This window comes from Leucopleurus acutus (assembly GCF_964270905.1).
Source record: "Leucopleurus acutus genome assembly, chromosome: 11".
Classification (NCBI taxonomy): domain Eukaryota; kingdom Metazoa; phylum Chordata; class Mammalia; order Artiodactyla; family Delphinidae; genus Leucopleurus; species Leucopleurus acutus.
The window spans coordinates 55,919,250-55,980,197 of record NC_139152.1 but is presented as its reverse complement, the minus strand read 5'-3'; the positions used below and the strand labels follow the sequence as shown (position 1 = coordinate 55,980,197).

At 37.7% G+C, this 60,948-nt stretch overlaps 1 protein-coding gene and 1 pseudogene across 4 annotated transcripts; one reads left to right on the top strand and one right to left on the bottom strand.

Annotated features, from left to right (window-relative positions):
* Positions 1–338: 338 nt before the first annotated feature.
* On the bottom strand, positions 339–47,134 carry RAP1B (RAP1B, member of RAS oncogene family). Of its 3 annotated transcripts, none has more exons than XM_082849875.1 (8): positions 46,978–47,134; positions 10,522–10,603; positions 9,376–9,444; positions 8,065–8,121; positions 7,002–7,142; positions 4,854–4,997; positions 4,063–4,179; positions 339–1,819 (listed from the first exon to the last, which is right to left on the bottom strand). In XM_082849875.1, the coding sequence occupies exons 2-7, from the start codon at positions 10,576–10,578 to the stop codon at positions 4,093–4,095; spliced, it is 555 nt and encodes a 184-aa protein (XP_082706001.1). In that variant the 5' UTR covers positions 10,579–10,603; positions 46,978–47,134; the 3' UTR covers positions 339–1,819; positions 4,063–4,092. The 3 variants fall into 3 exon arrangements, with proteins under 3 accessions (XP_082706001.1, XP_082706003.1, XP_082706002.1); XM_082849877.1 differs by lacking the exon at positions 46,978–47,134 and adding an exon at positions 39,884–46,733; XM_082849876.1 differs by lacking the exon at positions 46,978–47,134 and having other exon boundaries at positions 10,522–11,213.
* LOC309968580 (small ribosomal subunit protein uS8-like) lies at positions 11,263–15,035 on the top strand (annotated as a pseudogene). Its single transcript has one exon. The product of its transcript is annotated as a small ribosomal subunit protein uS8-like (transcript).
* Positions 47,135–60,948: the final 13,814 nt, after the last annotated feature.

Genomic DNA, 60,948 nt, shown 5'->3' with positions numbered 1-60,948 from the left:
CATCCCTAAATTAGATGGTATCACTAGTTAATTGCTAATATGCTCAGTGGCTGGAAAATATTCTGATAAAGTTTGAGTTAAGATTCATTTACAGATTTCAAAAAAGAACTGAATTACAGCACATCTAAGACAAACACTCATTATATAAAAAGAAAGTAGTACTTGAGTCCACTTCATTGAAAGATTTTTATGACCACAAGTACAACTGCGCCCTATTGTTTTAAAAATAATCTAAGTGTAACACCTGCCAAAGTATTTTCAATTCTTCCTCCTATACCTCAAAGAGCTACTGAACACTGCCCAGAAAGCATACGTTCATAAGTAATATTGCTTGATTTACAAAATTCTTTCCAAAGGAAAAATTCAAAAGATGGTTATGTGGATATTCAAACAATACTAAGAACAATATCTGACTTCTTTCTCTCATCATTTCTGTAATTAATGAGTCTGCCCAAATGTTAAATTATGAAACCACGCTATGCAAAATGCACCCATTCCATTTAAAAAGAAGTTAAGCCCATATTTATTTACTAGCACTGTTAAACATTACACAAAACACATTCAAGTGGCAAGTAATTATAATGCAAGCCCTTGCATGGCAATCCAAATTTATTGAACTACTGATGCTAAGTTATACAAAATTGCACCACTTTAATTAAGGCTTTTAGTTTACATTTGGCCACCTCAAAAGTAGTTGTAACATTAGGTTGGTCAATTTAAATACTGTGGCTCCCTGTTGGATAGACACACAATCTTTACACCCAAACGTTAATGCATACAAAGCAACAAGGCATTGTTAAATAAAACAGCAATAGTTACTGCAACTTAGGCCTTGTGACCAATTACACATGATTAAAATTACTTCCCACATTCACATCCACAGTACTCGTCCACCATTTAACATCTCAACCAAAACGTTACACATGTGAAACAATCACTAACAGGCAAAAATACTAAACCTGTATATTTGGTATTGCAAATACACTTATGCATGAGCAAGCAGGGGATTCACAGTGAGAATCTACAGCTGCAGAAGCCTGAAAATGATTTACAAAAATTGTTAAATCATTAAAAAATTGTTTGAAAATATACACTTCTTGTTGTAGACCCCCACTGTACACACAACTATAAACATTGTTCCCTATGTAAACAAAAAAGGAAACATATAATAAAAGATTTGAAAAGTCTGGACATTTCCTTCCCAACAGATATTAAAGGCAACGTCTTTAATCTAAGACATACTGAAAGGACTATCATATTTTAAAGACAAGATCACTGTCTCCACAGGTTTTTAAAAATTAAAAAAACTATATAGCTGTGTTAATCAAAGCGCTTATTTGTACAATACAATGATAATGACCTTGAATTTCTTAAAAAAAATTACAATAAGCTACAAGTATCAAAGAAGCGAAGTTATCTGGAGTAGTCTATATAGGAGCTCTTTGGACTTTCTTTTATTATGCTAAAATAGTGGTGCTTTTAGGATTTACATTATTGTACTCTCCAATACAAAGTATAGGGCGTGTTAAAGTATACAGTACACCATTTTCATACATGTACAACATTGGTGGATGAAAAATGTCTCTTAGCAGTAATACTGGATTGTAGCCTCTGGTTTTACCAGCTGCATACTCTAGGACTATTATATAAGTAAAAATCTCTCTTGTGATACTGGAAAGTGATTAGAATGTGCAAACTGATGTAGTAGCTTTCATCCGCCTCTTAAAGGGTACCACCACAGAAAGTCCATTTAAGATGTTGGTAGGTTTAACAAAGTTGGAATGCTGGCACTGTTGAATTGGGCAACAGTTCTTCAGACCTGTCAAAATGAGAAAATTAAATTAATTGAAAACATGGGGTGTAAACAGCACACTAAAGATCCAAAGGACATATTAAGACAACAGTGCTAAAGTGTCAGAAATAAATATAATACAGGTTCTTATCCTCGTCATTACATTATGACCAGGTACCACGATTCATGGCAAAGCATAGGTAGACATTTTCATCTTTTTTGGAATGACTTCCTCTATTCTGCTGCCTTCTTGAAAGTCAGTCAAATGTAAGTTGAGTGTACCTTAATGCAAATTTCTTTGTATTACCTTCCAAAGATTAAAAGCAAGGAAAAAAAAAAAAACCACCACATTAAAATTGTACATTAGGTCACCTTTACTAGAATTAGGATTATAAAACAGACATCAATATTAACAAAATGGCTGATCTATAAGTGTTTACAACCCTAGAATTACATGAGGAATACAGAATGCACATCTAACCAGGCTTTCTAGTATTAGAAAATCAAGACTTTTCTTCCCTACTCTTCCAATAAGAGTGGCTAAAAGGCTGGTGCAGAGAAGTGAACAAGATAGAATTTATTTCACGAAGGCTCTCTACAGTTGACAGCTATATACTTTTTAATTCTACATAAACAGATTCTACCAACTCTAAGATAGATGTCAGAAAAGGCTGTTATTACACTAAAATCATACCAAATTAAACTTAAAAAAATTTGAGTGATGTTAAGAAGGTAAAATCAGAACTCACGGGTCTGTCATTTATTTATTTAACTTTGGATGATTTTCTGCACACATGCCTGGGCTAAAAAAATGTTTCTTTCTTTTTTTTTTTTAACTGGTTTTCTGGGAATCAGATTTGTTGCAAGCTTCAGAAACGTTGTTAATATAGATGTAGCTGATGAAATAATTTCCACAAATGCTTTGAACTTTAAGCCCTCGTTTGGAGTCTGAATGAGTTTTCTAAGTTTCCTAAATCTTAGCAGGTTGAATGTAGCAAATTGGAAAGGACAGATGGGAGTGTGTGAGCTCAGGCACATGTGTGCTGCTAAGAATGGGCATGTGGTTGGAAATGAGAGGATATAGAACATGAGAGGTTGTATCTCTAAACAGAAAGCCTTAAATGGAGAGTAGGGACAAAAACTCTAGAGAGATACAGAATCAGAGTTCTATGGTAGTATAGGGCCATTTAACACAGGAAGCAGCAGAGCTACAAACATTCAAAGTTCCCAAGGATAAGAGTACAGTAAGATATGGTTTAACAATACCTGGCAAACAGCAGCTAATAGGTAAGGGTTTACCATGTGCCAGACACTGAACTAACTGCTTTACAAGTATTAACTCATTTAATATGACTGTTTTCAAAAACTATGTTACAGTGTTGTATGCTCAGTTTTCCTTTGCTGTCTCATCTCAGGGTTGTATTTGTGGTTCTCTCTTCCTGGGAACTCTTCATCCCCTACACAATTTCTACTTATCCATCAGATTTCGACTTAGATGTATCTCACTCTGACAGACTTTCCCTGAATCCACAGTTCACATCTGACTGGTCTGGTGCCCCAGTTAAATGCTTCAATAGCACCCATAATAGTGACTAATTATGGACTTGGGAGACAGATCACAGTTCAAATTCTGAGCGATGTACTCAGATCACTAGATTCAATTCTGACTAGGCTATTCACTAATTGCAGGGCTTGAACAAGTAACAATCTTTCTGTGCCTCAGTTCACTCATCTGTAATATGGGAATTATAATAATTCTGCCTCACAGGATTGTTGTGAGAGTGCAATTAACATATATAGGCAGTACTTAAGACTGCCTGGCACATAATATATAAGGGGTTTTTTATTATCAGTACCATGCTGGACTTATTCCGCAATAGCATTTATCATATTTTGCAATTGTTTGTCTAATTCTCCAACTAGACCTTAGTTAGCTTAAGGCAACAAAGAAGAAAGCAGAGAAGACTGGTTTTCATCACCACTGTATTGTCAACACAAACCAGTGACCCACTGAGGCATGAGTATATACTGGATAAACTCATCTAGAATTCTCACTTATGTGGAATACCTTACTTCTGATGATGATATATAAATGAAATAATTATTTTAATTACTAGGATATCATATTAACTCGTATCTTAAAAGGGAAGTAACCATTTCTCTTTTAGGAAAAAAAATCCTATATTTACTTTCTTAACCCTTAATAAAGTTGAGGTTAAAAATTAGAGGAAACAAACAAACAAAACAGAGGAAAAGATAAATCAACATACCTGGCTCAGAGCTACAATGCATTTAGTATATTAAAGCAGCTGACATGATGACTTTTTGCGGGCCTTCCCAGGCACTGGAGTTTTTCTGTTAATTTGCCGCACTAGGTCATAAAAGATCTGCAAACACATTAAATTTTAAAAAAAATTTACAGGGAAAAAAAGCCCCCAAAGAACTAAAAGTGAAAGAGTAAAATGAAAAAATTGAACTTTCCATGAACTTTTCCCCAGAAAGCAAATATTCTGTTCAGTTAAGGAATGAGAGTAAAGCCAGGTATTCTTATAATTGCCAAGTTCTTTTCTGTTTATTTTTTGGGAGGGCTAAAAATCGTTCTCCTTAAAATAAATACGGAGTTGAAGGAGCTGCAGGGATCTTAGTTCAGACAGAACATTTACCCATCCAAAGAGAACAATTATGTACTCTTCTTCAACTCTATGTATCCTTATTCTACAACATTATTTTAAGTCCCTTCAAGGCAACAACCGTTCATGCCTTTTTGAATTTGTCCTTGCCTTCATATACCTGAAGACTTAATCTGTCTTCCCCACCCCTATTATTTTCTGTCCAGTTTTCCTTCATTTTATGGTAAATTCCACTGTACCAGTATTTAATAAAGAGGCTCAAAGAGCATTATTGCTTATTAACATGCATTTACTTAACACAAGACTTCTGCCTATATGATCAACAAAGCACCCTGAGTACAAATTAACCTGGGGTTGTGTTAATATAGACTCATTATTTTCCATTAATTTTGAATGCTAAATTCCAAATCATGAGTTCTATTTCACCATACCTCATTAACATTTATTTTTGATTTTGCAGAGGATTCTAAGAATGCACAGTTGTTCCATTGTCTTGCTAAATTTTGACCTTGTTCCTTTCCTACAACTCTTTCATCTTCCAAGTCACACTTATTACCAACCAGAATCATTGGAACCTAAAAAGGGTAAAAACAAGTAAACAAATATGCAATATAAATTCAAATCAAAATTCAAATTAAAATATTTCTAAGGATTACTTTTTATACTATGCCAGAAAAAATGCTAAGTTAATAACGTGTAATAAAATTTACAGTTAAATATGAAAGCCTTGACAATGTTAATTTAAGAACTTTTCACATGAAATTTTTTTAGAAAACAAGCTATGATCTACTTATAAAAGAGGGTGAAAAACCCTTAAAATTATAACACAATGGACTTTTATTTTATTTCGGCCATACCGCACAGCACGCGGGATCTTAGTTCCCCAACCAGGGATTGAACCCGTGCCCCTGCAGTGGAAGCTCAGAGTCTTAACTGATGGACTGCCAGGGAAGTCCCTCACAGTGGACTTTTAACTAATTATAGTAAGCAAAACACAAAACCTTTTTAAAAGGAAGTGCAAAAGGGTATACCATAAAAAGCCAATATATTCCAAAATTTTAAAATGTTTCTCCAAGGGACATAAATCAATTTAAAATTTTCTGGTTTTCTAACATGTATTTATTAAATACTCATTCCCAATTTCATAACACAAAAAGGAGAAATCTGGAAAGCCTCCAAAGCAGAACTTTTAGCTTCTCATACAGTGTATATTAAAAAGCCAAAAAGTAAAATCATCTTAATTTACTAAAAATCCAGACCATATTAATCACGTGTTTGGATACATGTGATGTTTGTAATTTTAGAAGGACACTACAGGGAAAAATACTACTTATGCTGCAAAACTCCTATTAATCATTTAGAGATTGTCTTTCTAAAGAAGTTTTGGAAAAAACCCAAACTAGAAAATCAAGAATTTTGGCTTTTTACACAACTACTGAGCCTGCGTGTCTGGAGCCTGTGCCCCGCAACAAGAGAGGCCGCGACAGTGAAAGGCCCACGCACCGCGATGAAGAGGGGCCCCCGCTCGCCGCAAGTAGAGAAAGCCCTCGCACAGAAACGAAGACCCAACACAGCCAAAAATAAAAATAAAAATAAATTTTTAAGAATTTTGGCTTTTTAAGGAACAGATATATAGTATTATATTAATAAATACCTGTTTAATGCAACTGACAGAAAACCATAGTAGTTACCAGAGACACTGGTAAACAAACAGCTTTACTGAGGTTGCTGTAAGTATGTCAGGGTCCCCCAAAGTTCTCCTGCTTTAGAAGTCCAGGAAATGGCAGCATTTCCCATAGGTGCCCTCAAGCTCTCGAAATATTTGCTATAATTAAACTATACATAGTGCAGTGGTTCTTAAAAGTGAAGTGCCCAGACCAGCAGCATCAACACCATTTGGAAATCTGTTAGAAATACAAATTCTTAAGCCCTATCCCAGACCTACTGAATCAGAAACTCTGAGAGTGGGGCCTGGCAATCTAACCAGCTTTACAGGTGATTCTGATGCAAGATCAATTCGATGCAAGATGAATTTATATATAGTGTGAAGAGGAATTAAAATAATTCATTTGAAGTTTCCTAAAGGGATTAAACTCCATTATGGTGTACTCTGAAGGGGCATGTAAATTTACATTAGAATCGAATATATCTGTTGCCTTTCTTTAAAAATTATTATTATCATTACGCTCCTTCTGTCATAGTTGCTTGAGATCTGTTCATATGTTGTTTTGATTCATGTTAAAAAGGCTCTTAAATCTGCCAGAAATGTGGCCAGAACATCATATGCTCTATTAGTAATATTTGCCACCAACACCTCTCCTTCTTTACCAAATGCATGATTTTAAAACAGGAAGGGTATAAAGTTTATTTTACACAGGGGAGAGGAGGGTATTTCTCACTTTTTACATTATATATAGTGTTAAAGATATGTTTTTCCCCATCAAGGAAAAGCTTTTGAAAAACAAACAAAGCCCCCCAAATACATTAACTTTAAACTGGATTTAAATTCAAACCTTTAAGTTGGATATCACTATAATAAGGGTTTGAAACAAAATATATTTATTACGAAGCCAGCTTACATCATCAGTGTCTTTAACTCGAAGAATCTGTTCTCTCAGATCTTGTAAATCATTAAATGTGGACTGTGCTGTGATGGAATAAACTAATGCAAAGCCTTGTCCGTTTTTCATGTACAAATCCCTCATTGCTGTAAATTGTTCCTACAGTAGAAAGAAAGAATCATTAAAAAAAAATAATGTTAAAAAATGTTTTGACAGATAATTTGACAATTTCCGAAGTCGATAATTAGAGCTCAAAGAAGAATGCAGTAGTGTTATGTAACATCTCTTAAAATTACAGCCTGTGGCTATTTGAAAAAATCAGTATTTCAAGAAATAAGTGTTTTACTTAAAAATAATACACCAGAGCAGATTTATGTGCAGTAAATATACTCAAGTGGAACAGAAATGTCCTGTGTCCAAATGCTAAAGGCAGCTTTTTAATATATCATAATGTGTAAGGCACCCAAATCAAATCACCACGTTACCCACAGCTAGCTCACAATGCTCTAGTTCTATGGGGGCCACCAGCACGTTACCTGTATCTTGCCATTTTCCCACACTTTTCCTCCTTCACTAAACTGTAAGCCTTTGAGTGTAAGAATACAATACACAGCACATATCAGGTACTCAAACATTAGTTGAATGAATACCACATATCCAGAATAAATTTTCCCTTCACCTTCAGATACCAACAAATCTAGTTGGTCTGTAAATATATTGAAGGAGGAAAGATAGCATTCAAAATACTTCATACAGCCACTGAGGAATAAATGTACACTCTAATATTATTTTCCACATTATTTAATAAATGGTAATACAGTTTAACTTGTTTTAAAAGTACTAGCGGGACTATGAAAACTTTCATACAAAATTTCTACTTATTTCTTCAATAAATGACCCACTGCAATGGCAAAGCACACACACAAGAAAAGAATTCAAGAGGATAAGGAAAACAGCTTTAAGATTTAATGCAAGCAGTACTTTTAAATAAGCTTAACTAATGTTTGTCTACAGAATACTAGCATCTAAAGGTCAATACTGCACAAGCTGTGCATATACTTTGGTGCTCTGTTTTACATACCGTTCCTGCAGTATCCAAGATTTCAAGCATACACTGTTGTGCATCTACTTCAACTTGCTTGGGGAAAAATTAAAATAGATATTCATTTTTTTAAACGTATACAAGACTACTTTAATATACCCAACAGCTAATATATTTAAAACAGAGACACAGATTACAGCAACTTCACAACTAATTTCAAGCAATACTCACTTTAACAAAACAGGAGAAAAAAATAGCTAGAAAACAGGTCTACTGACCCCCAAATTGCATTAGGTGCAAAAACCATGTGTTCTGAATTTAACACAAGGATATCTATTGATACAAGATACACAAGATCCAACCTCAGTATGAATCACTCAGCACTTAAATCTGGAGAGGAAACGATTTCAAAATAGCTCAAAAAATTATTTTAAAACCAGTAATAGTTCCAATAATACCAGAAGTAACTGTCCATCTCAATTCTCCCATACTTTAGATATATCTTCATTTCTCTAGATAACCACATCCCCTTCACCATATTGGAACAACAAAATTTCTGGGAGCAAGGAAGCAGAGGAGAGCTATCAAATAAATTATATATCCCTGCTACCCTTTTTACCTAACATTTCCTAGGGAACAAAGTTATATACGTGGAAAGAAGAGTAATATTGCCTCACTGCTGGGGTGCAGAAAGGGGTTTCCAGTTTGTTTTGGTAGACTGTGGACACAGAGGGAGGAACGGAAACACAATGTCTGCACAGCAGCAGGGGCCAGGCTGGCCACTATATCAAGGTGGGGGGATAACTCTCTCCCTGCTAAATAAAAAATCTCTGCGCATTTATAGTTTTATTGTCACATGTTGTACAAGTGAACATATGGACAGAAATAAACCTTTCTACTATTATGAGCAGTGGAACTTTCTCAAGGAGTTGTAAGTAGGAAGGTTAGGGAGACTTTTGTACTTATATCTTTATATTAAAAAGAAGGGAGCCTGAGAGTATTCAGTCTTTGGGGGGCAGAAAGGGGAGAGAAACATGGAGCTACCACTTGAAATGCATGGCCCAGCTCTAACGTTAGTGTGTCAAATTACAATTTTGTGGTCAGTATAAACTTAAAATTCTTTGAGAGAGAGAGATAAGACAGAGAACAAGAGTGACTGTTTGAGATTCTCAAGCTGGTAAACACACAATGCCAGGAAATAATCAGGTGTGATCTTTCCCCACTAATTTTATAAATTAACTCTGCTTCTTCGTCCTACTTTGTAAACAACATTTAATAATTATTAAGCTAAAACAAGAATTTATATTTATAGTAAAGTCAAAAGCAAAAGGCCTTCTAAAGTTAACATACCTTTCTATAAGAATCTTCTATCGTAGGATCATATTTTTCAACAAAAATTCCTTGAACAAATTGTACAGTCTGAAAAAAATTAACATACCATTATACTCCCCCCAAAAGAACATATTCAATTCTGCACATTTTAAAGTATTGACTTCATATAGCTAGTTATACCATTGATTAAAAAAAACATAACCGCAACTATATTTGAACATACGCATGTGGTGGGAAAATTACTTTAGAAAGCTTTTTTAAAAAAAGTTAATAACCACCAAGCTCCTTATTGGTTAAGTCTAAATTTAGAGATCATATATTGAAAAATCATTAAATGGCTCCTGTTTCAGACCTAAGGGCTTAAATTTGAATTTTAGTTAGAAAGTGGCTAATTATCTTGTGTACACACATATGTGCACACTCACAACACCTCCCCATTACTTTGGATATATTTACAAATGAAAAAGCAGTTCATGCTCCATTGTACACACTTCTCAGTTTGATCCAAGCATGTCAAATTCTGTGCTAGGTGTTTAAGTGGCAAAGTAAGATGGTCAATCTATCTTACTGTGGGGCTTTGCTAAACTCTGAACTGTGCATCAAGTTATATCCCCTAAGTTTCTCTCCTTCCCCACCCACCACTGTCAAGTTGTGTCTTCTTTCTTGCTTTACTATTTCTTGATACAGAAAACATGGTGGGACAGTCAAAGGTAATCTTTGAAAAAGTTTTTTATATAAGGTGTATTTAATTTTTGTAACAAAATTTGTATTGTAAGCCAACTCACAATGAGATGGACCAAAATTTATTCCTGTCTGGCTCTGAAATGCAGACACCCATTTATATGCGCTGAAAGTCAGTCAGTTAAAGAACGGACTCACTTTGGCATAATACTTCTTTGTGTTAAATCTCTTTATGTGTTCTTTCCCTTCTGTGCTTAGTCCAAACTGTATTCTAGTCTGGAACCCATGTTTCAGAGAGAATATGATCTACCCAGATACAACTAAAAGTTGACTAAATTACAAGAAAAATATTATATTACTTCTAAAATCATTACGAGATTTCACCTTAACAAATAAATAAAAACAAATAAGCAAAACCTAAAACTCAACAGAAAAAGAACACGTCTTGGAGTAAATAGCTTGGGTACAGTGAGAATGTCTTACCAGAGCAGATTTTCCAACTCCTCCAGAGCCAAGAACGACTAGCTTATACTCACGCATGGTGCAAATTTGTAAAATCTAGTACCTTATTAAAGAAAAAAAAAAAAAGAATTCTTAAGTACTATCTTTGTATTCATGTCCTTCTTATATAAACAAGACATTCAAGCATTTATTTAAAATGACTACTATACCATATTAATATGGAGCATTTCATAAACAGACTTACTAAAGGATGCTGCTGGTGGTGCCCTTTACAAAACATCAGAGGAGGAAAGAAACTGCAGAATTATAGACGTGACTTTTAGCCCTATCCTAAATTCAATTACAATAAAATATTTACTCCATCAAGAAAAAAAGGGAGGAAGGCTGAAAAACAACATTAAGGGGCATTCTGTTAGCTATAAGATGGCAATAATAGACATGTTATCCCCCTTTACTGAACCATCTGCAACCCTGAATCACAAGTAGTTGAGTGCCTACTAAGTACAAGGATATACCCAATGAACAACAAAAAAATTCCTGACCTCAACTGAGCTAACATTCTGGTAAAGATGAACACGATAGGGGAGGGGTCTGCAGACAAATCCAACTGACTACCTGTTTTTGTACATAAAGTTTTACTGAAATACAGCCACACCCATTCATTTGTGTATTGTCAATGGCTGCTATCTTGTAATGGCAGAGCTAAGTCATTATAACAGAGGCTGTCTGGTTCACAAAGCCTAAAATATTTACTATGTGGCATTTATAGAAAAAACTTGCTGGTCTGAGATACATAAACGGTAAGTGAGTTAGCAGAGAAAGCAGACCAAATATACATTCCTGAAGTGGGTGTGGGGTGTGGGGTTGGGGGACAGATGGGGTGGCACAAGGAAACTGAAATGGTCAGGAATCAGAAGATCTCAAGAACACGAAAGCCCAGACTGAAAAAGTCTACTGAGTGTTCAGTATGCTGAAATGGTGGAAATCAAAACAAAATAAAACTGAAAAGAAACAATCCATACCAAGGCTCATCATTAGAAAATTTCAGTACACTAAGGAGAAAGAAAGAGAGATCCCGAAAGTTTCAGGGTGGGGAACAACATGAGAACACAAAGCTCCCACATTCCTAGAGGAAAATAATTGGCCAGTGGCCATGGTACAAAAGTAGCCACCAGAATAGGTTTTAAACCTTCTTAATCAAGAAATGACAGTTCTTCAGTCATAGTAACACAATACCAGGACTGGTTTAAACACATTTAACCAACCAAAAACCATTTGCTTCAGTGAATATGCTTCTGCAAACCAGCCTATTATTGATAGCCCCTTATTTCTGAAAGTCAGTCAGTTAAGAATGGACTCACTTTGGCATAATATTTCTTTGTGTTAAATCTCTTTATACGTTCTTTCCTTCCAGTCCACACTCTTAGAAGATAGCATTTGTTTTACCTATCTCTATATGCCATCTCTTTATTTCTTCTCAGGACGCCATGTCTAATTCCAAGGACTTCTTTTCAAAAATTTCTCCTTCACTCCCACCTTTAAATACATGGATTATTTCCTGTGTTTTCTCCATTCCTTAATGGGGGGGTGGGGGGGGTCAGGGAAGCAAATATAAAAACCACCAAAGAAGTCGGCTGCTGACTTTCTCACTTACTAGTTCCTACATTTCTAAACTTACTGAACTCATTATTTCCATAGACTTTTTTCCAGTTCCGGAACACTGTCTCCATAACTTTTGTGAACTGCATGGTTCTTACCAGATATGATTTTAGGAAAAAGGATATGAAATAAAAGTTGAATCACCTTTCAGCTTTCAGAATATTCCACATGGTAGTCTGCATTTAATTTGGGACAAATAAATCTTTCTTTGTAAACATATAACTCCAGTCAGGTTTATTTCTTTTAATGTAAAAAATCATTTAAAAATAGGATTACTGGGCTTCCCTGGTGGCGCAGTGGTTGAGAGTCCGCCTGCTGATGCAGGGGACACGGGCTCGTGCCCAGGTCCGGGAAGATCCCACATGCTGTGGAGCGGCTGGGCCTGTGAGCCACAACTACTGAGCCTGCGCATCCAGAGCCTGTGCTCCACGACGGGAGAGGCCACAACAGTGAGAGGCCCGCGTACTGCAAAAAAACCCACAAAAAACAAAAAAACCCCTAAGTTTCAAATTGATTAAAGAGCCCAATGTCAAAAAAAAAAAAAAAAATTATAGGGCTTCTCTGATGGCGCAGTGGTTGAGAGTCCGCCTGCCAATGCAGGGGACACGGGTTCGTGCCCTGGTCTGGGAAGATCCCACATGCCGCGGAGCGGCTGGGCCCGTGAGCCATGGCTGCTGAGCCTGCGCATCCAGAGCCTGTGCTCCACGACGAGAGAGGCCACAACAGTGAGAGGCCCGCGTACCACAAAGAAAAAAAAAAGGATTACTTAGGTGATAATTCTATTCAGTTCCATACACACATTAGCCAACCCCATGGACCTACATTAATATTTGAGAAATATTTAAAAATAAACTTAGGATTTTCATGAAAGATGCCTTCAAATAAATTTTTGTTTCTGAACCCATCTAGAGGGAATATGGTAACTTTGGGGACAAGAATTTCCTAAACATCCCAAAGAGCAAACCAACTAACTTTAACACAAATAAAATTAGACTCATCTCCCTGCATCTTTTATCCTTTAGGTAGCTGGGCTGTGTCACTTTTTGATGCCTTCTTTGTCATTGTTTATCATTAACTTAAAAAAAAAAAAAGAAAAAAAGACTCACTTCAGTGAACACGCAGCAAAATGCCAACCAATCAGCAATTGCCTCACCTGAGTAACACTGCTTTTTACTTGTTGACATTAACTCACTCCTGCCTTTGAAAGTCTGTGAATCTTTGGACTCTGAAATTCCCTAAAAACCCTATAAGACTAGCAATCTGCTCTGCTCAGGGGAGGCAGTATCAGACCAGGATAGCTTTTCCTTAAGTAATCAATAATTTCAGCTTTGTGTTTTCTGTTTATATATTGAATGATGTCTCTCGTTCTTTGGGACAGTCAACCTAAGACCCTCATTTGGCATCACTCCAAATGATGCCCTTAGACAAACAAGTGTACTGAATGGGCTGCCTGTGTCCAACTTGTTTGTTCTTTGATTTTCCTGTCAGATGAGTCAATCTCAACAATGACGGGTGCTCCAATCAGTGCTTGAGCTCACATTGCTAACTTTGTTACCCTAGGATTTGTACCAAGTAGGTTTTTGTATAAGGCAATTAGGCCTTTTGGCTTTGGCTTGGAGTGTCCTATTTGATAAATATTTTTGCCATTAGTTTATAATTCTTCAGCTACTTGCTTTGCTTTTGTTCATCTACTTGCTCAAAATTTTGTCTCACATGTTTTGTTTTGTCCTGTACTGTCTTGTTTCCATTCATTGAATAAGGGAGTGCTCCGTGTGGAATGGATGGACACAGGCCTGAGAGCCTCCAATGCAATTCAAACTGGCCCGAAGCACTAAAGGTTAAAGATGAGTAACATCAGTGACCAATTCAGGCAAAGTTGAGTGATGGGCCAAACATCACCTCGGGTCACTTAAACTTTCATGACAGCATTACAAGGTCAATAACCATGGGGTTTATTATGTGGCAACTTCCTAACTTCTGCTTGATCAGGGAACCTGAGAATCTGTTTGTAAGGACACATTTGTTAAAAAAAATTTTAAACTCTTTCTGCCATCTTTCTGTGGTGATATAATGGTGCACACGAAAGTCCTAGCTGATGCTCTCAAGAGCATCAATAATGCTGAAAGGAGAGGCAAGTGCCAGGTTCTTATTAGGCCATGCATCCAGTTTCTGTGATAATGAAGCATGGTTACATTAGCAAATTTGAAATCAATGATCACAGGGCTGGGAAAACTGTTGTGAACCTCACAGGCAGGTCAAACAAGTGTGAAGTGATCAGTCCCTAGATTTGATGTGCAACTCAAAGATCTAGAAAAATGGCAGAAAAACCTGCTCCTGTCCTATCAGTTTGGTTTCACTGAGCTGACAACTTCAGATGGCATCACGGACCATGAAGAAGCAAGATAAAAACACAGGAGAGAAAATCCTGGGATTCTTTTTCTAGGGATGTAATACAAACATGCAAATAAAATGCCTCAATGGGGACTTCCCTGGTGGTCCAGTGGTTAAGAATCTGCCTTCCAATGCAGGGGATGCGGGTTCGATCCCTGGTTGGGGTACTAAGATCCCACATGCCCTGGGGAAGCTAAGCCCACATGCTCTGGAGCCCACCCTCTGGAGCCCATGCGCCACAACTAGAGAGGAGCCTGCGCACGGCAACAAAGATCCCATGTGCCTCAACTAAGACCTGACAGCCAAAAAAAAAAAAAAAAAAGCCCCAATGGAAAAAAAATTTAAAGCACTCTTAAATCATTTTTATCTAGGAATAATTTACATCCAGTAAAACAAGCAGATCTTAAGCATACAATTAAATGAGTTTGGGCATATGCCAATACCCTCACAACCACAAACACAGCCCTCATTCAGATTTAAAACACTTCCAGGGACTTCCCTGGTGGTCCAGCAGTTAAGAATCTGCCTTCCAATGCAGCGGATGCGGGTTCCATCCCTGGTCGAGGAACTAAGATCCCACATGCCATGGGGCAGCTGAGCCTGCGCACCGCAACTACTGAGACTGCACGCCACAACTAGAGAGAAGCCTGCACGCCGTAACGAAAGATCCCGTGTGCCGCAACTAAGACCCGACACAGCAAAATAAATATTTGAAAATTTATATTAAAAAAAGATTTAAAACACTTCCATTACCCAGACAGTTCCCAATGTGCCTCTTCCCACTTAATTACCCCAACACCGTTTTCTTGACTCTAGTGATCTCTTTCTTATTTGCCAAGGCCATACCTCTTCTAGGAAAAACTTCTGTGTCTTTTATAAACTTCCAATATAATCTCAACTCTTGCACTTACACTGGTAAATTACAAAAATGGTGACTTTGACAACTGCAACATAACAACAGGACTTACGGCCAACTTTTTTTTTTTTTTTTTTTTTTTTTGCGGTACGCGGGCCTCTCACTGTTGCGGCTTCTCCCGTTGCGGAGCACAGGCTCCAGACGCACAGGCCCAGCGGCCACGGCTCACAGGCCCAGCCGCTCCGCAGCATGTGGGATCCTCCCAGACCGGGGCACGAACCCGCGTCCCCTGCATCAGCAGGCGGACTCACAACCACTGCGCCACCAGGGAAGCCCATGGCCAACTTTTAAAATGTCAAAATTAATACTTTAAGAGGAATTATAAATATAGAAAAATTATGAGACAAAAATAACATTCAATAATCAACTTCTCTAATTGGTATTCTGAAGCCTCAAAATAAAATGACTAAGATTGTCTCTCTTTACTCCCCTGCTCAAACCTTTGGAAACCTACCCTCCCTGAATCATTGTCTCTTTATACTATCCACAATACCCTTCTATTCCATCTGCTCCTTACCCATACCTCTGAAATGAACTACCTTTCTTGGGGGTTTCTCAGCAAAGGAAAAATTATACTAAACAACCGCCTCTTTAAATTGCTGAAGTGGAAGTCAGAGCTATAGAAACTGAATTTAAAGACTGGTCTAGAATTTAGTTGGGAGTTATGCTTAAAGATTTTTCTAAATCTCAGGTAGACTGACAGAAATTTGTTGCAGGATCCCAACTTACTTACTAATTACTTAATTTCATCATAGAGGAAAAAGGTTAAAAGCAGCATGATAGTCAAGACCAGATTCAAACAGCCCAGCCTGTTGAAAAAAAAAAAAAATTGGCCTTGAGAGAACAAGAAACTATTTAGGAAATACACTATTTCAGGGCTAGATTGGTCAACATTTAGTATTGTAGACAAAATGAATACTACATGATAGGAAACAAAATAAAAATTGACTCCAGGAAATTTTAAAGGGAGACATGTCCCTTCTTTCTGTAAATGGGCTCAGACCTGAATAGGAAACTGAAAATGGAAAATCAGAAAATCTACAATAGTTGAGCATTTTCAGAGATCCTCACAAAGTAAACAAGCTAAAAAGAAAAATTAAACCAAAAGGTCTTTGTTTTCTAAGAAATGGGGGCCTATGGGTGAGGAAACTTGTACATACTGACTAAAAAAAGTAAACATTTATGTGAACTGCATTTCTTAATGCGATGCCTGGGGTCCTACTTCCCTGTTGCTTCATTTACCCATAAATGAGTATTACTTGTTGCTAGAATGAGTCAGGTTCATCCATATTATTGCTTCTATTAGTAATTTGTGTTCCTTCTATCTCTTTATTATTGATAAAAAGCAGATCCACTGTATGGATATAGATAACATTTTCTTTATCCATTCACCCGCTCATGGACATTTGGTTTGTTTCCAGCTTGTGGATATTATAAATAATGCTTATCAATTTGTTTTAATTTTAGTAACTCAACCAAGAATTTTTACTGCAGATCTCTAAGATCACAGGAAATTGAGAACATTTCAAATTTTGAAGTAGGAAATATGAAAGTCATCAATAGACTTTCAAATTTAAAAACATAGTGACAAAACACATCTAACTTACCAATAAGCAGCTTTCTAACAAGGAACACTGGTAAGTAACAACCACAAAAGAACAGTCATTCTCTTTCATTAATTTTTTTGGCCAGTATTTCCTAATATGGACAAACGACCAAAATATTTTTATTTAAATCCTAATAAATACCAATGCTACGGATATTATTTTCCTTAAAAAAAAAAAAAGTCTAGCAGTATGAAAGCCAAGATTTGAGCTAATACCTGTTTTTCAAATCTGTGCCTTCTACTACACCAGCTTTGAAAAACTGTTCACATATTCTAAGCCTGGGATAAAACGTGGATTTCATTATGAATGCCAACTCTGATTGACTGGCAATGACCATTACTTCTGTTTTAAAAATTTCATGCACAATTTTAAGATGGGTAGAGTTATAACAGAATTTCAAAGGGATTTGTGATAACTGCTGTTTGAGACATTGAGAACAACTGTTCTCTTTCACTGAACTCCAAAAGAGGGACAATTTTGACAGCATAGCATAGTGGCTCACAGCACCTAAGTTTTAAATCCTCGTTCTGTATAACCTTGGCAAGTCATGAAACCTTTCAGAGCTTCCCTTTCCTTACAGGGAAAATGGAGACAGTAATGCCTACATGGTAAGGTTGTGAGATGGATACACAAGAGCATAAACTCCACAAAAACAACAATTTTTGTCTGTTTTATAATATCCCCGAACCTCAAACAGTGACTGACATATAGTATGTGCTCAACTAATTAAAGAATGAAATGTAGTGATTTCCCTAAAGAGTACTTACACATAGTAATAATCAATAAAAGATAGCTTTAAAAATAATTATAACAGCAATGGTCTGGGCTACTGCTCAATACAGTGTAGGAGAACTGATGTTCCCTCAGTTGAGAATCACTGCTCTACCCTTTTACCTACTAGCTTAATAAAACATTAAGAATGCAGGAGGAGGGCTGCTATCCAGCTTCTGTCTAATTTAGAAAGTTTCTTCTAGTTAGGCAAAGAGGTACAATGCATAGCCAGAACTATTTTATACAATGCATAGCCTAAAACTATTTTCCAATCATATGTGGGTTTCTATCCTTAATTTAGTCCTCCTGTCACTACAACCAGTTTGGAACATGTTAAAATCAACTGAACTATATTATAATTCTTTAGCTATACTTACTATTTAAGCATCATCTAAGAGGCACTTTTATTTATTTATTTTAAACATCTTTATTGGAGTATAATTACTTTACAATGGTGTGTTAGTTTCTGCTTTACAACAAAGTGAATCAGTTATACATATACATATGTTCCCATATCTCTTCCCTCTTGGGTCTCCCTCCCTCCCACCCCTCTAGGTGGTCACAAAGCACCGAGCTGATCTCCCTGTGCTATGTGGCTGCTTCCCACTAGCTATCTGTTTTACGTTTGGTAGTGTATATATGTCCATGCCACTCTCTCACTTTGTCACAGCTTACCCTTCCCCCTCCCCATATCCTCAAGTCCATTCTCCAGTAGGTCTGTGTCTTTATTGCCATCTTACCCCTAGGTTCTTCATGACCTTTGTTTTTTCTTCTCCTTAGATTCCATATATATGTGTTAGCATATGGTATTTGTTTTTCTCTTTCTGACTTACTCCACTCTGTATGACAGACTCTAGGTCCATCCACCTCACTACAAATAACTCAAATTCGTTTCTTTTTATGGCTGAGTAATATTTCATTGTATATATGTGCCACATCTTCTTTATCCATTCATCCGATGATGGACACTTAGATTGCTTCCATCTCCTGGCTATTGTAAACAGAGCTGCAATGAACATTTTGGTACATGACTCTTTTTGAATTATGGTTTTCTAAGAGGCACTTTTAGAATACATTTTAACATCTCTGAAACTGGAATGCACCTTATAGCAAACTCCCTTGTCAATACAAAAAGCTAATTATATGTATTTTTAATCATTTAAAAATGTAGTTTAGGGAGAAAGACTGGGAAATAACTCTCCTGTAAGTCTTTAAAGAACATTACAATGGGGCTTCCCTGGTGGCATAGTGGTTGCGAGTCCGCCTGCCGATGCAGGGGACATGGGATCATGACCCGGTCCGGGCAGATCCCACATGCCGCGGAGCGGCTGGGCCCGTGAGCCATGGCCGCTGAGCCTGCGCGTCCGGAGCCTGTGCTCCGCAACAGGAGGCCACAGCAGTGAGAGGCCTGTGTACCGCAAGAAAAAAAAATATATATATATATTGGTAACTACTGGCAGTTAAAAAAAGGGGGGGGGATTGGATGAAGGCAGTCAAAAGGTATAAACTTCCAGTTATAAGTGCATAAAAGGGATGTAATGTATAACATGATAAATATAATTAACACTGCTTATATTACACAAAAGTTCCTAATAGAGTAATAAATCTTAGGAGTTCTCATTACAAGGAAAATATTATTTTCTATTTCTTTAATTTTGTATCTATACGAGATGATGGATGTTCATTAACTTATTGTGGTAATTATTTCATGATGTATCTAAGTCAGTTCATTATGCTGCACACCTTAAGCTTATACAGCGCTTGTACGTCAACTTTATCTCAATAAAACCAGGAAAAAAAAGTGGCCATTAGAAAATCAAAAATGCCAAGTTTAGCCTGTCACTCAACTCACAATGAATTATAATTATAAAATATTCATGTTGGCAAAAAAGGGAATTTTTCAGATAAATAACATGCTGATTGTGATGTATGTTTAAAGAAAAGACAAGCTTAAAAGAACCAATTAAAATTCTTTCAATTCTATTTTTAAACCTTAATAACTAGTATGCCTCTTCTCAAAAAGAGCTAAGAGTTAACTATTAAACATTACAAAATTAAACTTATTATTTTAAGTGCTTTATAGAAAAATACTCTATACAATGTAAATATTGACATTTTAAACATTTTCCTCTCTTATATAAGCTGTATTTGTCTTTTTTATTAATTATCATGCTAAAAAATCTGGAAAGAAAAGATAAATAGGGTAGCAAAGTATTTAAGTTCTAAGTACTTGGATTGTATTCTGAGAAGCCTGCTGATCTGTTGTGCCTTCTTGTACATAAGTAGGAAATAAGGATTAAGACACACACAAAGATACAAAGTATCTTAGAAATTATTAGAAGTATATTAGAAATTACTGACAGATGGTAACTAGACATCATGGTGATCATAACTTTCATAATGCATATAAACGTTGAATCACTTGAAACTAATATAACATTGTTATACTTCAGTAAAAAAAATTTACAGAGTTCTGACTATTATGTATTATTGCAGTGGACTGCCATTTAAAGAGATGGGAAGAACAATTAAAACTATTTTATAATCAACAGAAAAACTGACACTGAAAGAGACTTTAACAACCTTCAAGTTAACGGCAACACCATCAAAAAGTGTTAGATGAAGATGTCAGCAATGGTGGATATCTCGGCTAAACATTTTGCCAAGAATTATGGTGCTATTGGTCAACTGTAAAACATTCTAGTTTGATTTCCATTGTAGGTGATGGGATTTGATTTTGTTGGTTTATATATGCTCTCTTTTATGGCATTTCTTGTACGTAATGGCATTTATCCAAAAAATCTGAATGCAGTTTGGAAGTTATCTGTAATGAATTATAAATTAACAATAACCTGTTTATATATTAATCTGAAATTCCAGAATTATTTGAATCAAGCTTTAATCTATGAATTCACCAATTATATTAACTCATTAGTTAATGAGGGAAACTCAGATGCCCATTTTTTGGGGGGTGGCTAAACAGGCAAGAACATAGAATACGTGCAAAATGAATTTATCAGCAGTGCCATTTCTCATTTATACTTCTTCATCAGCGAGAAAGTGCATATATACAAGTAGACATTTATCCAGTTATAAATATGAAGCATGATTCACACAGCTTCTCCAACAATCTAACATTCCAGATGAAGAAAATCAATTAAATTTGAAAAGAACTATCAAAACACGGAAAATTCCACTATGGTTGCAACTGGAAGTATTTTCTACACTAATTTTTCAAATGTATAAATATTTCTGCTACTTATCTATGAATAAAAAATTTAGGGGGTAATTTTCGGTATTATATGTCGTTTGCATTTAAAGATTCCTAATTTTAGTTACTTATATAGATCCCCTAAAATTTGTAGGACTACAACCAACTCCTGGATCAATCGAAGTTAAGTGATACATTAGAGACTTATCTTTGCTTTCATTGGTTCTTTTTATCAGTTTAAGCAAGTGTTTAATTCTAGTCTCAGAGAAAATCATAGCAAAGATATGTAATGACAAGAAAATAAAACCCCTATGGTTCCTTCTCAAGTCAAGTTTCAGTGTCAGCTTTGTAATTGCTTGAAATGAAAGTTGAGGAAAGAAGACACAATCATATTCTACATAAAGTTCAGTAAATTTATTTAAGATAATATTTCATCAATCAGAAATGATTGGCATTTTTACAAAAATACAAAACAATAATGGATGCTATAACGATTCTGAGCAGAAAATTCTGAAGACATTTATGAGTCAAAGAAAATAAAAATCAGTAAAGTTTTAGTCTAAATGTATTCACTATATAAAAGTACATATCAAAAAGCAAACAACTGATTCAATTATCTACCATTCTGTACTGCATATTTTTCCTTAACAAGACCTAGGGCACACCCAAGTTCAGATATCACTGTCCCCAATTAAGAACTATAAGAGTAAATCTAAATATCATCGGGGGAATTTTAAAAAGCATTACAAAATGATAAACAGATGTACTAAAAAAAACCTCTTGGCTATTTACTTCATGTTGACATTTACTGAAGACCTACAGTGAACCAAGAATTGTGCTAGAACCTGATGATTAAAAAAGAAAACCTAAGACATGACACCTTCTAATCAAGATTACTGTATTATAGCATTCAATATTCAACATTCATATGTGAGTCCCTTCTGTATGTTAGGCTCTGTTCCAGGCAAAGGGAATAAAGCAGTGAATAAAAGACACTGCCCCAATAATTTACTGCCCCGGGGTGGGGTGGGGGAACAAATAAAATCAATATAAAATATGTCAATCTGACAAGCACTATGGAGAAAAACATATAAAACAAGTTAAGGGAGATAGTGTGGGAATGGAGAGATTATAGCTCAGTACCCAGTCATTTCAACAAATAGATATTAAATCCTTTTTTTTAACAAAACACTCTACCATTAGGCTTTGTTCTGTTCAGTAACTTTAATATTTTTGGTGGGATAATGTTCCAACTAATTTGTGGCTGAAGTTAAATGTGGATTGGGGGAAGTCACAGAGATTTGTCTAGGATCCACGAGAGAGCTCATGGCTTCTATGCCCCTTCTTCCTTTGCTAATAGGGCTATAAATGGGATTTCTGGAGGAATCTAAACATTAGCTGGTCTTAGGAGGTACCGTTATTCAACATGTACAAAATGCCCCTCGGTGATTTCCTTTGCCAGCTCTGGACAGGAGGATATTCATGATTCCCCCCATTGTGTAGAAAGAATAACACAAAGATCAGGATAGAAGAGAATGCTGCTGACTCATGAATACTCAGGATGCAGTCCTTAGTAGGGTAGTGTCCAGGAAACATCTTTGAAGTATTCCTCGCACTATCTCAGCCCACATTGATTGTTCCTCTTTCTGACAGGCTGCACCAAATACTTTAGGATTTAATCATACACTATCTTGTCTTCTAAGAGGAGGAAAAAAGCTGTAGAAAGCAACATTATCTTGTGATTTAAAAGGCTTGGCTCTATTTTAGAAGTTAAATAATTTGAGATAAATAAATTTATTCTCAATTTCCAGGTTCCTTTGTCTGTAAAATGAGGAAATAAGGGAAAGTGAAGTATTGAGCAGAGATGCCTTACTCAGCCCGGTAGGCATGCAAATGCCTCAAGCAGCAAGGTGTTAATATTAGGGAATGGTGTGGATTGCAGCCAAATAGAGCGAATGCTTATACAGCTAAAATCTTTCAAATTCTAAAAACTGTGAATATTGTGAAAACCAACAAATCTATTTGAGTTACGGAGATTTGGACACCAGTTTTTTACTTCTGGACTGGATGAACTCTAAGGTCCCTTTCAATTCCAAAATGTACTGTTACATCAAGTTTTGAAGAATTATAATTCAGATATAATTTTTAAAGTATCCTAATGTTATATTCCCTCTTCTTAATTAATATAAAAAACGATACACAGTTGACCCTCGAACAACATGGGTTTGAACCATGTGGGATCCACTTATACATGAATTTTTAAAAATAAATACGTACTACACAATTGGAGGTTGGTTGACTCCTTGGATGCTCAGGGCTGACTGTAAAGTTATACTTGAATTTTCGACTGCACGTGTATTGGTCCACCTAACCCTCGTGTTGTTCAAGGGTCAATTGTAAAATTCTATGTTTCTAATAAAATTTAATGATAATGTAAATATTCTTTTCCTAACTTCATAATGGAGGGTTAATATTATATAGACATTTTAGAATTATCATCTTTCAAATATAATATAGATAAAACTAAATAAAAGACTGGAAACAATAAGGACAATCTCCCTATTCATAGGCTGTCCTATGGGAAAATCTGTCAACAACTACTGGGCATTCAACCAAGGCAAGATGCAAACGCCTTCTACATTTTCTTCTTCCTTCTGGCACGCTAGTCCAAGATGCTTTGTGCAGTTAAGGCTTCTTTCAAAGTAATTTAAGATTAGGGCATGGGCATGAGATTCTCCCTCAGGAAATATACTTCTCTTCAACTATCACCCCAAATGAAGAGATTGGTTGTAGAGGGGATTATACATATTGATTATGGGGATTAAGATTGGGAAGTAAAATATAAAAAGAAGTAAAAAGTGGTTGTAAAGGAGAAGTCTATATATAAAATATGCAAAAAATGTGGAGTGGGGACCAAATGTCACCAGGCTGACCCATAAAACATTGAATAATAGATTCTAATTAAAGACTGCTTTAATCCTATCCAGGATAAAATATAATACACCATCAAACCAAAGGAATTAAGGAAACTTTGGTTATATTAATCCAGTAACAAAATTTGTATCCACAAGGTTACCTTGAAAATGCTTGAAATCAAGATTATCTTGAAAAGCAAATACACTGATTCTTTGTTTTTAAATGATGGACCTACGTTTCAATAACACAAAGCAATCTTATATTTTAAGCAAAACAAATAATCAACTGATTTTAGAGACATTCCTTAACCAAGTGTGGCTAATTCATTATCAATAAATAAAGAAGCCATTTGGCTAAGTTTGAGGACCAAACTTAGTTTTTCCTTATACCATAAAAGTAAAACTTATACTACCTTTGCAGCCCAGGGTGGTAAAACATGGATTCTAGAAATAAGAAGACCTAGAACTGGCCACCTATGCAATTTACAAGTGACCTGTCACTTATTTCTAGGCTTGTGTTTTTATGTGTAAAATATGGACAATGATAATACCAATTTCACAGAGTTGATGGGCAGATTAAATAAGAATATATATTATCTATAAAAGCCTTAAGTGTTAGTCATTAACATTATCAATTAGATGCAGAGTACCCATTATTTATTTATTTTGGTGTTCCCTATTTGGTCTAGAAATGTTTGTTGAATAAAAGAATGACTATCTAAAGACTAATAATTCATTTCCAGCAAAGGAAAGAAATACTTAGATTTTTAAAAGACCACTAACAAGTTACTTTTTTAGGTAAATTGCCATTTAAATTCATCAGTTATTGACAGATGTCATGAATTCCAATGGAATTCTTGACATTAAAAAAAAATGAGGGGGACTTCCCTGGTGGCAAAGTGGTTAAGAATCCGCTTGCTAATGCAGGGGACACGGGTTCAAGTCCTAGTCCAGGAAGATTCTCACATGCCGCGGAGCAACTAAGCCCGTGCGCCACCACTGCTGAGCCTGCACTCCAGAGTCCGCGAGACACAACTACTGAGCCAGTACCAAAGCCTGTGCGCCTAAAGCCGGTGCTCCACAACAAGTGAAGCCACCGCAATGAGAAGCCCGCGCTCTGCAACAAAGAGTAGCCCCCGCTAGCCACAACTAGAAGAAGACTGAGTGCAGCAACGAAGACCCAATGCAGCCAAAAATAATAAAATAAATAAATAAATAAAAATAATAAAAAAGAGAAAACTTAAAAAAAAAAAATGAGGGGACTTCCCTGGAGTTCCAGTGGTTAAGACTCCGCACTTCCACTGCAGGGGGCATGGGTGTGATCCCTGGTTGGGGAACAAAGATCCAGCATGCCACGCAGCGTGGCCAAAAAAATAAAGAAAGAAAAAAAAGAAAAGGAAAAGGGGGGGGAAGGGAGGAGAAGAAAGAACGTTTGAGATGCTTTGGGCATATATCTTTAAAAAACTTTTTTTTTAATATTAGTTTCTTATATTTGCCCTGTAGGAATTGTAATTTCAGTAGAAAAGAAAATGCTCTGGGCTTCCCTGGTGGTGCAGTGGTTGGGAGTCTGCCTGCCCGTGCGGGGGGGACACGGGTTTGAGCCCTGGTCCGGGAGGATCCCACATGCGGCGGAGCAGCTGATCCTGTGCGCCACAACTACTGAGCCTGCGCTCTGGAGCTTGTGTGCCGCAGCTGCTGAAGCCTGGTGCCTAGAGCCCGTGCTCCGCAACAGGAGAGGCCACGGCGATGAGAGGCCTGCGCACCGCAATGAAAGAGTGGCCCCCACTCACTGCAGCTAGGGAGAGCCTGCACACAGCAACGAAGACCCAAAGCAGCCAGGAATAAAAAAAAAAAAAAAAAAAAAAAAGCTCTACAGCACAAATAGTATTAAAACCAACAACTTTTGGGTTCCAGAGACACCTACTCTCAACCCCATAATCTGACTTATTTATTATTATTTTTAATCTGACTTATTCTTTAAATCAGTCTCATTAATAAATGTAAAAAATAGGTTATAATAAGAAACAATACTTAAAAAGTGATCAGCGACATTTCATAGTTCCTTTCCATTAAAATTCTCCAAATAGCTACAGTCAAATTAAAATTCTTCCAAAACATTGGTAACTAGCAATTTTCCTATCCTCAAGTTGTTCAGCTACGACCTCCCCCCTTTCATCCCCCCCAGTTTGAAATTCTGTGATCTTAAATTATAAATAAAGGGCTAAGTAAAAACACTTAACTACTGGTTCCTGAAGTCAAGTGACACTACTCCCACTAAGCACTTTCTGGGGAGATGATACTTGATTTCTCCTTTCCGCCTCCAACTCCCGAAGTAGTATTTTAGCAGCTAAAGAGGATTACTGTGCTCTCTTCTCACTCCTAAATAAAATTAACTAATTCAAACGTTAAAAGAAACTGGACTAATCTTTTGGATACAATGACAGTGTTCAAAACTTCTGAGCAGATTAAAAAATTATTTTTTGGAGGAAAAATTAAGAGGTCCAAACATTACCTCACACCCTCTTTTAAAAATGTTTCCAATCTTACTAACTTAAATTCTGCCAAGAAAGGTCTTCTCTGTGAACTAGATTTCTAAATCTAGTCGAGCATAGAATTTGTAGACTGTCAAACTGTTTTACAGCATTTTCTCTATTCTGACCATATTTATAACACCTCACAGAGGAATAAAATTCTTCCTTTACCCTTTTCATGGACTAATGTTGCCAGTAAATGAAGCTTATTCTAACATATACTATGACATGCAATTTAAAGTCATGTTTCCAGTTTTATTACTGGACTTTTCGCTGTAGTTACCTTTCGAAGTTCAGTACTTGATCACATCTCTGAGAATATATTAACTACAGCATAAAAATTTATCACTAATCTAACAACTGCAGAAAAACCATATAAAGAAATCTTAATAGATTTCTCAGTCAACAATACATGAGCAACGTAGTTAAGTGACAAAAAAAACAGAGATCCCAAAAATGTTTCAAAATCAGGCAAGAAGAAATAACGGGGGCTCAAGATCACCATATTAGTTTCTATCAGATCCCTCCAAACAGGTTGGATTTGGAGGGATCTGACAGATTCCTCTCCACTGCTCCCCAGGTCCTTGGACATGTCCTAAAAATTAACCTGTCAGTTTTCCTCTGTCAGATCTAGCTGTAAATTCTATAGGCATACATAACTCAAAATCTGCTGTGTCTTCTGAACTGAATTTAGGTAACCCAAGTATGGACATTAACTTTATTATTTGCTATATATCTTAGAATCTGATACACACACACATACTCACTCACTCACACGGAGGCCTTAGTTAACTGTATTTTAAATTGAAAAAACAAACAAACAAATGGTAAAATAGGAAAATATAACAACAGTTAAGAGCACAGGGCTTCCCTGGTGGCGCAGTGGTTAAGAGTCCGCCTGCCAACGCAGGGGACACGGGTTCGAGCCCTGGTCTGGGAAGATCCCACATGCTGCGGAGCAACTAAGCCCGTGTGCCACAACTACTGAGCCTTCATGCCACAACTACTGAAGCCCGTACGTCTAGAGCCCATGCTCCGCAACGAGAAGCCACCACAATGAGAAGCCTGCGCAGTGCAACGAAGAGTAGCCCCCGCTCGCTGCAACTAGAGAAAGCCAGCACGCAGCAACAAAGATCCAACACAGCCAAAAATAAATAAATTAATTAAAAAAAAAAAAAGCATAGACTTTAGATCTGATTTCCTGGATTAGAATGCCAGTTCTAACACATATTAGCTAAGTGACCTTGGTCATGATATTTTAACCTCTCTGTGCCTCATTTCCTCATTTGAAAATGGGAAAAAACAGTACTTCTTAAAATTAAAAAAATTTCAAATAAAATAAATTATTCCATGCAAAATGCTTAACACAAAATAAGCAGTCAATAAATGGTACTTGAAAATTTTTTTATCCTATCTAGCTGTCTACAGTGCTTAAAACTTGAAGCACCTATAAGACTTCAAAAGCATACCATAGTATACTACAGAAAATTGTATACCCTAAGGAGTTGTCATTTGTCTCTCTTCTCCACCCCATTACCAAGTCTGATCCATTCTACCCTGATGTTTCTGAAATCAATTCCATTCTCTCCACTCCATTACCTCATAAGAACTCTCATTTCTCATGTGGAAAAAAGGGGGATACAGGATGCAAATATGAAGGGAAAACGTTAATTTATTATACACTTGAATGTCCATGAACAGGTTAGAGATGTTAGTTTTAACTGTGAAGACAAAGAGGTAGGGCATTCCAGAAATCTGAGAAAAAACAAATATGACAGCTATATTTTGGTGGCTTTTACATCCCAGAAGATGCTTTGTAAGTATGGAACTTTAAAATGTTTATAGTGTTTGTACTGTGTTAGCTCGCAATCAAGTCAATTTTACAGAACAAAATGCTATGGGTGCAGAGAAGAGAACTGTCTGACTGTAAGGATATATCAGGCAAGGTTTCACTAAGTGGATATTTAAGCCAGACCAGTGGATATTTTAAGGGAATAGGGAGGTTCACTGAGAGATAAGGGCATTCCAGGAAAAAGGACTAGCATGAGAGAATTCATTACATCATGAGTGCATGGGGAAGGGGGTTAGGTACAAGAGGAAGGGGAGCCTTGACCTGCATTCTATAAGAAACAGAAACAAAGTTTGCAAGTTGGGAAATGATATGAACATATCTGTGTTTTAGAAAGAATACAGAAGCAGAGTATTAGTTTCCTGAACTCTGGGAATTCAGTAGGAGTTTAATGCAGGTAAGAGATGGTGACCTGTCAGTGTAGTGGCAGAAGGAATAAAGAGAAAGGATATTTGAGAAATTTCTAAGTCAGACTCAAGAGAACATGAGGACAGACAACACTGGGTGAGGAAAGGAAGATGAGATGCAGCATGATCAAAAAGATGGATAGTGACACCATTAAAACAGATAGGGAGCCTAAGAGGAACACACTTGGTTTAGTAGGTATCTTTTATCTTTTGGAATAGGTCTCAAAGACAATGGAGGAAAAACCGACAACAGTATGGACATGGCAGTAGCATCTTTTATTCTCAAAGCGATTAGAAAGAAGATGCTCAATGCCTGTGTTCAAAAGGCTTCAGGTACAGAACGGACACTGATTTGTTTAGGAAGATTATAAATGTACCATGTGTAATTTGTTTCACTCAATATTTCTGGTGTATTAATTTGAAATATACAATTTATTTAGATGATTACAAATCTCAATTTAAGGTTTTATAATTTTAGTTGTAAGCCTTTATCTTTGATGGAGTCTTTTGCCAGTTTATGAGAAAAAGGAATATGAACAGAAAAAATTAGCACTGTACAAAACCAAAAATCTTTCTAGGCTTAATGAGCTTCTCAGTGTAAAATACTCAGTGACTAGCTTGTATTGTATGTACAATAAACCATAACATATAAAAATCACTTGCCTAGACTGTGTCTTTGGACTTGGTCCTTCGTCCTTTTCCTCTTTATCTTAAGCCTTCTGTAAACAGGGCAGAAGTAAGCACCTTACATCCTATTTCTGATTTCTCTAGGAATAAATAGATACTACGGCTATGGTGACACCATTGCTAGTGTTTACTCAACATTCTTTTAAGGTCTAGTCTAAAAATAAAATGTATCTATTAAAAATCAACAAAAACTACTACAAGCAAAGAAATGCAGATTTCCTCCTTCTCTTGTGAAAAGGACACCACTCTTTTTTGACTTTAATCTAAATGTTCCCATTTTCTTGTCTTCTCAAGTCTTTTCATCACCCAAATCTGACCTTTACATTTCTATACAGGAATATAATGTTGGATACACTTGCTTTAAAGGCTCAAGTAATTTTTCTACAACAATGTCCATGATATAAGCTGGCAAGTCTCACAAGGTGGCAAAAAGAACCATAAAAAGCTAAAATAACAAAAGGACTCTATTCACATTCTTAAAACAAGAAAAATAATGAAAGGATAACAACCAAGCACACCATCCCAGAAGAGCCTATTTTAGCCAATAGATTAATCAAATTAAGGACATCTTTTTGGTATAAGTAACAATATTTTTAATGGCTCCTTTCCATCAATACTACCAGGCACAGTGCATGTCTCAGAATAGTTTATGTCCCACAGTGGCTCAACTGCTGACCAAATTTGTAAGGATTTTTAGCAGCCACTTTAAGTTATATACCTGCTATTAGAGAGATCTCAGCCATGGTGTTCTCTGATTTACATAACATGAACACATACAAAAGCTAACTGCAGCACAGGAATGACTAGGCACACACTACCCTAGATGTTTCCTTACAAACACCGTCTCTGTTTATCTGTGATCAAAGCTTAAACCGCTTTAAGAGGAAAATTTCAAGCTGCCTAGGACTTTGCTATATCTAATAAAGTACATTTAAATAAAGCATTAATCATCCGACAGATGATACAATTTTTAGTTAAGAAATTTAGTAGCACCACCTTCTGATAAGGACACCATGATGTCATACACAAATATATTCCTAAATAATTAATCAAATGCACTTCTGTATTTTCATTTGAATATTAAAGAACATCTATCCAAAATAAATAATATTCAGAAACTTAAGAAATAAAAGCCCAGGTGTCCCAACACCCCTCTCCCACTAAGCCAACTGTCTAGTTACCAGGCATTTATTAAACTGTGCTAACACAGTGATAAGCAAAAAAGATAGCCACATCAAAGTGAAATCAGGGTGACCAATAGTCCTGATTTTAGCACTCAGTCTTATGTCCCAAGAAATCCTCAGTCCTGAGAAAAACAAGGTGGCTGGTCGTCTTTTGTGGAATACATATTGATAGGAATTTGCTTCCTCTCATGTTTCATAATTTTAAAGATGTGGAACTGTGAAGGCTTAGAAAACATCTTGCAGGGACTTCCCTGGTGGCGCAGGAGTTAAGACTCCACGCTCCCAGTGCGGGGGGACCCAGGGTTCGATCCCTGGCCACGGAACTAGATCCCACATGCATGCCGCAACTAAGAGCTCGCATGCCACACCTAAGGAACCCGCCTGCCACAACTAAGGAGCCTGCCTGCCACAACTAAGACCCAGCACAACCAAATAAATAAATAAAAACATCTTCCCGGCAATCAATAAAAAAAAAAAATCTTGCAAATGTACAACAAGCTTATTTTTTTTTCACAATGTGATCATACTCTTCTCTGAAATAAAACATGGACACTAAAAACCAAACTGTGTACATCACTTAGTATAAGAGCAAAGTTTGAGTGTGTATGGTAACAAACAATATTTGTATGGCCTTTACAATTTACAATGTATTTTGACACGACTTTTCTCATTTGGATAAAAATTCAAGGAATCTGTCATGAAGGAACACTGTCCCTTATTTAGAAAAGTATAGCTTTCATAGAATTAGTATCTGAATATGCATTAAGTGCAAGTGATCACAAGGGTTACAAAGATGAACGAAACATACTTGCTCTCAAGAAGCTTACAATTTTGTAAGAAAGGTGAGACAAAAATCATGGAAAATATCATGAGAAAAACAAAAATACTATGGAAATTCAGAAAAAGGTCGGCAGCAAAATGTAGGAATATGATTAGACTACGGTAGAAAGCACGGTCTGAGTGGACCTCAAGGTACAAAGGGACAGGAAAAAAAAAATAGCAAGAGAGTCTACAGTTAAGATAATGAAGATCTCTGAGTATTAGTCAAGAGATTTGACTCATTTTGTAATCAACAGTACTGGATATTTTGAAGAAAAACATACCAATATTGAGAAAAACTAAAGCTACTTTTTTTTTAAAAAATTAATTTTATTTATTTATTTTTGCTGTGTTGGGTCTTCATTTCTGTGCGAGGGCTTTCTCCAGTTGTGGCAAGTGGGGGCCACTCTTCATTGCGGTGCGCGGGCCTCTCACTATCGTGGCCTCTCTTGTTGCAGAGCACAGGCTCCAGACGCGCAGGCTCAGTAGTTGTGGCTCACGGGCCTAGTTCCTCCGCGGCATGTGGGATCCTCCCAGACCAGGGCTCAAACCCATGTCCCCTGCATTAGCAGGCAGATTCTCAACCACTGCGCCACCAGGGAAGCCCTAAAGCTACTTTTTAAATAAAAGGAGTTCTAACAGAAATCTGGACAATACATCTAGAAAAGTTAAGCATTTTATTAAATATGATTAATATGTGGCCTACTTTTAAAATGCATGGATTGATTTGCAAGAAAAACCTGTAACAAAATGAAAACCAAAATTAAGAGGTCAGAAACAATATGCTGCATAGAGGAAAGAAGTTGCAAGGGACTGGCAGAAGACAGTTAAGACAACCGGTAATTTCAGTTTTATCCCACAACGCCGTACGAACACTAAGTACCTACTATGTTCAGGCAGTACAGATACTAGATCCACACATCTTAAGCCTCCCCCTTTTAATAACAGGATGTTCACTTTGATACCACAGCATCTGATATTTAAAGCATACTGAGATTACTTTTAGTTAACACCACGACCACAGAACATGGCACTTAGGGTATTTGCCTAAGATCTCACTTGTACTGACAAATGAGGCAGATGTATGGGCCAGGCCATATTTTTCCTCAAAAAGCCCCTTTGGATATGCCTAAAGCATAAAAAATACTCAGTTAAGGCTTAAATAGTTCATGGCCAGAGATCTATGTATAATGTTAATTGTTGCATAACCAACACTTAACACAGTGCCTGGAATACAGAAGGCAATTATTTGTTGAATGAATCAAAACCAGTTTCTTGCCCTAGAGCAGGGGTTGGCTAATTCCAGCCCACAGGCTAAACTTCACCATGTCTGTTTTTCGCAAATAATGTTTTGTTGGAACACAGCCATACAACTGCGTACTGTCTATGGTTACTCCTACTAACACAGCAGAGTTGAGTGGTTGTGACAGAGAATACGTGGTCCACAAAGCCTAAGATATTTATTAACCGGCCCTTTACAGAAAGTTTGCTGATATGCCCTGGAAGAGATAAGGATAGATCTTGTCCATTAATTCACTGGTGGCAAATGGGTTTTAGCTCAAACAGCAACTCAAAATATTAATGGCTACCTGGAGTGCAGTGCTAATAATGATTCTGGACTCAAAGGGAAAGAGTTCTCAATTATCAATGTCTACTATGGTTTAGGGAAAGGAGAAACAGGACTGTAACTAAAAAACATTTGAAAATTTCTGCTGTAGAATATTTCACATAGCTAACATGTTGTCTGATAGTTTTACAAAGATGAATTAGTTAGCTGCAAAATAATACGCAAAAACCTCTACAACAACAACAAAAACCTTGAAAGGAATCACTGAGGATGGTCCACCTGAATGCTTAAGACTGTCTATCAAAAACAATTTTGGTTCTGGCATAGTTGATGTTGCTCTATTTTATAACATTCAACAGGCACCTTATACACTTAGTCAACAGATTCAGCGGTCAAGGCCATTTGTGAGGATGATAAAAAACAGTGTTATTAGGGGAACCTAATGTAAGACCCCAACATATCCCAAAACTCCATCAAGCTTTACAGATAAAACTGAAAAGGGCATCTTGGGTAAAGCACTAAATTTTTACATTTGGAGCTAAATCTGATCGATTAAATCTGCTCACTTTGATTTTGGAAGTAGTTAACATAATAAACAGCTTAAGATTAAAGCATTCATGCCACTAGGGCTCTGCAAAGTTTCCTTTCAGATTTGTTTCAGAAAAATCCTTTGTGTCTTGGTCCTATATTAAGTACTTGTACCCTAGCTACCAAGAGAGGCTGAAAAACCTACCATTTTCATTTTCTATAAAGCAAGGTTATACATCAAGACTCATTTAGGTCTGTATCTATTCAGACACTGATGAGTCTCTCTAAAGATAAATGTAAACACATACATCTGTATGTCCATATAATAAGACATTTTTCATCAGATATTATGTTTCTATTAGATGTAGCCTGGCCCATATGGGCCACACCCTGGCATGATAGGAAGTTAAGGAGCCAGGCATAGGGTATTTGAGGAGGTGGCAAAACAAAATCACTGATGGGAATGGTGGGAGGCGATGTCTCAAGGTCAGATCAAATTTAAATCTGAAGACCCAGAAGCCTGGGAGAAATTAAAGTGACATTAGAGCAGTGGTTTCTGTGATTATTGTAGGGAGTGGGAGTGTGTGTGTGTGTGTGTAAGTTTTAAAAAGCACCTCTGGAAGACTCTTAACACCTCCCTTCCTCCTTAAGACCCTAAGACCTATATCCTAGCAAAGAAAAATCAGGGTCTATCAGAGCTCATATTATTAGTCTTCTTTGATTCCAGGTAAGTGTCCCCTAATTTAGCACAGAAAAGGAAGGTCTCTGTGTTCCTCAGGTCTCCAGAAATCAGTATTTTAAATAATCCTCAGTCATTTAAATAATCCACTCTTAACATCTTAGCTTCCACATGTCACAGAAAAAAAGGACAACACCACTGCAAAGGGTTAAGAAGGTTAACCAGATGTTTTACTCTGTTCCTAGTGAAGCCACATTTTCTCCAAGTCTCCTGAATTTGTGATTCCAGAATGTAACACTTACACCGAAGGTGCTCAATAATGTTTGCTGAATAGGTTGCAGAATGAGATGATTACATCAACCACAGAGATATCCCCATTAGTTAGGGAAAATATGTGCTTTCATGCATTTTAAGAAATCAAAGTGAGGCTCTTTACTTACAGCAGACAGACAAGAATTCAAGTTAACGGTAAGGACTCCAGAACAAACCACACCCACTTTTATGACTGGAAGAATGCCACAAATATTTCTTTTAACATAGATACTCAGATTTTATAATACACCACCCTCCACAAGGATGGGGGAACATTTTTTAAACAATTTTACAGTCTATTTCAACACAAGGTTGAATTCAGAAATAAACAGAATTAGTCTTTCATGAGAGAAGGAACAAATGACTACAATTTTTTTATTTCATTTTACTGTTACCTTCCTAAGATTAAGACAAAGCTTAATATGACTGCCCCCAAATGCATTTGAAGCCATAATAAGAATGCCATAATTTCAGATTGTGGGTTTATAATCTGCATTACATTCTAAATGAAATTTCAAGACCAGGACATTCCTAATGGAAAATCCCCTAGTAAATGTGCCACAAGTTCAGAGGAGAAAAATTAACCAACTAACAAAAAACAGTGGAAGCACAGGTACTTCTCATAGTTTTCTCTAATAATTTTAACATCTTAATCTAAGCAGCAGTTTATGCTAGTTAATGCCCACACTGGCTTGTGCAGCTAGCTGTCTTATAAAGTTGTTTTAGACTAATGTAACAGTTCTTCCTTTTATACTCTAGCCTCTTCAGTTTATTCAAAGAGGCATTTAGTACCCAGTATAATAAAGACCACTTAGAAAAATAAAAGGCACGCCACACTTTGTAAGCCATAAATAATGCTTACATCTGGCTTTTCCATACATTATTCTACTTACTTGCATAATTATTAGGTCAGTAAGCACTTTTATTTTTTATAAAGTAGTGTTGAAACATGCCTATCTTGGCAATTCTATAAGATACAAGTCAATATACAAAAATAGCACACACATGTCTTCATTCTTGGACATTAATATACACCAAATGAATGGATAAAGACAATGAGGACTGAATCTGGGTGTTAATTAGGTTGCAAGAATAAGGAGAGCAGTGGGGAAAACACAGAAAGCTAGCAGGCACTTCTTATAATCAATCCTGAGTTTCAAAGTAGCATCTTCAGATATTTACTTCTTTCCTTGTCAATACCAAGTGATTCCATCAAGGATGTTAAAACAGATTACATTAGTCCTACAGTATTCCTATTCTAACCTTCTCTTGTGCTCTTACCTCACAATTATATGTATTATGTAATTCTTACAAATCTATCAATTGGGACACAAACTGCAGGGTTTAAGACTTTAAAAACTGATAAAGAAGAAATCGCATCTAAAATATGAGCTCTCAAGCATTACACTTTTTTTTAACATTTACTATTTTCCAGGCACCTATATACACTGATGAATCTCCACTACTTCCAAACATTTAACCGGACTCTAAGGAATTAGGTGGTTCTCCCATACCTGTAAAGACTCATCACCCTCAGTAGTGCCTTCCACCCTGAGTCTGTGTCAAAAATTCCTTGGCAGAAACTGTTTCTAAGCTAACTGCCTCAAACTAACATTTTCAGACCTTGATGTCCTCCCCAAAGACACAAAGTAATAAAGAGTAAAGCCTTTCCAACTATTTCAGACCCACTTCTCACAGAAATTCTGAAATCAGAAAATCTCTGAAATCTGCAAGTTTAATTTAGCGGCAAAACCTGACCCAACATAAATTTTTTTCACAGCAAAACTTCACCCAAGCACTGATGTGCGGCTATTTAGTTTTTATTTATCCCATTAAGTGTAACTATTCATATTTCACTTTAGAAATATTAAGTGCTTGATTACTCTTACTAATATGCAAAATAAATCTTTCCAAAAAGTTCTGAATTCCAAAATACCTGGCACCAAGGGTTATATAGGTAAGGTATTACAGACCTATAATCCATTTCACAAACATCTACTAGAGCAAAATACTCTCTTAAACATACTCTGCACTTTTCAATTTCTAAATTGTTGTCTACCCTGATTCACTGTTAGTCTAAAACTTACGTACCCTTTTAATATCATGTACAGATCCCACCTCATTTTTTTAAATTAATTAATTAATTTATTTATTTTGGGCTGTGTTGGGTCTTCGTTTCTGTGCGAGGGCTTTCTCTAGTTGTGGCAAGCGGGGGCCACTCTTCATCACGGTACGCGGGCCTCTCACTATTGGGGCCTCTCTTGCTGTGGAGCACAGGTTCCAGACGCGCAGGCTCAGTAGTTGTGGCTCACAGGCCCAGTTGCTCCGTGGCATATGGGATCCTCCCAGACCAGGGCTCGAACCCGTGTCCCCTGCATTAGCAGGCACACTCTCAACCACTGCGCCACCAGGGAAGCCCCCACCTCATTTTTAATGTCTTCTTGGACTACAAAAGCCTAAAGGTTTTCACTTCTTCCTTTGATTCTATAAGCACTCATCTATATCACTCATTTGGGTATTATTATTATTTTGAACTATTTACATTTCATGATGATTAAACTTTCATGTCTTTGCTAAGAACCTTTTGTGCATAACTACTCAATTTAATCATAACATACAGCAACTGAGATCAACCAGCTCCAATTATAGGCAGTCAGATAAACGACTCCTCAAAAGACAGATGCCCTAAGTAATGAGGGATTATAGTTGGAAATAAATGTAACACTTAAAAAAATTAGTGTAAGAAGTAGCCTATGATGGGAATTAATAAGGACAAACCACTGAACTCTTCATGTATTCTTTCAATTAAAATAAAACAAATTTGAGCACTTACTATGTGTGCCAATTACCATTTGAGACTGTTGGAAAAGTGACATGGTGTTTCTTCTCTCTTGAAACATTTTCGAGGGGAAGAGAGGATAGATGAATAAATAAATATAATTATTTGGTAAGAACTGTGAAGGTAATAAAGAGGGGATAGTCCTTTATATAAGGTGATCAGGAAAAACTTCTCTGCAGATGAGACATCTGAACTGAGATGTAAGGTTCAGACTAAGGCAGAACTGCGGACAGCTGAAGAAAGAGCATGACAGACAGAAAGCAGTTGTAAGCACCAAAAACTCAAAAGGTGGTAAAGGGCTGGTGGGGTCGAGATCAGAAAGAAGTCCAGTATGGCTGGAGCTTAGTGAGCAATGGAAAGAAGATAAAGTTGTGAAGTAAGCAAGAACTGGACCTGGTTTTTATTTTAAGCCACTGGGGTAGGAAATTGGGACTGGAGGGTATTACATGATCTGGTTTACATTTTTAAAGGATGACTTTGTCTTCTGGGTGAAGACTGAGGAATGACAACAAGTTAGAAAGTTCCTGTAGGAGTCCAGGCAAAGATGACTGCGGCTTTAACAAGGGTGATATCACAGCAACACAGGATTTTAGAGCTCAAAAATACCTTAACTGTTAATCAAACTTTGTCTACATAAAGATAAGTTCTAAGAGAGGAGTTAACTTGTTCTAGGCTTCATGGCCTGTGCCAGAGGGAACTGAGCCTAGATCACGCAGGTCAAAGTTACCACTACTAAACCATGCTACTTAAACAGGGTAGAATCAAACTACTCAAAACTAGCACATCAGGACTTCCCTAGCGGTCCAGTGGTTAAGAATTTGCCTCTAATGCAGGGGGTGCAGATTCGATCCCTGGTAGGGGAGCTAAGATCCCACGTGCCTCGGGGCCAAAAAACCAAAACATAAAACAGAAGCAATATTGTAACAAATTCAATAAAGACTTTAAAAGTGGTCCACATCAAAAAATAAATACAGCATATTCTAAAACAAACAAACAAACAAAAAAGCAAAACTAGCACATCATTTCTCAGTTTAGCCCTCATGCTCAATGGAATCAGTTAAAACTTATGAGAAAAAGTGAAATAAGTAAGTGTCCAATCCGAGCACCTGAAGGTTCAGAGAAAAGTGCATAAGGGCCTGTTGGGAGTAAAAAGAGCAAAAGTACTCTCAACTCACACTGCATAATTATGAAACTTCTACTCTAATACCATAATCTCTAACTGATAGAAAGTATCAATTTATCCTCTACATAGGACCCACTGGTGGACAAGACGTATCAATCACTAAAGCACCGTAAGTGCTTTTCAAAGTGGAGTTTATCATTTTTGCTCAACCAGAACTCTAAAGTGAATAGCAGTAACAGCAGCCCTGCTCATTAGAAAGAGAACCTCTTAATCACCACCTTCACTCTTTTCTGTTCTACTTCCTGCCCTTCCACCTCTTCACTATTATCACCATCATCACTTTCATGGAAACAATAGAAAACTTTTATAAATGCTCTTCCGTCCTTAAAAGCTTGCAAATCCTGTATTCTCTTTGTTCAACGAAGATCAAGTAAGGTGACAAGGCTCTTGGAGGAAAAAAAAACTTAAGTATAAAAAACCTAAAATACAGGGAATTTCAAACATTTTTCAGCTAGCAACTTAAACTATATAAGCAATAGTGAGTGGCAACTTTGTGACTAATTTGGATGTCCAGGACATAAAATATGATCTCAGTATGTTCCCTAATTCAGAACAGCTGACCAGTTAATTATTTAATATAGGGAGAACTAAAGCTTCCTATTGAATGAACGCCCCCTACTGTGGGATTAGCTCAGGGGGGCAGGAATTCTATAGGGCTTATTCCCTGAAGCTATCCTGAAGCTAGTTTTTTACACTTATTTCTTCCCTAAACCACTCCGAATCTTTCTCTTTCTCTGATGCCAACCCTGTTCTTACAAACAGTGGTGTTCAGACTCAATACTCTCTTTATTCACACCCATTTTACTATTCCTAGGGAAATAACTGGCACTAAATTTCCAAGAAACTGGGTGCAAACTACAACTACAAACTACAACTTATGTATCTTACTTCTTTCATAACCTGAAACTTGTTACTTGAACCAAATGCAGGTTGTCCTAAAAATCCTTTAAAATTTGGAATGGTCCTAAGACATGACTTTTATGAAAAGAGTTGTTTAACAAGGATTGCTACAATTATTCTTAAATAAACATGAAAAAGAAAAAACTTTCTCCCAGAAGATAAAAACATTCTCATTTGTTTTGGAAAAGTATCTAGACAACATCAAATTCTCAGGTCAAGGACACATGATTAAACTAGAAGTGGGAAAAAGTACATAGCTTTACTACATGAAAGCTACTACATATCCTAAAATTGTGAAAGTCAACTATTAAAAATCTGTTTAGGGTTATGTCAAAACTTGAACATATAAACAACCTATCTACGGTTGAGTAATCAGACGTACAAAACAAGTATTAAAACCAAAAATTGACTTAAAAAATAACAATTACCTAATCTCCTACTGCAATCCAAAGTTGAATGGGGGGAATTCCCTGGCGGTCCAGTAGTTAGAACTTGGTGTTTTCACTGCCAGGGCCTGGGTTCAATCCCTGGTTGGGGAAATAAGATTCCACAAGCAGCGCAGCGCAGCAAGTTGAATGGACTGCTCAATGGAAAAAACTGCAAAGAAATTAAACTTAAAATGATTATATATTAATGAGATTCTAAGATAAAGCACATGAAAACACTGCCTCACATTTATCTATGGTTCCTATTCTTCTCTACTCCTCCAACAAAAATATGTTCAATATACTGCAAAGCATGGAAAAATGAGTAATACACACAAAAAAGTAAATAATAACCAGACATTTGGGAATATTTTAATGGCCTTTCAGATAAATGTGGATATTCTCCTTTGATACTATACCAAAACTCAATTGGCTGAAATATATTGGAATGGGTAACCTTATCAATAAACTCTACATTCACATTAAGACCCACTGGTCTTGGGGGCTTCCCTGGTAGTGAAGTGGTTAAGAATCCACCTGCCAGTGCAGGGGACACAAGTTCGAGTCCTGGTCCGGGAAGATCCCACATGCCGCGGAGCCACTAAGCCCATGTGCCACAACTACTGAAGCCCACGCGCCTACTAGAGCCTCTGCTCTGCAACAAGAGAGAAGCCACCACAATGGGAAGCTCATGCACCGCAATGAAGAGGAGCCCCCACTCGCCGCAACTAAAGAAAGCCCGTGCACAGCAACGGAGACCCAACGCAGCCAAAAATAAATAAATTAAAAAAAAAATGATCCATTGGTCTAGCTAGAACTTTGTTTCTTATCCTTGCGTGATCTTATAATATCATGCACTGGTGACTTGGAAAATATTGGCTTACAGAGTCATGTGGATCTTCAAATATTGACATATTTCATTATACATTATTTTAAAAATCATGTCCATTAACATCACCAATATCATCGGAAAAATCTTCCAAAATTCTAATTTTCCCTTGAAAACTAGAACTTTATCATTGCCCGTAAATACTGTCAATCTTTTCCTTTTAAAGATCCAGGTTCGCTTCTTGAGAAAATGTCAGTCTAATACCCAAGTCTGAAAAACTTCTTCAGTTTGTCAAGCATTCTTTCAAGTAAAAATGGTGTTCATGAAAAAAGTGGCTAATTCAGCTTGCAACTCAAAAATCACACAAATGCTTTCCCTAGAGGCAACCATATTTCAGTATGACAGCAGAAAAAGTGTTTTAAGCATACTTCCTATTTTGTCACAGTACATTAAAATGATATGTACAAAGTTGAGATCTGATAATTTTTTTTTTACTTCTTCATCAAGTGCATTTAGACTTTTTTTTAAACTGTGAGTGCATGGCACTGAAGGATATGTACCATGACTGCTAATACAGGGAGGTATTCTCACCTGATTTGTTCTTAGATGTCAAAAGTTTTACCCACCTTTGCTTTTGTACATTGGTATAGATGTCAACACAGAGAAAAGGCAAAGGACATCTCAGTATTATTGTAAACAGTTCTGTACTTGTAAACTCCCTCAAAATGTCTAGGCAATCCCCAGGATTCCTTGAACCATACTTTAAAAACCACTGAGCTACACAATTTATTTGGTCACAATCACAATTATTCTTCCTTACTTCTCATTCATACCTTAATAGGAATCTTAAAAATTAAGCAATCTAATCAACTTCAATTGGCACTAGCGATGCTACAGGTGAACAGAAGCTTTATACGTCATCTTTCCCACTGAGGAAGCAAAGAGGTTCGGAAAGCTTACAAACTTTGCCTAAAAACTCACTGCACTGGTATGATTACAAGCAATACTTATTTTCTTCATTATACTTTTCTGTATTCAAAACACTTTAGTGCAAAATCTCAAGTTCAACAATTTCAAGAGCAGAATAACAGATGCACATGTTTATATACCTCATTACTATCCCTTGTTATTATCTGTACAGTACAGAATTCAAAGTTCCTGAGGAATTCCCAAGTTTTGCTATAGTTACTGAGGAGCTTAATGATAACTTATAAATCTTAGAAGCAGCAGCTATAACTATGTTAGCATAATGTAGTCTCACTGCAATCTAACAACACGTAGGTAACAGTTGGATGCGATATGCACACCACTTTGACACCTACAAACTATTAATTAAACAAAAAGAGCTTATATTTACAGTCTTCATTCCCAGTAACTAAGAACTTTTAGAAACTCCCCCCCCCTTTTTATAGAATACAGTGACTTGAAAAATATATTCTAATAAGAAGGATAAAGTATAGAAAACTCAGATAATTAGAATTTTGCATAACATTTTCCATTTCCTTTCTAGAAGCTTTTGCCAAAAACTGTTATTAAATGGACAAACAGATTTTCTTTCATCTTTGTGCCCTTCCCAAAAGGCAAAGAGGAGGAAAGCAACAGGTAAAGGTGATCCACCAATGGGGCAATTAGTTCACTGTATATTTTCAAAATAAAGTTACTTAACAAAATGCTAAGTTTTAAATAGAGGAGAGAAAACTATTTAATTAAAAGTACATATTTACTGAAATAAATATTCAAGGCAACTACTGAAAAACTCAGCAAGAAGCTCCATGATGTAGCAAAAGTGATGATTCCAAGAAGTCAATAACTGAAAATGTTCAAAATTACGTATAACTACTTTTAATGGATGCTCTCTTCCTTTAACATCTTTAGTCTGCCTGTACAACAGTTAAAAACATTCTATCCCCACCACTGGAAAAGATTACCTAGCAAGTTATCTCATGGGATCAGAATCCAGCTTAAATTTAAAATGTCTCACTGAAATAAATAAATACATACATACATATGCACACACATACAACTACAAAATTACAAAACAGCATAACTACAAGAGTTAAGCGTTAGGAACCAGCCCAATATAAAATTCAAAATCAGAACGTTAGATAATTATTCTGTATAGTTAGACTAAGATTAATTTAAAAGTGAACACATTTCTATTACCTGAGCACCTCATATATAATTTTAAGTGTGGTAATACTCCAGAATATTGTTCTGTATAGTAAAAACCAAATGGAAATTCTGCAATCTATGTGGTAATTTTTTATTTTTTATTTTTTGGCCGCCGCGCGGCTTGTGGGATCTTAGTTCTCTGACCAGGGATTGAACCCTCGGCCCTCTGCGGTGAAAGTGTGGAGTCCTAACCACTGGACCACCAGGGAATTCCCCAAATATTCATTTCTTTCTTTTATAAGTTTTAAGGTTCCTTGGAAACTGTTTACAAATTTTTATCCACTATTGATGCAAAGAAAAATTCTTCATAAATCGCTACTGAAATAATAATCAGTTGCTGTTGTAGCCTTAATTTGACTAACACTGGGAATAAACACACCAGTGTTAGGAAGTATGGAGAAGTGGTATTTCTTTTTGTTAGTGGTGTATTTTAAGAAGTGATTTTAATTTTTTGAAGGCAGCACAAAAGTTCCTGATAGTCTTTCTTCTCTAAAATACAAATTCTATGACTAAAGGGATTGGTCTTAGAATCCAGTGATCAACTAGGTTCAAACAAAGTACAAGAGATTATACAGCAAGCCAGTCTTTACTGCAAATAGATAAATTCATCCTATTCCTTGCACCTAATGCTTCCACTGTGTTCATAACATTTCCAAAGGACTAATAAATGAAAAGACTTAAGTTCTCAAATGGTAATTAGTACCTTTAAGTACTATTGCAAAATATCTTAACACTGAAAAACATCAGGCTTTCAGCACAAGGGTAAGCCACAGTACAGACCTCCTGCTTGCTGAAAAATCTATCCAGTGTTAACAATGAATCATTGCATCAGCCAAAATATCTGTTTCTTAACTTTTTCTAAAAGAAATCCAATTTGAAAAGGGTAACTGTAAAAACTTCAGCCTAATCTCTGACTCTAAGGGTCTCAAAAATTATAGGAGGGGGAAGAAAAATCAAGGCATAAATTTAGTCACAACCCTATATGGTCTTACAGAGTTTAAGATCAATCTTCATCAAGATTTTCTATAGACTGAACATGTGACATTACTGCCATAATACAAAAGACAGCTTTTGAATATTCAGTTCATAAATACTAAACTATTCCTGGTGCCAGTCAAATCTAAACACTACAGATCAATACCCACCCCTTCTTTACCAATACATAACACAGAAACACATTATTTTGAGCCTTTGGGAAAATGACGACAAATGCATACCAGTAAGACCTTGATATTCAATAATAAAACTCCCTACTTACACTTTTGGAAGAAAAATAAACGACACCTTTGCAAAATCAGTCAAATCCTATTTGTATGAGATCCAGTTTCCCTATTTAATTTCACTGCCTTAATAAATATTGATCAAATACCTACAACAGAAGTCAAAGAAAACTGAACATGGACAGTTTCTCATTCAAATCTTAGACTTTATATTTAAAACAACATGTATAATTAGTTACTATGTTATCAATCTCTGCATAGGTCTTCTACCAATCTTGAATTATATTGGAAGATACACCTGTAAGATCCTACTGTACATGGATCAAAGTTTTTTATGATGAATTCCCTATCACACCTCGCTAGACCCTCCTTACATGGTGGTTCCTTACCATGGGGGCTCACTTTCCCTTTACACAGCTAAGAGAAAATACTGAAATTCCACAGTAAAGGACTGTTTTGAGGATAAAATCGAAATCAATTTGTAAACTTAAAATGGTTCCAAAACCAATGTGGAAATGTTTCTTTTTGAAGGAAGACAAAGTTCTCTTCAAATATCATCTCTTTAAATGTTTATTACAGTTAATCCCTAAATCTAAGTGCTAAACACTTACTATGTGCACAGGCAAGGTTCTAGTAACTAAGATACAGTAGAAAATAAAATGGACCAAGTCCCTACCCTCATGGTGTTTACATTTAACAAACTAGTATTGTCTCTGTGCAAAGAACACATCCTGTCCATGGACTCTATAATTTAGTGGGATAAGAAAAAACACATATAATGATAACAGGAGGTAGGAAGTGACGCTTGTCATAGAAAGGAAGAGAGATGACTTTCATAGGGTGGGGGAGGGTGGGAAGGGGCAGAAAGAGCAATCATTTTCATGAACCCATACCAAAGTTTAAAATTAAGCCAGTTTATTATTGGGTTCTTCAGTTGTATTCCCATACTTGGCACATTAAAACTAAACTGGATACACGTGTTTCAAAGACTTACTTTCCGGCTTCTTCAGATAAGGGAGCTTCACAATTTATTATGAATGACAAAAAGAAAATGCAAGTGAAACTACTTTCCCGTAGTGCAGAGATCAAAAGCATGGATGGGCTCAAATAAGACTATCATTCAGGGCTCTGTGTCCTTAAAGTTAATTCACCATTCTGATATCAACTTCCTCTCTTAAAACCTGGTAATGAAACTACCCAAATGATTCTACACTGTTTGACTAACGTACTCACCTTTTTTGGGGTATGATGGGACGACCATTCTCTGTAAAATGTAATTCACTATAAAAATGTCATATATTTCCCTCCAGGTTCTCTATTATGGTACGTTACTGTCCTACAAGTCAGCAGGACCACTGACTAGTTATCTTATCTTTTCCAGGCCTCAGTTTCCTCCTCCGTAAAATCAGAGGGTGGGACTGGATGATCTAAATAGCCCTTTCCGGCCCTTAAAAAGTCCCATGACTCCATATGACTCAAACACAATTCAAGGGTCAGCTTTTAGGAGTAATACCAGCCTTAAGTTAAATGAACGTCTACCCTTTTTATGTTACTTCTTGCTAAGCTAAGGTTTTGTTGAACAAGTCCAAATAGCATTCTAATTACAAAAAAGAGGGTTAAAAAATGAATTTACGAGTTGGAAGCTTTAAGTTTTATAAGCATGATAAATTATATTTTAGATATTTATATATTAGATGCTGTGCTACTAGCAAAACAAAAATCCAATCAGGTTGAATTAATTTTAAAATATTAAAATCACAATCTTCATTTAGCGTCAACTTTCTACCCCGTTAAAAATGTGATTTCCCGTTACTGTAACACAGAACTGCTTATGTTCACACAAGAGCTGCAGGGCAAAAATGTTGTTCTGAACTAATAAAAGGGGGTGGGGGATCAGGAGAAGGGGAAGAAAATCGTCTGCTTAAACTCAGCAAGGATGATCTTTTCTCCAAAAGCCATCAGGTTTTTTTCTTTTTTCCACAAGAAATATTCGGATGGCCCGATTCACTGGGGGTAGTTTTAAATAAGATTCACGGCGCTGACAGTCAACGTTAGGATTACACACATCGAGATGGCGAAAAAGAGAAGACAAACTTCCTGGATTTTCTCTCCCTCTGTAAGAGAAAGAGATTTCCTCTTGCTGACGAAGGGAAAGGCCCCTTTAACAGTTTTTCTCTACGCGGTGGCCGCTGCCAGACTAGGTGGGGCTCCCTCCGCTGCCTTCCTCCTGCCACTTCCCGCAACAAATGGAGCAAACCAGCCCCGTTTCAGGCAAACTTTTTCCCTGTCAGGCTCGAGCCCGCAGGACGCCGGGGAGTGGTTTCCCCCGAACGCTCCTCGCCCCAGCTCGGGACTGGGGGAAGCTGGGTCTCCTCAAAGGATAACTTTCTGGTTTCCGTTCTAACTTCCACTCACACCCGGGAGGAAAAGAGGCGGCCGGCGAGGGGGCTCCGGGGCAGGGGGGACGAGTCTTACGGGGAGCCGGCGGGGGACCGCGGGCAGCGGGAGAGGCTGCGGCGGCCGCGGGCAGGAGGGAGCAGGCGGGTGGGGGTGGGGGGGGTCCTCGGGCTCTCACTTCCTCCGCCATATTTCAGACATTTGACCCCTTCCGCAAAGCGCGCTGTTCCCCCGCGGCGGCGGCGGCTCATGCCCGCCGGCCTGGGAGGCAGCGCACTCGCCGGCCGGGCCCGAGCCCTCGCACCACCTGCCGCGCTCTGAGGCCGCCGTCGCCGCCGCCCCGGCCCCCTGACCGCCGCGCGCGCGCCCCGCCCGGCCCGCGCCGCACCCCACCCGCTCCCCTCTGCCGGCGCCCGGCCCCCGCCCCGCGCGGCCACCGCCGCCGCTCCCCTCAGCGGCCACGCACGCACTCTGCGAACCTCTCACGCTGTCACCGGGTCCCCGCGGCCAGCGTCGCTTCGCGCTCCCTCCGGGTCGCTGCTACCGGCGCCACGGCGGTCCTGCCGCTACCGCCGCCGCCGCCGCTCCGGCTGGCTTACACGCCTGACTCTGGGCGAGGTTTGGCGGTGTCGCCTTGACGTCAAGCGTTCAGCCTCGCTCTCGCTTCCGCCCGCGGGCGGGGCGCGCGGGTGCGCGGCCGGGAAGGGGCGGGGCCTAGGGGAGGGGCGAGGGGAGCCGAGGGGCGGGGCCTTCCGCGTCCCCGCAGCGCAAACCGGGAGCGCGCGGCGCTCTTCGTGGCGTTTCACCCGCGGTGTTTTTCTCTCCCTCTTATTGCCTCTTCGGCCTTCCCTCGGCTTCCCAAATCCTAGCGGGTTACAACGGTGCGAAGAGCTTAAAAACCGTACGAATTCAAAAGGTGCCTTTCATGCAAACTGTAATTCAGTCACCAACGCCACCAAACATTTGGTGCTCCCGTACTCCTTTGTGCTGGGGAAAGTGGCTGGAGAAGTAACAGCGCTCAATTTCCACACCTAGAGCTCCCGTGAGGGTGCCTTGAATAGGGCACAGTCTTTTTCATTCTTGAAGTGGTTTCTCGTGAATTGTCAAGCGTCTTCACCCAGGACAACTCTTTGCAAATTATCCTGTCAAACTCAGTTAACTAATCCAAGATTCCAAACAACTTTGTACCTAAATCAACTATTTATATGAGTAAAATAAATCGCACATTTAAATGCGTGACTAGAGTACTTTAAAGGGTTACGCATAGGTGGTCTATGATGTAACTACTGGGCAACAGAAAGGACTTTCTGTTCCAAATGCCTTGTTTCAAAAAGGGTGGGAACTTAACAGTGGAATTTACCATTATTAGAGAAAAGACTAAAATACGACTACCCTTTATACAAGATATTAGCTTTTTTATGAAAACTGGGTTTTGATGGGCAAAAATATTCAAAGAGAGAGCAAAAATATTCAAAGATGGGCAAATATGCAGGGAAAAGTAGGGGTTGGGGGGTCATTAAAGGCTAATTTTTGCTTAGTTCAGAGTTTAACTGGGCCCTGTGTTATAAGGCATTCTTTTTTTTTTTTTTTTTTGCGGTACGCGGGCCTCTCACTGTTGTGGCCTCTCCCGTTGCGGAGCACAGGCTCCGGACGCGCAGGCTCAGCGGCCATGGCTCACGGGCCCAGCCTCTCCGCGGCATGTGGGATCTTCCCGGACCGGGGCACGAACCCATGTCCCCTGCATCGGCAGGTGGACTCTCAACCACTGTGCCACCAGGGAAGCCGTATCAGGCATTCTTGAAATAAATTTTTATGAACTTTTATAAATTTGGAAGATGAGCAAAAAATATGATTAATTTCACTCCTTTTAAGAATACTAGTAATTGAAAACTAAAGGAATAGATAAGAATGAACTATAATTATCCTAAGTTTTCTGTATAAGTGCTTTCTAGGTGTTTCACGATTTAGGTTAACTGAATATGTTGAATATTTTGGTAATTTCTGTTTCCTTAGAAAAACCGTTTTTTGATGGGAATTTCAAAGGCACGTGTCAGAGCAGTCTGTAGGAAATATTGTAAATTCTGAATGAATGAATTTCAAATAAATTGACTTTACTAACTTTTCAATTATTGCATGAAACTTTGAGAAGTCTGAAAGCCTGAAACTGAGTTCATGGGAGAAAATGTTACCTGGGTATACTGTTTTTTCTTTTCTCTCTCTCTCTCTTTTTAACTCTTTGACCTTTGTGCAATTGATTTTCTTTTTTCCCCAGAAAGAGTCAGTTTCAGAAGATTGGAGCTAGGATTATTTAGAATTTGAGAGAATATGTAAAATAGTTAGATTAAAAATACATTTGTTTTCTTCTGTTACACTGGAAATCGTTTCACTCGTATTAAGCTATTATCTCTATGCAGAGAATGCCAGACTGTACATCTCTTAAGCACCGAACTCACTTATGGGTTTGAGCTCCTCGTTCCTATCCCCTTGAAAACTTCACCAGGATATTCCACTGGCAACTTGAACAGGTCATGTGTGCAAACTGAACTCATCACCTTTGTCACCAAACCAGTTTCTTCTCCTTTTGTTAACTGTATCGCCATCTTTTAAATGACCCAGTCTTCAATCCTGATACTCCTTTTTCTGCCTTTCCTGAAACCATCAGTCAATTGGCACATCTATTAGATAGCAATTCATTTCTACTGAGACCACACTTGTTTGGGTTGGCATTACTTCTCAACTCCTGGACTTCAGGTGAACCTTCCTACCTTGCCTGTGGCCTCCTGTCTGTTTCTGCTGTGATCCATTCTACACATTGTTGCCAGATGAATTATCTTAAAGCATACTGACCAAGTCACTCTCTTTGCCAAAGAGCATTCATTTACTCCCCTGCCCTACTGAAGTTAAAAATCCTTGTATCTTATTTTTCCCTTTCACTTAAAAAATGCCTTACGGTCAGGTAGACTTCTCATCTTGCCCAGACATAGTGCTTTCCCACTTCTCTGGTGTGCAGAGGTGATTTCCTCTGTCTGGAATGCCCCTTCCCACCTCTGCCCGTTATTCAAGGTCCATTTACTTTCTCCAAGAAAGAGCACCTTTTCTGATATTTCCAATTTAATGTGGGCTCTCCTCTATTGAATCCCCATAACACTATTGCTCTCTTTTTTTGTCACTTGTTTTCTACCCTCCTACTAGAACAAGGGCTTGCAAACTTTTTCTGTAAAGCCAGATAGTAAATATTTAAGGCTTTGTGGGCCAGATGGTCTTTGGTACAACTACTCAATCCTTTGTTGTGCAAAAACAACCATAGGATACATAAAAAAATGAGTGTGACTGTATTCTAATAAAACTTTATTTATGGACACTAATTTGAATTTCATGTAATTTTCATGTTTCACAAATCTTTTAAAAAAATCATTAAACATGTGAAAACTATCCTAGCTCATGTCTGTAACAAAAACAGGCTGTCATTGTTTGCCCTTTTGTACTCAGGGCCAGCTTCGGGGGCATGTGACAGGGCCCTGTGCTTAGAAAGTCCCCATGATCCTTTTCATGCTCTGATGGCACCATCTTGAAATTTTTAATGATTTTTCAACAAGAGGTCTGCATTTTCATTTTGCCCTAGGTCCCTCAAATTATGTAGCAGGTCCTACTGGTACTAGGAGATAAAGTCCATAAGATAAGGATAAATATTTCTCATGTTTGGTATGGTGGTTTTCATATAACAGGCATTGTTGAATTTTCTGTTCCTAAGGTACTGTGGAATAGTGGACAACACGAGAGTCAGAGTTCAGCTCCACTGCTTATTAGCTGCATAGTCTTGCACAAATTCCTTAATCGTGTCGAGGCATAGTTTTCTCATCTGCAACGTGGGGATATATAACCTCTGCCTTACAGAACTGTTGTAAGAGAAAGTAGAGAAAATAGCCATGTCTTAGCCCCTGAGACTAGAAGAAGCTCAAAATTAGTTTTTCCCTCTTTAGGGGAAGTGAATTAATAGTGTGCTCACCCATAACTCTTGCTGTATTTAACCTGATATGGTATTTCTGATTTTCCATGTATTTGCCTCTTTAGAAGTTTTACTTCAAATACCATTTATGTCTCATTAGTTTCATTTAAAAAGTCCACATAAGTAAAGGTCTTATTGCAACTGCAAAATTAGATTTAAAAAAACCTTCACACTTACAATTTTCCTAATTAATGGTTAATGATTATTTGCATTAACAAGAGTCATGCTGTTTAACTTCCAATTAAGCATGGTTATCAGTAGCATTGAGAGTCATTAACCCTAAATATTATTATGTTATTTCATTCACAAATGAACAATATTGAAATTTGATCCTTCAAGGCACATTGTTACTGGTTTTTCCCTCTGTCGTGTAAGTGTATGTGTGTGTGTGTGTGTGTGTATAGTATATGATTATATAAATGTAGTTCTATTTCTTTGCAACACCTTGCATAGCTGGGGTTGGAGGTTGAGAAGGATAAGAGGGCTGCTTGTTGATACAAAAGAGGAAAAACAATGACTTAAATCCCAAGTTAGTTTTGTTCTGTTTCCTTGGTCCAAGATTGTTTCAAACGCTATGCAGTTATTTTAGAAATTCTAGCACTTAATCACGTGAGAGACCAGGTAAGAGCATATTAGATCATTGCTATTATAGGAGAACAACTCAGGACTCATACTCTCCTAGGGTAGTTTGTGTTTCTCTAAGATTTCTGTTTTGGGGAAACCATGTACTTATATATAAGAAAAATGAGGCAGTTTGGCATGTTTTCTACTCTGTGTAATAGCTATAATAACTGCTTATTTGTCTCAAGACATATTTCAAATTCTGTCTGTACTCTCTTTCAGCAGTTGTAGTCTTGACCGCCAAACCTGCCTACACCACATTAACTCTAACAGTTCTGTAATTTTGTCACTGATAATGTCTATGGTATAAGGAATAGATTATACTTAAAATTTCCCCCTTTCTTAAGCTGTAGCTGAGAAAAACCATACAAATGAAAATGACATTCCCAGAGCCATCATGTAAATGAATGTTGAAGTAGAAAACCACTGGAAGAACCAGCTTCATGAAATTCCCCCTGTCATGAATTTTCAAAAGAAATTTAAATTAAGAAAATCTTCAAAAACCGCATATAAATACTTTCAGAATCTGGGCTGTCTCCAAATCAAACAGCTAATAAAATCATGCCAAAGATGCTCAAGAGTTAGGCATCCCCTTAGAACTTATCATTATGATAGTCCTGGCTTCTACTCCCAGTCACTCCCAAGTCTTGTGTATGAATCACATACCTCAATAATGATGACCAAATTTCAGGAGGTTGGTTTGAATGATCCATTACACAGATGAGAAGCCTAAAGCTTAGGAAGGCTAAGTGACCAAGGCTATATATAAATATGTGGGCAGAGTTGAAATTTATATCTTAGTTTGCCTGCCTTCCTTTGGCACCATGCTGTGCTATTATTCCTCTGTTAATGCTGTTCTTTCAGCCAGAAAATCTTTCCTGTCTCTTTTGTATTTATCTAAATCTTAGTCATTGTTCTAGATCTAGTGGTTTCTTGCTTCTCTGAATCTCCCTAATAATTATTGTTTGTACCACTCATTTGGTACTTATCAGACATTGCCTTACTTAAATTGCTTTTGTCTTCTCTCTATCCTGAGATCCTTGAGAACCAAAAGCATATCTTATAGTTCTTTGTATTTACCATACTGCCTGGCATCACATATTATAAATAAAATGTAGTGTGGGCCCGGGCTTCCCTGGTGGCGCAGTGGTTGAGAGTCCGCCTGCCGATGCAGGGGACACGGGTTCGTGCCCCGGTCCGGGAGGATCCCACATGCCGCGGAGCAGCTGGGCCCGTGAGCCATGGCCGCTGAGCCTGCGCGTCCGGAGCCTGTGCTCCGCAACGGGAGAGGCCACAACAGTGAGAGGCCCGCGTACCGCAAAAAAAAAAAAAAAAAAAAAAATGTAGTGTGGGGAGTCTTGCTAATCTTGGTGTGATTCTCCAAGCTGATCATAGTGGATTTGTGACCTCTGGCCGTTATTTAACCTTTCAGACTTTATTAGTAATCTTTAAAAATGTACATAAAAGTATCTAAAGTGTAGGGTTTTAATTTTTTTAAAAATAAGGGACCAGGGGCTTCCCTGGTGGCGCAGTGGTTGAGAGTCCGCCTGCCGATGCAGGGGACACGGGTTCGTGCCCCGGTACGGGAAGATCCCACATGTCGCAGAGTGGCTGGGCCCGTGAGCCATGGCCACTGAGCCTGCGCGTCCGGAGCCTGTGCTCCGCAACGGGAGAGGCCACAACAGTGAGAGGCCCGCGTACTGCAAAAAAAATAATAATAATAAGGGACCAGGTATAAAAACGGAAGTAATACAGGGTAACAGTTAAGTGGATTGGCTCTGGAGTCAGATTGCAAATTCAAATGGAGGCTCCATTCATCTTAGGGAATTTACTTCTGGTGCCTGTTTTCTCATTTGTAAAATGAATACAGTAGAACCTACATTATGGTATTATTGTGAGGATTAAAAGAGTTAACAATACAAATAGAATAGTGCCCACCACAAAGTAAGCACTCTGTAAATGTTAGGTACGTCATCATGAAAAGATTCTCTATAAATATTGGTTCCTACTACATCCTCTGGCACAATAAAACTTTTTACAAACATGGTAAGAGTTCAACAGATCCTTGTTAAACTTTCCTTTTGCTTTGCTTATGACAGTTCTCAGTGAAGGATTGGTTGTGTTCTAAAGTTTCTTTATGTCAGTAGTTTGTAACTCAAAAATACTTATGCAGTGGAAACAATGCTATAAAGTTTATGGTGTGGGTACCTTAAAATATTATCTGATTATTAAGAAAGCTGGAAAAAAAACCTGTTTTAATCCATTGACACTAAAAACACAGTTCCAAAAGTACTATTTCAACTGCTACTAATCAGCATTTATAACACTGTTCCCTTAGTTTTCATGGCACCTTATTCTTGGGGTTTTGTTCTTTTCTCTCTAGTTTTTTCATCTCCCCCTCTTTATGCTATCCCTTCTTCCTCCTGACTTTTAAGGGTCGGAGTCCCCAGAGCTTGATTCTGGGTCCTTTTCTTCTTGGATACTTTCTTCTAGGCATTTCTAGTCTTTCCCATGGCTTTATATGCCATTTAAATGCCAGTGGCTCTTAGATCTATATCTGCAGTTCAGACTTCTTTGCCAAGCTCCAGTTGCATAGGGCCAATTGCCTCCTGGAAAGCTTTCCTTGGTTGACCTCTCCAAATATGCTCTTCCTCCAGGAATCCTCTATTCAATAAATGGTACCAGCTCCCTAAAACAGAGAACTATCACTTCCCTCTGCCTTTTCCACATATCAAATTCTTCACCAAATCCTGTTGATTCTACAGTTGACCCTTGAACAATATGGGGGGTTAGGGCCACTGACCCTCCACCCATTCGAAAATCTGAGTATAATTTGTAGTTGGACCTCCTTATGAAGAGGGTCCTCCAGATCCCCAGTTCCTCATCAGCAGATTCACCCAACCTCAGATAGTGTAGAACTGTAGTATTTACTATTGGAAAAATATCCTCATAATAAGTGGCTCCGTGCAGCTCAAACCCATGTTGTTCGAGGGTCAACTGTACTTCCCAAATCACTAAAATATGACCACTTTTCTCCATATTCATTGTCTGATTGGTTTATGTACTTTTGCCCTTCTTCCCATCCATTGTCTAAAAGTGGTCTTAATTTTTTAAAAAAGCTTTTTATAATGGAAAATTTCAGTTACACATAGAGGAGCCCCTATGTACACATCTCTCAGTTTCAACATTATCCTAATTTTTGCTACTCTTGTTTCATTTGTCCCCTCCCTTTTTTTTTCTAGTTGGAATAGTTTAAGGAAAATCCTGTAACTAATTTAGTATGCATTTCCCACAGATACGAACATTTAAAAAATATAACCACAATGCCGTTATCATACCTAACAAAATTTTAAAAGTTTCCTTAACAAAATATAATACCAGTCCAAATTTAAAATTTCCTGATTATATCAAAGATGGCTCCTTACTGCTGGTTTGTTCAGTTTGCCATCCAAAAAAGTCCAGACATGATATATAATTGTTATGCCTCTTAAATCTCTTTCAATCTCTAATAGCCCCTCCTCCATTTGCTGAGTGGATGACCATTTGTATTCTACTTTTGTGCTGTGCCTTTCCTTATCTTTCAGCTTCTCTATAAATGATATCACTTTTGGTGGATATCTGTGGCAAAAATCCTATAGCCTTGATATTATACATCTTTATCTACAAATGCTAGATTGAGAAAGTAAGGATCTCCCTTTCACATATTTACATTATGTGAAGAAAATATGGAAGATGGATTGAAAACTATTCATTCATATCAAAATCCAGATAAGAAGTGCATATACTACTAAGAACTTATCTCACTCGATCCTTTAAAAAAATCCTTTGAGTTTTTTATCCCCGTCTTCAGGTTAAGAAACAGATTGAGAGAGGCTAAGTAAAAAATATGGGGCTACGGTGTCAGTCTGAGACAGGGCCAGGCCAGACTTGAAGTCCTGGACTCTTTTTCCCAGGGACTCATTGTCTCTTCATCCAGTCATGCTGCTGTAGTAATAAAATAATGAAGTAATGAAGGATGGTTTAAATAGGGGAAAAACTATCAAAAGACAATTCTGGTAGATGCTTTACCAAGATAAAAATTAAAAAAAAAAAAAAAAAAAAAAAAGAGTCCTACCCGAGTCTATATAAGGGGGAGTAGATTATTTTGTTGTAAGGTGAATATATTTGAGAAAATAATTACTCAGTGGGATTCTGATAAAAATTGGTAAAAGTCTGATGAAAGTTGAACAGTGGCAGAAGCAGCCTTCTAAGGGCATTTGTCTCTGAGTGCCCTCCTGCTCTATCTGATTTTGTCCATTTCTTTTTTCTTTTTAAATTACATGCTTTTGTCTTTTTAAGACGGACTTTAACATCACTAATGTGCTTATACATTTCCTTCCTGCTTCGCTGTAGGCCTCAGAACCACAGCTTCTTTTCACTAGGATCCCTTTCCTCTCCTGTCTCTATCTAAATTCTTCAGTGGCTTGTCATGTCCTTAATGCCTAAAAAAGCTTGTCAAAAGACCATGTTAGCCAAGGGAGAGAAATTATTTTTAATATATATTGGCCTGAAAAGTTCTGTTTCACCAGTCTGCCTGCATGTGCCTACATCTACCCCAGCTGTGAGTTAGCCCAGCCTCCTCCTGCTGTTCTTCATGCTACTAGCTTAAGATAACACAAGAGTCTCCCTAGCTAATTACATGTTTATAACTGATTCATAAATGGAGACATCCACAAACAACAAACAAAAAGCAAAGAGTAACTGACCAATAGCAAAGAGAAGGAAAGTATTTTAAATGTCTTGGTGAATGGATATATTCCCCCCAAAATTGAAATGTCAGGGAGAGTAGATTACTTTGTTCAGAGCAGCATTGCTCACAGTAGGCAAAAGGTAGAAGCAACCCAAGTGTCCACTGATGGATAAATGGAGAAACAAAATGTGGTGTATACATACAATGGAATATTATTCAGCCTTAAAAAGGAAGGAAATTCTGATCAGTACTACAACATAGGTGAACCTTGAAGACATTATTATGCTAAGTGAAATAAACCAGCCACCACAAGACAAATTTGCATGATTCCACTTATATGAGGTCCCTAGAGTAGTCAAATTCATAGAGACAGAAAGTAGAATGGTGGTTGTCAGGGGCTGGTGGGAATGGGGAGTTAGTGTATAATGGGTACAGAGTTTCAGTTTGGGAAGATGAAAATATTCTGGAGATGGATGGTGGTGATGGTTGCAGAATAACGTAAATGTACTTAATGCCACAAAACTGTACACGTAAAGATGGTTAAATTGGTAGATTTTAGGTTACCTATATTTCACCAAAACTTAAAAAATTGGTTAAGAACCTGGGCTCTGGGTGAGAAAGCCTGGGTTCAAATTCTGACTCCATCACTTATTAGCTGTGAGAATCCACACTATTTCCACATCCTGAGTTTGAGTTGCTTCATTTAAAAAATTGGAATAAGAAGAGTACATACCTAAATGTATGACAGGGAGAGCAACAATTCCTAACCAAATCTGTCTCCTCCCCAAAAAACAAATAAACAAAAGCCCTGTGAGGATTAAATAAAACAGTCTATCTAATATCCTTTGTACATTGCCTTGCACAGAGTCAGCACTCAATCAATGTTAGCCACTATAATTTTATGATCATTTATTTACATTTAACTCACTTTTAAAGATTAGATGGGTAGATTTTCTTATGTGTTTTAGAAATTTACTCCAGATTTCGATCTCTTAATTATGTGACTCCAGGAGGGTGATTTCAGTATCTAGATCAGCTACAAGGATAGCTGATCCAGAGATACTGATGAATAGCATGAAGTTCTAATGAGTTTGCCAAGTTCAGTGGAAAAAACAAAGGTATTGGAGTCACGATAAAAGTACCCCTTTATGTTTGGGAAATGAAATTTTCAGCCACTTTCTCTCAGCTCTCCGAAAATAAGTAGCAAGGAAACTAATATTGATTTTTGAGTATCCTGAAACTTGAGATAGTTTTTCAGTTGTCTGGTAACATTTGTGGTGTAATCCAAGAGATACTCGCCAAGTTGCAACCGCAGGAAAATTTCCCCCAGCCTAGGTCATGGCTCCCTAGGAAGTTGGCCACTGAGTATATATACATCTGCTAACTTGAATAATTACAGAACCATAATTGTGAAATGTCTCAATTTTACACTCAGCATTATGATCCCTTTGTGAATAACTGTGTGTGTGTGTGTGTGTGTGTGTGTGTGTGTGTGTGTGTGTGTGTGAAGGAGAAACAGTGGAAAAAGCCGTGGAGTTACTGCTTTTGGGAAAGGGTAAACCTGAATAATACAGAGGAGACAGCGTGCCAGGCTTTTTGTAAAAGAATCCTCAACCCTTCAACATTGCCGCTATCATCATTGCATTTTGAAGACGAGGAAACAGGCTCAGAAGGTACCTGTGTGAGCAGTGAACTGGAATTTGAAAGTAGGTTGATTTGACTCCAGGCTGTGTTCTTTCTCTCAAACCACACTCCCCAAACCAGAACTTCTTGCCACTTGTCACTGTCACTGGCGCTAGTGTCACTTTTGGAGCTGCTCAGGTTCTGAAATCACCTTCTGGAGACTGCTGCTGTCCCTGGACGATTGTAATGGTGGCTCCTGCTCACCAACCCACCCTCTGCTAAGAGGGAGAAGCTGCTCCTCAGAGGAGGTGAAACAGAGGGCACAATAAAGCCCCTACTGCCCAGAAATATTCCTTCTCCTCTTTTCTGACCTGCAGTGGCCACTATTAAAGCCACTCAGTTTGGAAAACAAAAGTGCCATTATCTTCAGAAAGCCCCTGTTTCAGTATACACATGCTACCTGGGAGTCAGAAGCAGGCAGAGATTCTTCCAGCTCTCTCTCTCTGTCTCTCATTAGCACAGTTTAGTTTATCAGATAAACTCGTTGTCTCCTGGAAAGCCTAGAAAGACTAACTCAGGGAAGACATACCTGACAAGCAAGTGTCACCAGTGCTCCATGAGGCCAGCAGGTCTGGGTAGGGGTCCTGAAACCCACATAGCGATGGGACCCTGGGAGTGGGCCTCAGTCACGGCTGCCTGGGGTGGTGATGATCTGTTGGCTGCAAGTAGGAGATACCAACCTGAGCTACCTTAAGCAGAAAGGGAATGGATTAGAAGAATTAGGGAGGTGTCTCAGAGAACTGTGGAATTATGGGACAGCCAGGTCTCAGGAAGGGAGGAGCCAGGGAAAGGCCTGGGGCTGCAGTGGCAGCTGGTAGAAGTCCTAGCCTAGAGCACTCAGGGACTTGACTTGGCTCCTGATTCCAGTATATCTTAAGCCTCAAGTGAGAGTGAGAATATGATACGTTCAGCTGAGCTGATTGTTCACAGTTGGCTTGGCCAGCAATGGTTGCATGGGGGAAGGGGCAGAGATTGGTGCAGTGAGAAGTTCACACAACAGAAAGAGGAACCCTCCCTGTGGGGTGATGAGGCAGTTTCCAGATAGGAGGGGCTGGGCTGACACTGTATTAGACACCTACCACATATTCCTTAGATCTTATATGGGGAGTCATTCTGGAGGGGGAATTGCTTAGAAGAAGTGCAGCGTGGTGGTTAAGATTGCTGGCTTTGGAGCTGGATTGCCTGAGCTTGAATGCCAGCACTGCCACTTCCTGGGCAACTTGCTTAAGTATTCTGTGTGTCTGTTTGCTTCTCTCTAGAGTGGTGATAATAATATTACTTACTACATGAGAGCATTAGGATTAAATGAGTTAATACCAGCAAAGAGCTTAAAACAGTGCCTGGCACACAGTTAGCCCTGGATAAAATCACTATTATTATCTGGCTTTTGAGGCATCATAATATTCATTGAAATTGTCAAACAGATTCACCTTACTTTAAAAATACCCAGTGGAGCTCTTTTAACATGTAATTTTATGAAAGAAAGAGGAACGCAATGAGATAAACACTTTGTTATGAAATACCTATTTGGCTGAACTCAGGCATAAATACAGATGCAACAAATATCAAATATCAAGAAAAGAAGTAGGACAAAGAAAATAAAAACACTAAAAGAAAAAATATGGTTGCAACATCAAAAGCACAGTCCACAAAGAAAAGAATTGGTAAATTGGGCTTCATCAAAATTTAAAAATTTGCTATTTAAAAGGTGTCATTAGGACTTCCCTGGTGGCACAGTGGTTAAGAATCCGCCTGCCAATGCAGGGGACACGGGTTTGAGCCCTGGTCCGGGAAGATCCCACATGCCGTGGAGCAACTAAGCCCGTGTGCCACAACTACTGAGCCTGTGCTCTAGAGCCCATGAGCCACAACTACTGAGCCCACATGCTGCAACTACTGAAGCCCACGTGCCTACAGCCCGTGCTCCACAAGAGAAGCCACCGCAATGAGAAGCCTGTGCACCGCAACAAAGAGTAGCCCCCGCTCGCCACAACTAGAGAAAGCCCGCACGCAGCAACAAAGACCCAACACAGCCAAAAATAAATGAATAAAAAAAAGAACATAAATACATTAAAAAAAGGTGCCATTAAAAGAATGAATAGACAAGCCAAATATTTTGAGAAAATATTTGTAAATCATATATCTGATGAAGAACTTGTATCCAGAAGAAAAGAACACTTACAATTCAATAATAATAATAAGACAAATAATAAGACAAACCAACTAACTGAAAAATGGGCAGAAGATTTGAAAGATATTTCACCAAGAAGCTATCTGAATGGCTAATAAACACACAAAAAGATCCTTGACATTCTTGTTTTGGGAAATGCTGATTAAAAATCACAGTGAGATACCACTATAAACTCTTTGAAATGACTGTGATCCAAAAGATTGACTTTATCAAGTATAGGAGGTGTGGGGAACTGGAATGCATACCTACTACTGGTGAGAATATAAAACAATGCGTTCACTTTGGCAAATACTTTGGCAATGTCTTAAAACAGTAAAACATAAATTTAGCATATGACCCAACCATTCCTTTCCTTGGTATATACCCAAGAGAAATAAATAACATATGTTCACACAAAGACTTGTCTAAAAATGTTCATAAAATTATTATTCAAAACTGGTTATTTAAACTGGTTATTAAACTGGTTATTAAAACTGGTTATTTAAACTGGTTAAACTGGTTATTTAAACTGGTTAAAATGTGGTATTATATAATACTATTCAGCAATAAAAAGAAATCATTAATATATGCACAATATAGGTGAATCTCACAAACATCATGCAAAGTGAAGGAAGAAAGACACAAAAGGTTATATCTTGCATATTCCTATTTATATGAAATTTCTGGAAATGGTAAATCTACAGAGACAGAAAAACAGAACAGTAATTGCCTGGGCTGGGCATGGGAGTGGGGATTAACTACAAATGGGAATGACAGAAATTTTGAAGGTGATAGAAATGTCCTAAAACTAGATTGCAGTGACAGTTGTAAAACTGCATGAATTTACCAAAATCACTGAAATATATACTTGTTAACAGGTGAATTTTATGATATGTAAGTTAGATCTCAATAAAGCTGCTTCTGTCCTATATTCATTTTGATTGTTACCAGTGAAAACTACAACTAAAAATAATTAAGAAAAATATCTCAATTATTAGATTAAGAAATCTAAGAAATCTTAGACTGAGAAATCTCTGTCTTAGTCCAACACTATTTGCTGAAGCTCATTTTGGTTTCATAATGTTTTATGCCCAGTCCCACCCCATTTCCCCATTGATCCACCCTAGTGTAGTGACTTTCTGTTATCAGGGCTGGTAAATCATGTATAGACAATGGAGTCTAAGAGTACTCTGCATCGGAACTTTAGGGAGGGTATCTTATAAAAACTGTATTTATATAGC

Excerpts from the sequence above, each read along its gene's own strand:
- RAP1B (XM_082849875.1), bottom strand. The coding sequence starts at position 10,578 with ATGCGTGAGTATAAGCTAGTCGTTCTTGGCTCTGGAGGAGTTGGAAAA. Across the intron at positions 8,122-9,375 it reads TAGAAGATTCTTATAGAAAG|CAAGTTGAAGTAGATGCACA; the intron begins GTATGTTAACTT and ends TTTTTCCCCAAG. Across the intron at positions 7,143-8,064 it reads TCTTGGATACTGCAGGAACG|GAACAATTTACAGCAATGAG; the intron begins GTATGTAAAACA and ends TTTCTACTGTAG.